At 30.9% G+C, this 70,269-nt stretch overlaps 5 protein-coding genes across 6 annotated transcripts; 4 read left to right on the forward strand and 1 right to left on the reverse strand.

Moving 5' to 3' along the window:
• Nucleotides 1–6,653: 6,653 nt before the first annotated feature.
• LOC124945590 (cyclin-D-binding Myb-like transcription factor 1) lies at nucleotides 6,654–8,950 on the forward strand. The gene is made up of 2 exons (XM_047486052.1): nucleotides 6,654–6,791; nucleotides 7,174–8,950. The coding sequence occupies exon 2, from the start codon at nucleotides 7,206–7,208 to the stop codon at nucleotides 8,802–8,804; it is 1,599 nt and encodes a 532-aa protein (XP_047342008.1). The 5' UTR covers nucleotides 6,654–6,791; nucleotides 7,174–7,205; the 3' UTR covers nucleotides 8,805–8,950.
• A 19,058-nt stretch (nucleotides 8,951–28,008) lies between these two features.
• On the forward strand, nucleotides 28,009–30,249 carry LOC124946027 (cyclin-D-binding Myb-like transcription factor 1). Of its 2 annotated transcripts, none has more exons than XM_047486577.1 (2): nucleotides 28,009–28,149; nucleotides 28,417–30,249. In XM_047486577.1, exon 2 carries the CDS (start codon nucleotides 29,294–29,296, stop codon nucleotides 30,047–30,049), a length of 756 nt encoding a protein of 251 aa, XP_047342533.1. In that variant the 5' UTR covers nucleotides 28,009–28,149; nucleotides 28,417–29,293; the 3' UTR covers nucleotides 30,050–30,249. The 2 variants fall into 2 exon arrangements, with proteins under 2 accessions (XP_047342533.1, XP_047342534.1); XM_047486578.1 differs by having other exon boundaries at nucleotides 28,012–28,149.
• A 1,402-nt stretch (nucleotides 30,250–31,651) lies between these two features.
• LOC124910210 (heat stress transcription factor A-8) lies at nucleotides 31,652–34,784 on the reverse strand. The gene is made up of 3 exons (XM_047450823.1): nucleotides 34,303–34,784; nucleotides 31,954–32,825; nucleotides 31,652–31,868 (listed from the first exon to the last, which is right to left on the reverse strand). Coding segments are annotated over exons 1-3 (1,089 nt in total). The 5' UTR covers nucleotides 34,519–34,784; the 3' UTR covers nucleotides 31,652–31,867.
• Nucleotides 34,785–44,461: 9,677 nt separating this feature from the next.
• Nucleotides 44,462–45,545, forward strand: LOC124909803. Its single transcript, XM_047450440.1, has 2 exons — nucleotides 44,462–44,614; nucleotides 45,408–45,545. The coding sequence occupies exons 1-2, from the start codon at nucleotides 44,462–44,464 to the stop codon at nucleotides 45,543–45,545; spliced, it is 291 nt and encodes a 96-aa protein (XP_047306396.1).
• A 16,614-nt stretch (nucleotides 45,546–62,159) lies between these two features.
• LOC124945320 (MACPF domain-containing protein At1g14780) lies at nucleotides 62,160–67,110 on the forward strand. Its single transcript, XM_047485730.1, has 7 exons — nucleotides 62,160–62,501; nucleotides 62,619–62,860; nucleotides 64,447–64,717; nucleotides 64,818–65,001; nucleotides 65,094–65,266; nucleotides 65,372–65,436; nucleotides 66,393–67,110. Exons 1-7 carry the CDS (start codon nucleotides 62,256–62,258, stop codon nucleotides 67,051–67,053), a joined length of 1,842 nt encoding a protein of 613 aa, XP_047341686.1. The 5' UTR covers nucleotides 62,160–62,255; the 3' UTR covers nucleotides 67,054–67,110.
• The last annotated feature ends 3,159 nt before the right edge of the window (nucleotides 67,111–70,269 follow it).

Genomic DNA, 70,269 nt, shown 5'->3' on the forward strand with positions numbered 1-70,269 from the left:
TTTTTCTTCATCAAACTTTGAAAGAGGGTTTCAGTGTTCGACAAAGTTTGTATTTCTTATATACTCAAAATTATGAACGAGATTACAACCATGACTTTCAAACCAACTTTTAGCAATGACATTTGTAAATGTTAGTAACAAAAGGACAAAAATTATTTCTTCTTATTCATCTCAAATGGATTATTACAAATCTTTATATGTTTGACTCAAACCAACTTTTAGCAATGACATTTGTAAATGTTAGTAACAAAAGGACAAAAATTATTTCTTCTTATTCATCTCAAATGGATTGTTACAAATCTTTATATGTTTGACTCTTCGTATGCTTGACTCTTCAAATGACAAAATAAATTATTGTGCATATTGAATAGATCTCCCATCTAAATCTCTTGGTTATCCCACTAAAATCATTATTATTATTCTAGGAATATTAAACATTAAAAACAAAAAATTATTAATTTAAGTTAATTCAACAAATCTCTCCTTAAACTTAAATACTCTTCTCAGCTCTCATTCCAATTAGTTTTTTACAACTCTCTAGTAGTGTGATCGGTAGTGACTTGGTGAATATTTCAACGACTTGAGCTCGACTTTCAACATGCTCCAGATCAACATTTCCTTATCTGACTTGTTCTTGGATGAAATGAAATTGGACATCGATGTGTTTATTTATTCCCTAATTAACCGGGTTCTTTGCCAACTCGGTCATTGACTTGTTATCAACTCTGATCATAGTCCTTCATCTCGGGTCACTCCCAAATTCCTTAGTAAATTTGAAAGTCAGACTGCATGACACACGCTCCAAGAGGCTGCCACAAAATCTACCTCCTGTGTCGATAGAGTTATAATAAGTTGCTTCTTTGATAGTCAAGTAAGAGTCGTATTCCTAAGTAGGAATACTTAACCCGAAGTGCTTTTCTGGTCATCAACATCACCCCACCACACCAATTACTATCTAAGTAACCCACTAATCAGTAGTCATTTGATTTTGAATATAAAAGACCGAGCGAAAGGGTCCCTTGAACACATCTCAAAATTCTATTTAAGGCCTTCAATTTTGTATAGCTTGGATCCTCCATTAATCTTCCTGCTATCCAAATACTCAACATTAGGTCGTGTCTCGTGTTTGTAAGATACCTTATACTTCCGATTAAGCTTCAATATCTCCCAACATCCAATCGTTCTTCTCCATCAAACTTTGAGAGTTTAGTGACTGGTTCCATTGGAGTAGAAATTGGGTTGTAGTCCTCCATTTTAAACTTCTTTAAAATTTCAAGTGCATACCTCTCTTGAAATATAAAAATCTCTTTACAACTGCTTCACTTCTAGGCCAAGAAAATATTTCATCAGGCCTAAGTTTTTCATCTCGAACTCTTTCTTCATTACCTCGTTGAACCACATAATTAGTTTTGAGTTGCTTCTAGTGAATATGAGGCCGTCGACATAGAGAGCGACTACCATCATATCATTTTCTAATTTTTTGTGTGTACAAGGCATGCTTGTAAAAACATTGCTCGTACCCGTTTTTCTTGAAATACTCGTCAATTCTCTCATTCTAAGAACGATGGGCCTACTTCAGCCCATAAAGGGATTTTCTCAATCTTAGCACCTTCTTCTTATCCCCTCTCTTCATATACCCGAGTGGTTGGTTGACGTACACATCCTCCTTCAACACTCCATTTAGAAAGGCTGACTTCACATCCATCTATAGAATTGGTCATTGGTTCTAAGGAGCTAACGAAATTAGAAGTCAGATTGACTTCATTCTCATGACAGGTGCAAATACTTCATCATAATCAATTCTTTCTTTTTGTCTATAACCCTTCACCACAAGTCGAGCCTTATAACGCTCAATAACGCTCAACCTCTCCTTCAATATTCATCTTTTTTGTACACCCATTTTACTTCAATTGGTCGAGCTCCTTTAGGAAGGTCGGTCAGCTCCCACATTTAATTGTGTTCAATTGCCCCAATTCTTCATCCATAGCTGATATTCATTTCTCGTCTTGTACAACTTTCTCAATAGTGTCATATATCTCCTGCAGACTTCTCATTATGGGCTGAAGAGACTCGGATTCATCTTCTAAAAACTCGGTGGTAGTTGATATCGAAGGCATAATAACCTCTAAACTTGTTTCTTCCTCAATCGGGTTACTCTAGTTCCTTGCCATTGATTCCTCCACATAAACATCTCGACTCATCACCAATTTCTTGTTAAAAAGATTAAACAATTTATATGCCTTAGATTTTTCATCATACCCGATAAATATGTACTTCTTGTTCCGATCTTCAAATTTTGTCATGTGCTGACTTGGTACTTGCCCAAAGGCCACACTACCGAACACCTTGAGATGAAAGATAGTCTTCTTCATACCACTCCGAATTTCCTAAGGCGTCTTCTCTCCTAGAATTGTATGTGGACATCTATTTTGCACATAAACTACGCACTGCACTGCCTCTCACTTTGAATTTTTGAAGTTTTCAAACACTTTTGGCTTCTCCTTCAGAAAATAAACCTACGTCTTCCTCAAGAAATCATCAATTAAAGAGAGGAAGTATATCTTACCACTGAATGATTCTAGAGTTATCGTCCCACATAAATCAGTATGGATCAATCTGAGTTACTCATTTACTCAGTATTCAGATCAACATGGGAAAGAAGTCCTCGTTTGCTTCCCTATCACACATTCTTCACAAAATCTCTTTTCGAATATAATATTAGGTAGTCCAAGAACCATCTCATTTTTCACCAACTCATTCAACCCCCCAAAGTGAAGATGATCGAACCGATAATTCCACTTCATAGCCTCGTCCTCTAGATCAAGTTGCATACATTTATCTTAAACTATTTTAAGCTCAAGTTTGTACATGCGATTTTTCTTTATTTCTACCTAGGTAATGAGCCTCCCGAGTTTATCCTTCAGTTGTTGTTCTCGGCCCTTCATTAAAGCCGAGTACCATTTCTCCAGTAGTTGTCTCATGCTCAGTATGTTGCTTTTGAGATCAGGTATGTAGTAAACTTCTTTGATCTATCTGATTCCCCCATTTCTCTATTGATACCTGATCGTTCTTAAACTTTTGACGACTACTTTTGAAGCACCGCCAAAAGAAATTGATCTGGGCTCTACCATTGAGAGTATTTTGATTAACCTCTTGTCACCACACATGTGGTTACTTGCATTAGTGTCCAAGTACCAAAACGAGTTATCAAAACAACTCGATTTGATCTCGGTTTCTGGAATTTTTGTCACCAACAATAATTCTGCATCTTCTTTCTCAATAAAGAAGTTTATTGGTTCCTCCTTTTTCTTCTCGAATCTACAATCTTTAGAAATATGACCCAGTTTTCTACCGTTGTAGTATTTTATCAAATAAAAATCATTGGCAACATCCCCATACTTTCCACAGTTATAACACTAATTATTATTGATTGTATTTGTCTGGCCACTCCGAACTTGACCTCATCCATGTCATTTCTGTTCACTGAGTTTCTCACTTACTCGTCCTCCTCCTCCTCTATCTTTGTTACTCTGAGCATAGAGCACATTCTCCTCTTTTATTGTCGTCTTCGCCTAATGAGCCTATTCAAGGAACTCCCCCTTCTTATTTTTTTCTTCTCTTCTCATGTGTTTCCAAGGACCCAACAAGCTCTTAAATGGTGAGCATTGATAGATCCTTGAATTCCTCTATTGCGCACATGATATTTTCGAAACTAACTGTTAATGACCTTAGAATCTTTTCAACAACTTGGTTTGATGAAAGACTCTCACCATTCCGATTATGTTTGTTCACTACGGTCTCCACCCGAGTAATGAACTCAGATACACTTTTAGACTCTTTCATACTCATGTATTTTAGATCCCCCCTTAAGGTTTGAAGTCGGACTTGCTTCACCCGATCGTCTCATTTGTTTGCTATTTTGAGTATGTACGATGCTACTTTGGAATATTTTGCGTCAACTATCTTTTCAAAGTCAGATTCGTTGGCAGATCGGTATAGTAGATATAGAGCCATCCTATCTTTAGCTCGAACGATCTTCAACGCGTTCAGTTGGGCATTTGAATACCCATCTATTTTTGTCGGTTCCTCATACCTAGTCTCGACTGCATCCCAATTATTTTGGGAGCCAGAAAGGGCCTTCATTTGCACCTTTTAATTGTCGTAATTGATGTCTTTTGTTACCTGGGTAGTGGGATGTCATTGGTTAGACCTGCCATTTATCTCAAGTGTTTACACTCAACACACACCTCACAAAGCTCTTGATCGCTCCTCTATCTCTCTCGGCCAGCGGACACCATAGTGTTCTCTTTTAAGGCTGGCATGTTCTCTCACGCTCACCTCACACAATGGCCCTGATACCAATTTGTTGGTAACAAGAGGGCAAACATATTTCTTCTATTTAATCTCAAATGGATTCTTACAAGTTTTTATAGGAAAGCATTGACTCTTCATATGTTTGACTCTTCAAATGACAACATAAAAATTATTGTGCATATTGAATATGTCTCTCATCAAAATGTCTCTTTTGATCTGTTTACTAAATCTATCTCTTGATTATCTGACTCACCCCTAAAACATTATTATTATCTTTTATCACACTTTTTTCACCAATTATTTTCGTGTGCATGGATGATTGAACCAACAAACCAACAATAAAGAAGATGAAAAACACATACTCCAAATGCATAGAACTAAAACTCATCCTAGTCCACTCTTAATGTTGATGTATATGTGCCCATGAAATGGGCACTAAAACTCATCCTAGTCCACTCTTATTGTTGATGTATATGTGCCCATGAAATGCTCCTCTCTAGGTCACTCATATTTGTAAGCTCTCATGAGTTATAGTTAATAAAGTGAAAAAATAAAGTTAGAAACTTTTTTTTTCTGAAATTGGGTGAAGAGGTAGAATTGTCATTACTAAATATTATGATTATGAAGTAGAAAATAACATTATTATCAACTTAAACTCAAGCTCGTGTTTTCTTTTGCATGATTTTAATCTCCCTGACCCTAAAAAATGAGACATCATTAATATAAAAATGATCATATACCATACGGTCCATACTGAATTGGAGAAATTATTTTGAGAACAAAAGAAAATTAATAGGAGCTAAATTTTTTAGTTAAGCATGAAGGAAATGTTACTTCTACCACTTGAATACTTGAATAGATTTAGAATGTAAATGAGAGTAAATTCATCAATGCACAAATATAGACATTTTGTAACTTATTATTTATTCATTATTGTTCTATTACATTATGTTTAAATAATAAAGAAAAATAGTTACACAACATTATAAAATAACATAAAACTAAATAATTAATTTTCTAAAATATATTTAATAGATTTTCCTACGCCTAAAGGAAAAAAAAACCACTAAAATTATTTTGTTTTATGACTTTATATGGATCTTTGTAGAATTTTCAATTATAAAGAAAAGAGATTTGGTTTTGTCTCTCTTATTAAAAAATTTAATTTATTCTTTAGTTTTTTTTCAATACCTTGAATTGGTACAGGCAAAAAAAAATTAGTAAATATATATATATATATATATAATGATGCTTTATTTTTAAATTGTCCGGATTGTCGGGTCGAGAACTGTGGTTAATTTGGATATATGTGAGAGTAAATGGATATTTGGGTCGGATTGTGGGTTGACCCGCCCATAAATTTAAAACGGTTAAAAATAAAATTAAAAATGCTATAGGTATGGTTCGAACTTGTAACCTAACAAAACAAATACAACTTTTTAACCAACTAAGCTAATAACACTTTATATTTTAAATTCAACCCAAAATTTGATAAACGCGTGACATTTTAACAATATAAGTTCAACTTTTTAACTAACTAATCTATATATATATAATGATGCTTAATTTTTAAAGTGTCCGGATTACCGGGTCGAGAGCTGTAGTTAATTTGGATATATGTGAGAGTAAATTGATACTTGGATCGGATTGTGAGTTGACCTGTCCATAAAAATTTTATCGTAATATTTTTTCACGATTTTTTATATTATTATTACTCGTGCAAATGCACGAGATATATGTTAGTTTCATTAATTTCTAGTGCAATCAAATCTTCAAATAAATGCGAGTCAAGAGATGTATATTTGTTAACAAAATGGGATGTAATTTGAAATAATTTTTTATTAATTTTATGTCTATATTTAAAGTTTAAGCTTTTTATTGATAGAAAAGATAAAATCTATATATATTTGGATTTGTATAGTAAATTTGTTTATAGCTGCTATATTAACTTTGTTTTTATCGTGACAGAAATATTTGTTAAACTCAAAAATCATAATTTTATAATTTGACATTGATAACTAAATTCAATAATCTCAAACTTAAAACATTTTACATAAAAATTGAATTTATAATATATTATACACATAAATTTTCTAATCAATTTTAAAATTTTGATTGTTATTTTAGAAAAACTGACTTATTATTTAGTTGAACTAGAAAATATTTACCTAAAAGTAGTTCAAATGAAAAAAATAATTTATAAAAAATTAAAATTATTCAATTATTAAATTAAAATATTTTTATTTTTATAAATTTTAAATATAAAAAAACATAAGAATAATTAAATCAATTAAAACTCAAAATAATATACAGGGTCGGCTCAAATGTTAAACCCTAATCTCTTTCTCAGGGTCGGCTTCATTGGATCTTACAGCAGCCGAACTTTCTTCTTTCGCTCACACTGATCTTCGTTTCCTCAGGTTCAGATTTCATCACCGGTAGACGTCCTTCTGCCTGCCTGCTCTCTCACCGCGACGGTAAGCTTTTTAGGCACATTCGTGTCAATGATAAACTTGTTAGAAATCGCATCTTAACAGTACTGATAGCTAAGATGTCCAGCCTGCTCCACATTTTTTGTAAAATTCCAAACTTGTAATCAAATCATTGTGGGTAAATCCAATTGTGAGAAAATTATTTGGAAGTTGAGTTGGAAAACTGATCTTATAACTTTCTGTAATTTCTAAAATGTCTTGTTTTTTCTGAACTGATTTCAAACAGGGCTTTAGCAAATTGATTGCCTAAAACTAAATTTGGTTTTTGATTTGGGGTATGTATTAGAATGTCTCTATTTATAGTGTTGTTTACTTCACATGTCTCAAGTTTTACTTGCTTATCTCTTTTCTTTGTGTTCTCTGCCAGGTCAATTGTGTTGGAAGTTTATATTCAAGATAATGACCTTGGAAAACGATGCTTCTTTCGTTGACAGTGAGAAGAAGAAGAAGAAATCTAAAAAGAGAAAACATGATAAGCAAGACAACGAGCATTTCAGTGATGCAGTTAACATGGGCAAGGATGATGAGAAAGTAAAGAAGAAACAAAAGAAGACTAAAATTCATCAAGATGGTGGTGTTTGTAAAGAAGCTTTAGACACAACACCAAACCCGGATCACAGAGAAGAGAAGAAGAACAGAAAGCTAAAAGCTCTCGAGGATAAAAGCCTGCCATCATCTGATCATGTTGACATGACCTTGGAAGGCAGTGACACCAGGGAATTGAAGATTCATAAATCTAGAAAGGAAAAGAAGAAGGATGAATGCAACATTGAAATTGAGGATGGGAAAAACAAGACTGAAAAGATGAAGAAGGACAAGAAGAAGAAACAAAGCAAGGAGAAGGCTAATGGGGGTCACAAAGGAGAGAAGGAAGCCAATGATCAAGATGGTGATTTGAGTAAGGAATCTGAGAAAAAAAATAGGAAGTTAGAAAAGAAAATGATGGAGAAGGATTTGTCAGCGACCGAAAATGTCAATGATGCAACTAAGCAAGTTGAAAATCAGTCGAGGAAAAAGAAAGCAATTGAGGAAGTCAAAAAGAAGAAAAAGAGATCCAAGAAAGTTACATTCTCTTCTGAAGTGGAGGTTTTTCCATTAGACAACGACGATCTTCCAGAAAAGAACCATGAAAAAAAGCTAATTCAAGGTAAGCGGTTTACTCCCGAGGAGGATGAGAAGATTAAGGAAGCGGTTAATAACTACATAATTGCTCACAGCTTGGGTGAAAAAGGTCTGGACATGATTATGCACTCTATGAAATATCCCGAAATAAAAAATTGCTGGAAGGAAATCGGACTAGCTTTGCCCCATAGGCCTTGCAAAGCTGTTTATCACCGAGCCCACATTCTATTTGAACGAGGAGATAATACTGGAAAATGGAATGAAGATGATTTCGACATGTTAAGAAAGTTACACGCAGAATATGGTCCAAAATGGAAGCTACTAGCGGAAATAACAGGTCGCCATAGATCTCACATTAATGATGCATGGCGTAGAATAAAATTGGCAAACAAGAAATCAGGACGTTGGTCTCAAGACGAATACCAAAAATTATTCGATTTAGTCAACACCGATCTGAAGCTAAAAGTATTTGCAGAAAAGAAATCGAAACACGGAATGTTGAGGGACAATATCGGTTGGACTGTGATTAGCGATACGTTATCTACAAGAATTAATCCAGACTGCTGCAATAAATGGTACGACCAACTGTCGTCTCCTATGGTGAGAGAAGGCATTTGGGCTGATACAGATGACTATCGATTGTTGGGTATGCTTTTTAACTTGGATGCTTGCAGTGTAGAAGAAGTGGATTGGGATAATATTATCGAACAGAGGCCGGGCGATGTGTGTAGGAGGCGATGGAACCAAATGATTCGTCATATTCATAATTATAAGACTAAGTCCTTTCCTGAACTAGTTGAAATTCTAGCGCAACGATATAAATTGGATGTGCTTGAAGCCAGAGAGATTTGGGATAACAAACCTTATGTTCCTTGAATTTAGGATAACAAGCCAGAGAGACTAAGTCCTTTCCTGAACCGTCCTCTGTGCCTATTACTTCAATGAAATGTTCTTCTATTCTTGTTCTATGGTAAAGAACTTTGTTTTGTTTCATCAACTTGTACTGAATACTCATTTTGTTTATTTAGATTCTTTTGTTTCCAAACTCTTAAAACTGGCTCAAATTACTTTCTTACTTCCTTTTATTGTTAGGATGTTCTTTTTACTGTTGGGAGGGTCCATTAATGGTCTTGATGTTTATTTATACTTGTTGATTGAAATATTATGTGTTCTAAAGTGTATATCTATTATTCTATCTTATAGGCCGCATCATTGAAGAGTTTTTACTTAATATCATTGATTCATTTGTTCCTTTTTTTAGTCATGTTTATTGGGTTATTCCTTGTCTGTTCTTGTTCTCTTATTTTTTTTTGTAGCAGTTATGAACATATTTTTTTTCAGCTTTTAAGTGACGCCTTCGGTCTTCACAATGGTATAATTCATGATAAAACAAAATTTGGATAAAATAACAAAATTTATAAGATCGTGTCTATAATATGTATTTTTAATTCGAGTACAAAATTCGAGACTTTCGCCAAAATTATGAACAAATTTAATATTCTGAGTACAAAATTTGAGACTTTGGCCAAAACTATGAACAAATTTAATCTTTCCACTTAAACTACTATGAGTGAAACCTAACATAATTAATTCAAATATATCTTCCTTCAACATATATATAATTATAAAGTATTATGATGTTATGAAAGAGCAAATGGCTGGTATAATAACACTATAACTCTCTTCTTCAACCCATCGTTCTCCCAAAACTATTGATTGGTAAAAGAAAAATGCAAATACAATCTCCAGAACTTCCTCATCAATCCCACTAAATAGCAATCTGAAAAATATAACCAATTTTTTTAGGATCTACTATAATTAAAGGAATAAAGTTGTTCATTGACAGGAACTTTTCATCAAAGGATTGTTTACATGATAATATGAGAAATGATTAATACAACCATCATGAAAATTCATGTTTTGGTCCAAAATACCAATTCGACTATTTTGTACCATTAAGAAAGAGCACTTGAGGATCCCAATGAAAGTCACAAAACTTCTGTTAATTATTCTCAGACCTGACTTTTTTCTAGAGAAGTCTAGCACAACATCCCACCGCCATAACCTTTCAATCAAGTTGCTTTTAGTGAGAATCGAAGATGAGATCTCAACTCTTGATTGAGGACTCATACCATGTGAACTACTCCGGGTGGGATGAAAGTCACAAATCTACCGAACCTAAAGATGAGAAATTTTATCTGAAAGGGCAATATGGGAAGTGGATGTAAGAAAATGAGTTGGATGTGGATGTTTTGGATTTAAGAATAGTTGGGTGTGGGTGTGGAACAAAACCTTTTTCATGAAGCATTTATTGGATATATCTATGAATCAAGACTCTCTATGGGTTAGATGAATCCAATCTAATGTAATCAAATGAGCTTCTCCTCAATTGAACTTAAATCTGATATTTTTTGGAATAGAAAAAGAAAATCTCGAGACTTGAAACAAGTAAATTGCTCTCAAGTATAGAGTTGGGAAGGGCAATACATAATTCTTATTAACATACATGTGTTGTCAAACATAATATTGATAAAGTATATTTGAATGTGAAACTTAGGTTTTGGTTGTTGATTTTTGTAATCTTAAATGGATGACCATGTTATGTTGTACAACCCTACTTCAAAGTTGAGAAATAGGAAACATTAGGTATTCGGGCCTCTTCAAATATTATGAACTTCAGTTCTAGCTTCTTTTTTTTTTGAAAAAACTTCAGTTCTAGCCTTCTATTATACCATCTGTGGGTTGGACATTTTCAAATGACTCGCCCATTTGGAGTACCGGCGATCCAAATCTAAGAGTTATTGACTCAGTTTCAGGGATTTAATATTTACAAAATTTCACCTCTAAGCTTATTTATTGATCAAATTTCTGTTTCTTTGTTTCATCTGTTTTAATCTCTTTCTTGTTAGTAGTATATGCTCACAATATCTTATTTTCTTGATGAGGGTATAAATGTATAATGAAAAATATATATTTTTAAAATAGAAGGTATTTTTATAATTTTGTTCGTGATTTGACTAGTGAGTAGATTGATGATTTGTAACCCACACCAAACCAGAGATTTCTTTGGAAGTGAACCTCAAAGCAGACTTTGAGGACAATTGATTTGTGAGATGATTACATTCAAAGCTATGATGTTGTTTTTGGTAAATTTGATCAAAAGACCCTCCAGGGTTGTTTTTAAAAATAAAAACCTCCAATGTTTTTTCAAAAATAACCTTTTGCTCCTAGGAAAAATTCAAATTACTCATAATAACTTTTCTTTTTCTTTCTCTCTTCTTCTCCCTCAGCAAAAGCGAGTCTACTATCCCCTCCGACGTCTCTTTTATCCCCCGACGACACGTCTATCATAAGCAAAGCAACGTCTACTTATGCTTCCCCTCCTGATGTATGTTATCCCTCCGACGACTCTATAACATTTACACAGAATTGTAGCCCCCGACGACTGTACCATCAAGCTAGATCTCCAACAAACACCGAATCAATGAGTAAGTTAGATATTGCTTTGTTTTAGCTTAAAACACTTATTATTCATCAATTGGGATCGCAAAGTGCATCTTGCGCCAATGCAAACTACACTTTATGTCGGCACATGATGCACTTTGCACACTTTGAATCGGTGCAAACTGCACTTTGCTCACTTTGCTGCACTTTGTATCGGCGCAAACTGCACTTTGTGCACTTTGCGTCGGCGCAAACTGTACTTTGAGTCGGCACAAACTGCACTTTGAGTCGGTGCAAACTTCAACGCAATGTACAGTTTGCAAACTGCACTTTGCACTTTGCCCTTTTCACTCACTTCTGCGATTTTTTATCAATTGCAGATCACAATATATTTGTCCTCTAAGATGGAGTGTGGAAAATCGATAATGGTGTTAGTTATTTTGTCTCTAGTTTATGTCAAGGTGTGATTCTACCCCAAAATGCTACATATGACGAATTACTTGACATCGTCTGTGATGCTATTGGTGTGGACAAATTAAGATATCATTTAGTGGTCAAAGTGAAGTATAATATGGGTATGCTAAATGCTTCTCCTACTATTATCAAGCTAGATAGGGATGTGGCGTTCTATTTAAAAGAAATTTCAACTTCACTCCCCCATCATCACAGTCCACTGTGTGTCTCTTTAGTAGAGAAGTCACTACTAGGGATGACAATGGGGCGGTTCGGGGCGGGGAATGCAATTATCATCCCTGTCCCGTTTTAATTTCAGGGATTTTTTTAATACCATCCCCGCCCCGTTCGGTTTTTTTCAGTTTCGGGGAATGCCGCGGGGCACCGTTAATAATTTTTATTTAAAAAAAATAAATAAATATTATACAATAAAATTATATAAACCAATTTTTTAATATAATATATATTGTAATATATTAAAATTTTATATTATTATAAAGAAATAATTTTAATACTCTTATAAAATATAGTAAATAAATAAATATATTGATGATTTAATATATTTAATTATGTTTATGGTATTCGGAGCAGAATCGGGGTGAAAACGGGGTGAAATCGGGGCAGGGGACACAAATACCATCCCCGCCCCATCCCCGTTCGGTTTCGGGGAAAAACCGTCCCAAACGGGACAATTCGGTTCGGTTTTCACGGGGCGGTTTTAAATTGCCATCCCTAGTCACTACCTTCAACTCAAGAAAGCAAAATACTAGGAAATGTAGTTCTAAGATGTAATCGTGACGTATTCCCGATATTTGACCAGGAAAATATAGGAGTTTGAATGTTATGTGTTTGAGTGTTGTTATCTCCTATTTTGTTTGTGATATTAAAATAGGCTTCTTGGGTGTCTTCTAATGGCTAATGGATGGTGATATTTTGTTGTTTTAAGGTTATGTGTCTTATAATGGATGGATGAAATATATACTAATTGAGCATCTGTAGACGATATTATCCCCTTTCTACACTAGTAGGAAGGTTATGTGTTGGACAAGGGTTTAATAGTGAGAGTCCACGCAAATTACATTTGCGCGGACACAAATGCAATTTGTTTAGGTGAAAGTTGTAATTGGCGCCGACACATAGTGCACTTGCCAACGCAAATTGCATTTTTCATCTGCGCAATTGCATTTTGCGTCTGTGCAATTGCAATTTGCGCCTAAGCAAAGTGTATAATACTGAAGAAATTAGTGCACTTTGCTCATTAATGTAACAAATTAGTGCACTTTGCTCATTTATGTTAAAGTTAATAGACTTCTTTATATACTTCAATCATTAATGTTAATAGACTACATTAATGCTATCTCAATCATTAATGCTAATGGACTTTTTTTGGGAAAATAATATTAATAGACTTATATACTTTTGAAAAATATTAATAGACTATAATAGTATTAATAGACTTCATTAATGTTAATAGACTACATTATATACTCAATAATAAATGTCCTTATAACATTGCAAAATATACACCAATTTGCATTCAAACTTAAAAAAGCAAATATGACTGTTAAAATAGACATCAATTTCTGTAGTTCTTTTTGGCCAAATATAACATTAAGCTATGTCAAACAGTTTCTTCAACTCTTTCATCTCCGGTGACTGTCCAAAAATGAACATTCTATAACAAGACTAAAACACATTGACATGTTAAGTCGTGTTGTTAAACACCCCAAAATGACAACTGATCAAATGGTAAACTTTTTAAGAACATGTATATAAGAAATTCTTACATGGATCGAGTAAAAAGTGCTTTCAACTAAGAAGATCGAGTAAAAGGGTGCTTTCAACTGACAAGATCGAATATTCCAAAACTGTATATTCAAATCTAAATATCCAATACCTAGGGGTCTATTATTTGGTGGAATAACCTTACTGTCCATTTCTTTTTCCAAAAATTCATGTTTTTTGTGATCACATCTGATACATCTATTGAGACAAAAGGTACTCCATATACATAATTGTAAAAATACCGCAGTCCCCATTCTTGGTTGTCTTTAGGACTATTAGGTGTGGTATTACAACATATGGAAAACTTTTCAATTTGAACCGAGGATACCTGGACTTGTCAACATGGGTAATTCCCTATTCAAACAAATATGGAAGCATTTTATATAGTGGTTTCATGAACTTGTCATAATGATCATTTTTTCAAAGTCCATGTTCGTAGTCATATACATTGATGCATCAATCTTACAGGTGCACCTGGCACAGGACCTAGTGCTTCTACTTCAGGTTCATAAGGATATATATGATATTTACGTTATTCCAATAAGTCATGAATCTATCAACATCACCCATGAAATATTCCATTAAGCTCATGTCAAACTTAAAGTTTCCTGAATTTGTTGCGAGCTCTTCATAATGAGACTGAAACTTCAGAGCGATATGAGTCACATATTGTGAAATTCATTGGAATATAAGTCCTAGAGAATTCAACAACCCTTCATCTAATAAGAAAACATATTGCTTCTATCTCCTACGCAATAAAAAAAAATAATTAAGAACAATATACATACTAACAACAGACTTCCAACTCAAAGTTTCATTTTGCGTCTGCGCAATTGCATTTTGCGCCGATGCAAATGCAATTTGCTTAGACGCAAATTGTAATTTGCGTCGACACATAGTGCATTTGCCAACGCAAATTTCAATTTATGCCGGCGCAAAATGCATTTACGTCGCCACAAAATGTATATTACTAAATAAAACTTACATTATTATGTAGCCAATTTTGAGGTTTCAACAATTTATCAAAGAATTATTGATTAACTATGCAAGTATTCACATCCTTCAAGTCTTTACCCTTCACCTCCTTAAGTTTCATCCAATTGTTTAACTCATTCATCTGTTCAATGTCATAATCTAAAAGAGGATTGACCGTTATCAGATCATTGAGTTTAAACCTTTTCCCACTAGGATTTGTGTAATTCCCCAATCGGGTGGACTTTTGCCTTTTACTCATATCATTCTTTCTCTTCTTACCATCCAGTTCAAAGAGTTCATCATAAATGTAGCCTCTCATATCTTCAAAGTCCTTCCCCACAATACTTCCTCTTCTCCTCCTCAAACTCATCAATCTCGGTGAATATATTGCACTTCAAGAGGGCAGTGACTAGCTCCTGGACAATGTTGCTCCTGGAGACTCTATAGAGCAATATCCTTGGGCATATAGGCTTTTCCCGCTCGGTCCTATCTGCAAATTTGGGGACAAATGTCTTGATAACTTCATAGGTCCACACTTGGAAGGCTAGTGCAAACCCATGAATAAAATAACTGACAACACAGCCGCTTTTCCCCTTATGGGTTTCCCTCTTGGCCAGATATACCTCCCAGAGATGTTTCATGTTCTTGTCAATACCCTTTAGGGTTGCACTGAAAGACACATTTCCCCATAGAAATTGGAGGAACTTCCCCATGTCCTCCACCATGCGGAAGATTTCCAAACTTACCCTCCTACTATTATCAGCTGCAAAAAGATAATAGTAAATCAGGTATATGAGCCCCATCTTCCATGCATCCTCCTTATCAGAGCATCAGAGGAAACTTGCTTCAACCTCTGTCACTCTAACAATCATTTTACCTCCAAAATATTTACGGACAAGGGTGGATATTGCGAACATTCTTCAACGTCCTTGTTTTCCACCACATAAAATATGCCAAAGTTGAGGCCTGTCACCAAGGTATATTCCTTCATACCCCAACAGACCTCCTGACCATTGACTATGAACTTTATCTTCTTCTAATTTGAGCTGCTTTTCCTCATCAACATCTGATGGAGTATTGTTCCTGATAAAAATACAATCTTGGCATTGAATATATGATGGAATTGAGTCTGCAAAGCCCTTTACATAAAATCAAGGTTATTAAACCTATCCTTTATTGTTGACAAGCAGCTCCTGGCGAATTTCCATGAAACACGCCAGGAAACTTCTCAATAATAAATTTGGTTTTGTTTTTGGTTGGTGTCATCTGCAAAGAAACAATATGTTAAACTAATGAAAATACAATATACTTCAATGCAAAGTGAAAATCGCATTTTGTGTCTACGAAGATGCAATTTGCGTTGGCGCAATTAAATTTTGCATTTGTGAGATGCATTTTGCGTCAACGCAATTACATTTTGCGTCTGAGCAATTGTAATTTTCATCGTCGCAATTACGCCGACGCAAAATGCAATTTGTGCCGATGCAATTGCGCCGATGAAAAATGTATCGTCGTAGAAACAAAATGCAATTGTGCAGACATAAAATTCAATTGTGCAGACGTAATATACAAATTCATACCATTTCAAACCATTCAGCATTCACAAAAAACAATTCTTCCCCTAAAACCCTAATCCTAAACCCTAAAACCCTAAACCTAAACCCTAAAACCCTAAAACATAAACTTAATATATAGATTCACACAATTTCATACTCACTCAGCATGCATGTAAGAGGAAAACGATGGAAAAACAAAAACTCACCTGAACGTTGAAGGCGTTGGTTGCTGAAATGATGAAGACGTCATCGGGGGAGGCGTTCTGGCATCGTTGGGAGTTGCTAGGAGTTGTTGCTTGCATTGTTTGGGGAGTATGGATTCGGGGGAGTTGCAGTGCTAGTCAAGTCAGGGGAGAAGAAAAGAGGAAGAAGAGGGGAGTTGGGAGCCCAACGGTCAGGGGAGGGAGGGAGTGAGTGAGGGAAACTGAAATGAAGAATGGAAGGGGAACAAGGGAAATGGGGAAATAAAATAAGGGTAGTTTAGACTTTTGTCAAGGGCAAAAGGTTATTTTTGCAAATAACATTGTAGGCCTGTTATTTTTAAAAATAACCTTATTATGAGGGTTATTTGATCAAATTTTCTGTTGTTTTTACCCACTTTTTTTATCTGATTGCATTTTTATAAGCTGAAGAAGCACAAATGCATTGGAGATTGCAGAAGCGAAAGAAAGCTGAAAGTTTACGTCTAATTGACATGGAAAGATGGCAATAGCTAAGGCTTGAAGAAATTCGGGAGACTCAAAAGAAGGTTGGGTTCCCTTTCAGCAATTTGATGAATAGGAAGATTAAAGGCCTTTTTTACTTTTATTTTTAGTTTTTAATTAATTTCTTTTTCCTTTAAGACGAGGAGAATCTGAACTTGAAGGAGAAATTACGAGAGCTATAGTACAAGTAGAGCTTAGCCATATTTAGAAAGAACTTGTTTATATATGGCTTCACTTTTACGTAACTTAGGAATTCACATTGAGAGTGGACTCCATCCTCTTCCAAATGTTGTGAGTTGCCTTGCCTAACCTAATTTAACACCTTGATTTTCTTCTAGTCATTTATTTAACTATTGGGTTTTGTTCGGATTGAGTTTTTTTAAAAACCTAAGGGAGAAATAAATAATGATTGTTGATGATTTTGAGGAGGTGATGATTATTTTTGGTAAAAATACTTAAAATGTATTGATATATATAAATAAAATAAAATATAATAATTTAAAATATAGGGTATTTTAGTATTTTGTTTGGGTTATTTTAAAAACCAAAAGAGAACAAGGACTTGAATTTTATTTTATTTGGTTAGGTCCGAGCAGCTTATAAACGTGCAGTGTTGATATTTCACCTAGATAGAGCTTAAGAATCTGATCTTCGGAAGCTGGTTGAGACGGAGGAAAAGTTTAAGCTCATTTCTCACATGAAGGAGAAGTTTGCCTAAGAGTTTGAGATGCTGCTGGTTGTTTCTTACTATTTATTTTTTAAGGAAATGATCTATTTTTGCTTGTCTATAGTTTTTTCGGGTTGTTTTATTATATAGGAAGAAGAGTTACATGCATACACCATTAATGGAATACTTGACTACTAACCAAGGTGTACATGTGACCTCAAATAAAATGGATTTTTAAGAAAGAAGTAGGCGGTCAGGTTATTCCATCAAATTATAGAACCATAGTTGTTGTATTTTGTAAAGTTGATGTAATGTTAATATTTTGTACTTAAAGTGAATTTTGGAGAGAACTTGAAGTGAATTTTGTATATTTTGTATTCTACCTTATTTTGTATTCATTACATTGGACTATTTGTACTTGAAGGGAATTTACGTCTCGCGAAGGAAATTAACGTCTCGCGAAAGGACTTCACGTCTCTTGAAGGGACTTCACGTCTCGCGATGGGACTTCACGTCTCGCGATGGGACTTCACGTCTAAATTGAAATGAACATGAACTTTACATATAAAACATACCAAGATCTAAAACATACCAAGATTCAGACATGATAACATACCAAAGAAATGAACATGAACTTTACATCTAAAACATACCAAAGAATGGTGACGGGCAGCAGCCAATGCATGCGTACAAGGAAGACCGAATTCTTCAAATACCCTACAAGTACAGTGCATGTATTTCAAATTGACTTTAAAATGGGACTCATTGTCATGCACACAAAACTTGAATCGGTTAAGTGAGGATACGGTATAGAATCTGGCCTTCTCGAATTCCTCACATAATAACTTTTCATAAGCTGGCGATAAATGTTCTTGATGGTTTGACGTTTTTTCTCTTCTATCATTAAACCAATTTTGTATTGTGAATCTTAAATACTCAGCCATTGTTGAAATGGGATACTTTATGACTTCCCTACTCTAACTATTAAAACTCTCAGCATAATTGTTTGTGAGTTGATTGTATCGCTTACTAGGAAAAAATGCTCTACTCCATCTTTAGAACCCAATTTCTTCCAAATAGGCAGCAATCCTTTGATTTTTAACCCTGATCTTGTCAAAAAACCAATTAAATTTGGAGATTATGTACGCACGAGAAGCAAATAAAACTCCAGATGACATTTATCAATTTTGAATTTGGCCATAATATTCATCTTTATGTGATATGTGTACGCACCGTGGTCTGCTTTTGAAAAAATAGCACACAAGGCATTGTCGATGCTTGGGAATCTATCGGATACGAATATGAGATCATCAACTAATCCAATTGCTTCTCTCAGTTTTTGCATGAAATAAGTCCAAGAGTTATTATTCTCGGAATCAATAATGTCGAATGCGACATGATATAGTTTCTCATTCGCATCCAATAGCCACAAATAGTTGATCTTCCACATTGTGCTTAAGAAAACTGGCATCAACGCACAATACAGGACGGAAAGAGGCTTTGAACATATACCTGAAGTGGCCGAACTCATTTGTTTGTTATGGTACCTGGATTATTCTTCTCCAACGTGTAAAAAGGTATGATGACAATTTTCCATAGGAATCCTCTACTGTTCTTCGCACCGCCATTAAAGCCCTTTCTCTTGACCTTCAAGCCTTATTATACTCAAATATATCCCAGAAGTTTTCTGCATGTCTTCAATTATTTTTTCTTAAGTAGGTGGTCATGGTGATGGTCCATGTACTTAATCTTCATGCACTGCCCAATAAATCATGCTGGTGTTTGCATTTTCTCTCTAGCCTCGACAAAGATGAGCATGAGTGTTGTTGGTCGAATTTCCGAATCTCAAACATCTCAGATAATTTACCTTTCACAGCACGCAATCTCCACTTACATGTCTCGTCCAAACATTTCACATATCAAAGATGTTTTCTTGACTTCTCCACTTTGAATTCAAAATGATTAGTCATCGCATATTTATATAACCTCAGTTGAAGTTCTTTTTTATTATCAAACAACACACTGACTTCCAATATGATTTCACTACTTAATACCATTGCAAATGAGGGGTTTGTCGGTGATAGGTTTATTGGTGATGGGTCTGTCGGGTCTATCGATGGTATTGCCAATTATGCTCTTGCACTAGATGGTGTATCCATTGACACTCTTGCACTAGATGGTGTAGGTATTGATGATCGTTTTGTCGATTGAAATGAAGCTCTTGGAGTATATGGTGTAGGTAGTGATTTTCGATGAGGCGTGGGTGTAGTTGATGGTACGGCACTAGTAGTAGCACGCAAGTCCTGAGTAAGTATCCCATAATGAGGCAAAAATATTTCTTCTACTGCTTCATTTTGACTTTCAAAGACATCCTGCGAGGGTACAACTCATGGTATACTTTTTTGAGTAAGTGGTAGACTTTTTTGAGTAAGTGATAGTGATAGTATACTTTCTTGAGTTGGGTATGTAAGTATTGGTATATTTTCTTGAGTATGTGGTGACTTCTCTACTACAGAGACACATAGTGGTGACACAGTGCGACCCGAAATTAACCGTGATAAATATGTGCTCACATCCTCATCTTGATCAATAACAAGAGGGAGAGGATTTGTGATACACGAAACATCATACTTGACTTGAAGCACTAAATCATATCTAGATTTGTGCACGTTAAGTCTATCATAGAGGATATCAACTAATTCGGAAAACGTAGTATTTTGGGGTAAATTCAAAGTTTTGATTGAAGTTGAATGAAAATACATTATAAAAAACAAAAACTTCAGCTGCAATAGAAAACATGAATGGATAAATAATACTATTGAAGTCATGCAATTATTCATTAAATATGTTCCTTCGTGAGAAGTTCCATTGCGAAAAGGGAAGGCCCTTCGTAAATGGATGTCTCTTCACGACCCATCGCGAAAAGGGAAGGCCCTTCGCGAGAAGCCCAGTCGCGAGAATCAAATGAATCTTCTCTGAAACAAGTTGAACTCATCTGCGTGCATTTAAATAAACAATAAAAACAACAAACATATCGAGAGTACTAGTTGCCAAAGTGCTCGTGCTCGTCGTGCTCGTGGTGGTGTCCGTCGAATATCGTCGTCGTTTAGAGAGAAGGAGGAGAAGAGCGGGAAAGAGAGAATGAGAAGAAGAGAAATGAAAATAAGATGTCGAAGTTATATTAAATAGTAAGGATATTATGTACTTTTCACAATTTTTCTCATCGCGTTAAGTGATGGGGGTATTTTCGTAAAAAAAATAAAGTGGTCACCAATGCAATTAAAATTATGTGGTGATCACCGACGCATTTAAGGCCTTTTTAGGGCCATTTGCTCAAATTCCCCATAATTTTAACCTCTAATTTTGTGAATGTCATCTCCTCATCACTAATAAACCAATATTTTTATTACACATATTAATCATCTTTCAAAATTGTGCCTAACAAGATTTGAACCATGATCTCCATTATGTAACATTAACACTTCAACCACTAGACGACTTAAGATTGTTGATTAATATTTATAATTTTGTGTATGCATATATAATTTATTTGATTAATAATTAAAAAATACTTATATGTAATATTTGTATTATTAAAAATATTTAATAAATACTTATTATTTTAATATATTTAAATTAAATTTTAATTTTTAAAATTAATTAATTTTTCACTAAGGTTAATTATATATATATATATATATATATATATATATATATATGAATTATTATTATATTATTAATGTTGATTTTTTATTATTGTTTTAAATAAATTTTAAATTTTATTTATTTAGAATTATTAATAAAATAAAAAATAATGAAATGTGTCAATTTCTTTCATAATTAACTAAACTCTATTTTTCACTATTAATATATATATATAAAGTGTTAGACTTGTTTTTGTTATGTTGCAAATTTTAAATATATATATATATAATATTTTTAATTTTCTTTTTAATCGTTTTAAGTTTATGGTGGGTCAACTCGTAATCTAACTCAAATATTCATTTACTCTCATATATATATATATATCCAAATTAATCACAACTCACGACCCGAGAATCTGGACACTTTGAAATTAAGCATTATTATTATTATTATTATTATATATATATATATATATATATATATATTAGTTAGTTAAAAAGTTGAACTTATATTGTTAAAAATGTACCACGTTCATTAAATTTGGCGTTGAATTTAAGATATAAAGTTTTTTTAGCCTAGTTAGTTAAATGGTTATACTTGTTTTTGTTAGGTTGCAAGTCAAAACATACATATAGCATTTTTAACTTTATTTTTAACCGTTTTAAGTTTATGAGCGGGTCAACCCATAATCTGACTCAAATATCCATATCCAAATAAACCATAACTCTCGACTTGGCAATCCAGACACTTTGAAATTAAGCATTATTATATATATAGATTTGCAAAATGGAAATAAATAGTTTTATCTTTAAAAATGTAAAATAAAATTAAAGAAAACTAAGTTAATTTTTTTTTATGTACAATGAAACAACACAGAACTGTTAATGTGCATTAAATAAATAACAAAAATCTGGTTATAACAAATATACAAGTTTGCTTGTTATATTTTTATCTTATGTGATCGAACGAATTTTTCAAATACGATAGAATTATTATTCAAACTGAGAAGAATTACATAATCAATTTTACGTGTAGTTGAACCATTTCAATTTTGTTTAGTAAAAAATTATATTAACCCATCAAACACACACTTTTATCAATCTTTATTCATACTCTTTTTACTTTTGGTTTTACATATCTTAATGATCAAGAGGCATCTTAGGGTTGTGATCAGTTACACAGCCTTAAAGGCATTTGTGGTAGTGAGATTCTTATATGCTTAGCGTTGGGATGTTTGAAATTAAACTTTTTTTTCACCTAGACAAAGTGTGTCCACCTTTAAATACAAAATCCAATGGCGACGGTGATAGGTTTAATTTATGCTTAGGTGGTGGTGGAGGGTGTGTCACATATACACGTTTTTTCTTCATCAAACTTCGAAAGAGGGTTTTAGTTTCCGACAAAGTTTGTATTTCTTTTATACTCAAAATTATGAACGAAATTACAACCATGACTTTCGAACCAGCTTTTAGCAATGACATTTGTAAATGTTGGTAACAAAAGGACAAAAAATATTTCTTCTTATTCATCTCAAATGGATTATTACAAGTCTTTATATGTTTGACTCTTCGTATGCTTGACTCTTCAAATGACAAAATAAATTATTGTGCATATTGAATAGGTCTCCCACCTAAATCTCTTGGTTATCCCATTAAAACTATTATTATTATTCTAGGAATACTAAACATTAAAAACAAAAAATTATTAATTTAGTTTATTCAACAAATATCTCCCTTAAACTTAAATACTCTTCTCAGCTCTCATTCTAATTAGTCTTTTACAACTCTTTAGTAGTGTGATCGGTAGTGACTTGGTGAATATTTCAACGACATGAGCTCGACTTTCAACATGCTCCAGATCAACATTTCCTTCTCTAACTTGTTCTTGGATGAAATGAAATCGGATGTCGATGTGTTTATTTCTTCCCTGATTAACCGGGTTCTTTGCCAACTCGGTCACTAACTTGTTATCAACTCTGATCATAGTCCTTCATCTCGGGTCACTCCCAAATGCCTTAGTAAAATTGAAAGTCAGACTACATTACACACGCTCCAAGAGGCTGCCACAAACTCTACATCGCGTGTCGATAGAGTTACAATAAGCTGCTTCTAGCCAAGTAAAAGTCGTATTCCTAAGTAGGAATACATATCCCGAAGTGCTTTTTTGGTCATCAACGTCACCCCACCACACCAATTACTATCTAAGTAACCCACTAATCATTAGTCATTTGATTTTGAATATAAAAGACCAAGCGAAATGGTTCCTTGAACACATCTCAAAATTCTATTTAAGGTCTTCTATTTTGTATAGCTTGGATCCTCCATTAATCTTCTTGTTATCCAAATACTCAAGATTAGGTCGTGTCTCGTGTTTCTAAGATACCTTAGACTTCCGATTAAGCTTCAACATCTCCCAGCATCCACTCGTTCTCCTCCATCAAACTTTGAGAGTTTAGTGACTGGTTCCATTGGAGTAGAAATTGGGTTGTAGTCCTCCATTTTAAACTTCTTTAAAATTTCAAGTGCGTGCCTCCCTTGGAATATAAAAATCTCTTTCCAACTACTTCACTTCTAGGCCAAGAAAATATTTTATCAGGCCTAAGTTTTTCATCTCAAACTCTTTCTTCATTACCTCCTTGAACCCCATAATTAGTTCTGAGTTGCTTCTAGTGAATATGAGGTCGTCGACATAGAGAGCGACTACCATCATATCATTTTCTAATTATTTTTTTGTGTACAAGGCATGCTCGTACAAACATTGCTCGTACCCATTTTTCTTGAAATACTCGTCAATTCTTTCATTCCAAGCACGATGAGCCTACTTCAGCCCATAAAGGGTTTTTCTCAATCTTAGCACATTTTCTTATCCCCTCTCTTCATATACCCGAGTGGTTGGTTGATGTACACCTCCTCCTTCAACACTCCATTTAAAAAGGCTGACTTCACATCCATTTATAGAATTGGTCATTAGTTCTAATGAGCTAACGAAATTAGAAGTCGGATTGACTCCATTCTCATGACAGGTGCAAATACTTCATCATAATCAATTCTCTCCTTTTGTATATAGCCCTTCACCACAAGTCGAGCCTTATAACGCTCAACCTCTCCTTCAATATTCATCTTTTTTGTCCACCCATTTTACTTCAATTGGTCGAGCTCCTTTAGGAAGGTCGGTCAACTCCCACATTTAATTGCGTTCAATTGCCCCAATTTCTTCATCCATAGTTGATATCCATTTCTCGTCTTGTACAACTTTCTCAATAGTGTCATATATCTCCTGCAGACTTCTCATTATGGGATGATGAGACTCGAATTCATCTTCTGAAAACTCGGTGGTTGTTGATATCAAAGGCATAATAACCTCCAAACTTGTTTCTTTCTCAATCAGGTTACTCTAGTTCCTTGCCATTGATTCCTCCACATAAACATCTTGAATCACCACTAATTTCTTGTTAACGAGATTAAACAATTTATATTCCTTAGATTTTTCATCATACCCGATAAATATGTACTTCTTGTTCCGATCTTCTAATTTTGTCATGTGCTGACTTGGTACTTGCTCAAAGGCCACACTATTGAACACCTTGAGATGAAAGACAGACTGCTTCATACCACTCCGAATTTCCTAAGGTGTCTTCTCTCCTAGCATTGTATGTGGACATCTATTTTGCACATAGACTACGAACTACACTACCTCTCACTTTGAATTTTTGAAGGTTTCAAACACTTCTGGCTTCTCCTTCAGAAAATAAACCTACGTCTTCCTCGAGAAATCATCAATTAAAGAGAGGAAGTATATCTTACCACTGAATGATTTTGGAGTTATCGTCCCACATAAATCAATATGGATCAATCTAAGTTACTCATTTGTTCAGTATTTAGATCAACTTGGGAAAGAAGTCCTCGCTTGCTTCCCTATCACACATTCTTCACAAAACTTCTTTTCAAATATAATATTATGTAGTCCAAGCACCATCTCATTTTTCACCAGCTCGTTCAACCCCCCAAAGTGAAGATGACCGAACCGATAATTCCACTTCATGGCCTCGTTCTCTAGATCAAGTTGCATACATTTATCTTAAACTATTTTAAGCTCAAGTTTGTAAATGCGATTTTTCTTTATTTCTACCTAGGCAATGAGCCTCCCGAGTTTATCCTCCAGTTGTTGTTCTCGAACCTTCATTAAAGCCGAGTACCATTTCTCCAGCAACTGTCTCATGCTCAGTATGTTTCTTTTGAGATTAGGTATGTAGTAAACTTCTTTGATCTCTCTGATTCCCCCATTTCTCTATTGATACCTGATCATTCTTCAACTTTTGACGACTACTTTTGAAGCACCGCCAAAAGAAATTGACCCAGACTCCACCATTGAGAGTATTTTGATTAACCTCTCGTCACCACACATGTGGTTACTTGTGTTAGTGTCCAAGTACCAAAACGAGTTATCAAAACAGCTCGATTTAATCTCGGTTTCTGGAATTTTTATCACCAACAATAATTCTGCATCTTCTTTCTCAGTAAATAAGTTTATTGATTCCTCTTTTTTCTTCTCGAATCTACAATCTTAGGAAATATGACCCAGTTTTCTACAGTTGTAGCATTTTATCGAATAAAAATCATTGGCAACATGCCCATACTTTCCATAGTTATAACACTAAATATTATTGTTTGTGTTTGTCTGGCCACTCTGAACTTGACCTCATCCATTTCATTTATGTTCACCGAGTTGCTCACTTACTCGTCCTCCTCTTCCTCTATCTTTGTTACTCTGAGCATAGAGCACATTCTCCTCTTTTATTGTCGTCTTCGCCTAATGAGCCTATTCAAGGAACTCCCCTCTTCTTATTTTTCCTTCTCTTCTCATGTGCTTCCAAGGACCCAACAAGCTCTTCAATGGTGAGCATTGATAGATCCTTGAATTCCTCTATTGCGCACATGATATTTTCGAAACTAATTGTTAATGACCTTATAATCTTTTCAACAACTTGGTTTGATGAAAGACTCTCACCATTCTGATTATGTTTGTTCACTACGGTCTCCACCCGAGTAATGAACTCGGATACGCTTTCAGACTCTTTCATACTCATGTATTTTAGATCACCCCTTAGGGTTTGAAGTCGGACTTGTTTCACCTGTTCGTCTCCTTTGTTTGTTATTTTGAGTATGTACGATGCTACTTTGGAAGATTTTGCGTCAACTATCTTTTCAAAGTCAGATTCGTCGGCAGATCGGTATAGTAGATACAGAGCCACCCTATCTTTAGCTCGAACGATCTTCAACGCGTTCAGTTGGGCATTTGAATACCCATCTATTTTTGTCGATTCCTCATACCTAGTCTCGACCACATCCCAATTATTTTGGGAGTCGAAAAGGGCCTTCATTTGCACCTTCTAATTGTCGTAGTTGATGCCTTTTGTTACTTGGGTAGTGGAATGTCATTGGTTAGACCTTCCATTTATCTCAAGTGTTTACACTCAACACACACCTCACAAAGCTCTTGATCGCTCCTCTATCTCTCTCGGCCAGCGGACACCGTGGCGTTCTCTTTTAAGGCTGACATGTTCTCTCACGCTCACCTCACACAATGACCCTGATACCAATATGTTGGTAACAAGAGGGAAAACATATTTCTTCTTATTAATCTCAAATGGATTCTTATAAGTTTTTATAGGAAAATATTGACTCTTCATATACTTGACTCTTCAAATGACAATATAAAAATTATTGTGCATATTGAATAGGTCTCTTATCAAAATGTCTCTCTTGATCTGTTTACTAAATCTATCTCTTGATTATCTCACTCACCCCTAAAACATTATTATTATTTTTTATCACACTTTTTTCACCAATTATTTTGGTGTGCATGGATGATTGAACCAACAAACCAACAATAAAGAAGATGAAAAACACATACTCCAAATGCATAGAACAAAAACTCATCCTAGTCCACTCTTAATGTTGATGCATATGTGCCCATGAAATGCTCCTCTCTAGGTCACATATATATTTGTAAGCTCTCATGAGTTATAGTTAATAAAGTGAAAAAATAAAGTTAGAAACTTTTTTTTTCTGAGATTGGTGAAGAGGTAGAAAATAACATTATTATCAACTTAAACTCAAGCTCATGTTTTCTTTTGCATGCTTTTAATCTCCCTAACCCTAAAAAAAGGAGACATCATTAATATAAAAATGATCATATACCATACTGAATTGGAGAAATTATTTTGAGAACAAAAGAAAATTAATAGGAGCTAAATTTTTTAGTTAAGCATGAAGGAAATGTTACTTCTACCACTTGAATACTTGAATAGATTTAAAATGTAAATGAGAGTAAATTCATCAATGCACAAATATACATTTTGTAACTTATTATTTATTCATTATTGTTCTATTACATTATGTTTAAATAATAAAGAAAAATAGTTACACAACATTATAAAATAACATAAAACTAAATAATTAATTTTCTAAAATATATTTAATAGATTTTCCTAGGCCTAAAGGAAAGAAAAAACCACTAAAGTTATTTTATTTTATGACTTTATATGGATCTTTGTAGAATTTTTAATTTTAAAGAAAAGTGATTGTTATTTTAGAAAAAATGACTTATTATTTAGTTGAACTAGAAAATATTTACTTAAAAGTAGTTCAAATGAAAAAAATAATTTATAAAAAATTAAAATTATTCAATTATTAAATTAAAATATTTTTATTTTTATAAATTTTAAATATAAAAACATAAGAATAATAATTAAATCAATTAAAACTCAAAATAATATGCAGGGTCGGCTCAAATGTTAAACCCTAATCTCTTTCTCAGGGTGGCCTTCATTGGATCTTACAGCAGCCGAACTTTCTCAAATTTCTTCCTTCTTTCTCAGTTTTCTTCCTTCATCACCGGTAGACGTCCTTCTCCGTCGCTTCTCTCTGCAAGTGATACCTAAGATATCGAAGTCCTGTACATAGGATAACTTTCTTTATTTGGAAGTTGAGGTAGAAAACTGATCTTATAACTTTCTGAAATTTCTAAAATGTCTTTTTTTCTTCTTCTTTCTGAACTGATTTCAAACAGGGGTTTAGAAAATTGATTCCCTAAAACTAAATTTGGGACTCAATTCTTAAGTTGTACATTGTGTCAAGAATTAAGATTCCAAAAGCAAATAAAGTTGGGCTTTTTGGGTTTAGGGAGGAGATTGGGGGGATGCGTTAGAATGTCTCAAGTTTTAATTGCTTGTCTCTTTTCTTTGTGTTCTCTGCCAGGTCAATTGTATTGGAAGTTTATATTCAAGTAATGACCTTGGAAAATGATGCTTCTTTCGTTGAGAGTGAGAAGAAGAAGAAGAAGAAGAAGTCTAAAAAGAGAAAACATGATAAGCAAGACATTGAGCATTTCAGTGATGCAGTTGACATGAGCAAGGATGATGAGAAAGTAAAGAAGAAACAAAAGAAGACTAAAATTCATCAAGATGGTGGTGTTTGTAAAGAAGCTTTAGACACAACACTAAACCCGGATCACAGAGAAGAGAAGAGGAACAGAAAGCTAAAAGCTCTTGAGGATAAGAGTCTGCCATCATCTGATCATGTTGACATGACCTTGGAAGGCAATGACACCAGGGAATCGAAGATTCATAAAGCTAGAAAGGAGAAGAAGAAGGATGAATGCAACATTGAAATTGAGGATGGGAAAAACAAGACTGAAAAGATGAAGAAGGACAAGAAGAAGAAACAAAGCAAGGAGAAGGCTAATGGGGGTCACAAAGGAGAGAAGGAAGCCAATGATCAAGATGGTGATTTGAGTAAGGAATCTGAGAAAAAGAAGAGGAAGTTAGAAAAGAAAATGATGAAGAAGGATTTGTCAGCAACCAAAAATGTCAATGATGTAACTAAGCAAGTTGAAAATCAGTCGAGGAAAAAGAAAGCAATTGAGGAAGTCAAAAAGAAGTAAAAGAAATCCAAGAAAGTTACATTCTCTTCTGAAGTGGAGGTTTTTCCATTAGACAACGACGATCTTCCAAAAAAGAACCATGAAAAAAAGCTAATTCGAGGTAAGCGGTTTACTCCCGAAGAGAATGAGAAGATTACGGAAGCGGTTAATAACTACATATGTGATCACAGCTTGGGTGAAAAAGGTCAATACATGCTTATGCACTCTAAGAAATATCCCGAAATAAGAAATTGCTGGAAGGAAATCGGACTAGCTTTGCCCCATAGGCCTCACGATGCTGTTTATCGCCGAGCCCACATTTTATTTGAACGAGGCGATAATGGAAAATGGAATGAAGATGATTACGACATGTTAAGAAAGTTTCACACAGAATATGGTCCAAAATGGAAGCAACATGCGGAAAAAACAGGTCGCCATTTCAAGCACATTAGGAATGCATGGTTAAGAATAAAATTGGCAAACAAGAAATCAGGACGTTGGTCTCAAGACGAATACCAGAAATTATTCGATTTAGTCAACACCGATCTGAAGCTAAAAGTATTTGCAGAAAAGAGATCGAAACACGGAATGTTGAGGGACAACATCGGTTGGACTGCGATTAGCGATACGTTATCTACAAGAACTAATCCAGACTGCTGCAATAAATGGTACTTACAACTTACGTCTCCTATGGTGAGAGAAGGCATTTGGGCTGATACAGATGACTATCGATTGTTGGGTATGCTTTTTAACTTGGATGCTTGCAGTGTAGAAGAAGTGGATTGGGATAATATTATCGAACAGAGGCCGGGCGATGTGTGTAGGAGGCGATGGAACCAAATGATTCGTCATATTCATAATTATAAGACTAAGTCCTTTCCTGAACTAGTTGAAATTCTAGCGCAATCATATAAATTGGATGTGCTTGAAGCCAGAGAGATTTGGGATAACAAACCTTATGTTCCTTGAACTTGGGATAAATAACAAGCCAGAGAGACTAAGACCTTTCCTGAACCGTCCTCTGTGCCTATGACTTCAATGAAATGTTCTTCTATTTTTGTTCTATGGTAAACAACTTTGTTTTGTTTCATCAACTTGTAGTCTTGTACTAAATACTCATATTTTTCTCTTATTTTTTTTTTTTAGTAGTTATGAAGATGTTTTTTTAACTTGTAAGCCTTCATTCTTCACAATGGTATAATTCATGATAAAACAAAATTTGGATAAAATAACAAAATTTATAAGATTTTGTCTATAATATATACCTTTAATTTGAGTACAAAATTTGAGACTTTTGCCAAAACTATGAACAAATTTAATATTTGAGTACAAAATTTGAGATTTTCGTCCAAACTATCAACAAATTTAATATTTAATCCGTTTTAAATTTATTTTTATAGATAGTGATATAATTGTTACAAATTTAGTTTATTCAATACAATTTCAATTTTATTTTAAATTTGAAATCTTATATTTACAATAAATAGTAAAAATATCTCTATTGAGCATCAACATATTGCAATTATTTATCACTAAATTTTTGTCAATATTTAAATGAGATTTTAATTATATTTAGTTAGAATAATTTCCTTCTCGTATCCTAATTCTCAGAAAATAAGATGTCCTTATAATGGTTCCTATTCTAAATTAATTCTATTATAAGATTTGAGATTAAGGTTTGAAAGACAATTTTTCAATTTCTTAACAACAAATCTACTTTTCCACATTTCCAAGAACAAATCTACTCCAATTTGAAAGACCATACTTGCAATTACCAACTCTTTTATTTCTTGGATAATCTTGGACACATAGTTTTTTTTATTTTTTATTTTGTTCAATTGTAATATCATAACAAACTCATTCAAACATACTGAAATTTGACTTGTTAGCAACAAATGACAGTATTTTCAGCAATTTAGGTAAAAAGAAATGTCAAAATCAAACTCATAACTAAGAAGAAAACTTTTGATTTTGCTTCCAAATCATGAATAGATCTGAATTTAGTTAGGTTGATATTTCAGAGTTAAAACACACACAAGTTTTTGCTTCCAAATCATGAATAGAGAACATTTCAGAGTTGAAACACACACAAAGGTCGTACTAGGTACTTAGAAAAATGTAAGGAAAAAAAAAGGTAGTGGAAGATGATATAGGAGAAAAACCTTGGCAAAATAATGGGTAAATATCATTTGGAAATCAAAATTGGATTGAAGAAAATGATAGAGATATGAACAAGATTGTAGAACACGAAAAAGAAAGTGTTATTAAAAATAAGCCATTCATGAAAATCCTTTAAAATCATAATAATATAACTAATTCATGAAAATCCTTTAAAATCATAATAGTATAACTAATTCTCAAGCATTAAAATCAAGAATAATTGCAAAACCAACAAATCCTTAACCAAAGTCCAAACTATAGTTTTTTAACAGTGACTTTTCTCTTATAAAATTTACTCTTCCAGCTTAAGCTAGTATTCTAAATAAAACCTATTTCAATAATCCTACCATTTAAACTACTATGAGTGAAACCTACTTTAAGTAGAGCTATGACTTCAAAATGGTAAGCACATAAATTCAAATATATCTTCCTTCAACATATATATAATATATTGTTAGTTTTCATCTATAATTATAAAGTATTATGATGTTATGAAAGAGCAAATGGCTTGTATAATAACACTATAACTCTCTTTTTCAACCCATCATTCTCCCAAAACTATTGATTGGTAAAAGAAAAATGCAAATACAATCTTCAGAACTTCCTCATCAATCCCACTAATAGCAATCTGAAATATATAACAAAAATTGTTAAGATCTACTATAATTAACACCCATGATTTCACATTTATAACAGAAAAGTATTGAACTTACTAGTCGAGGTTGCATTCCGAAAGCATTAGCTCCATATTCGCAGAATCATTTTTATCTAAATTCAATCCCATCTCCAGATTAGTCTCCTCTTCAACATCACTCTTCTTCTCACAGCCTTCTTCTTTATTCTCTTCCAAATAGCTAGAGCTAGATAAAAGAAGCTGTTCCAACATAGACTCACCTCCTTCAGGAAAATTTGGAAGAAAAAAGTTGTCCATCGACAGGTACTTTTCATCAAAAGGCATTGGCGTAAAATCAATATTCATGAACATATCTTTCACTTCATCTGAGGAAAGATCCAAATCCTGAGAATTTTCTGGAGGGCTCAGATAGTTCATTGATTCATCTTTTGGCGTTTGGTATCTCACAATCATTCCATCCGAACCATCATTTGTTTCATCATCGTCTTCGTCAAAAACCCGTTTGAATGCGTTCTTCCCTGTCTCAGACATACGAGACCAATTGGTTTCTTTTGGCTGCAGTAGCTGAACGAAGAAACCTGGATTTTGCATGGCCATAACTATAAACGAAAGCATCTGCTGTTGGTTTTCCTCCATACCCTTAAGTTGGTCTCTTAGTACAAGCAACTTCTTTTCAGAGGTTTGTTGGTGCTGACTCAGCAAAATCAGCTCTTCCGTTAGTGCTTTCTTATCAGTACTGAGAGTTTCGATTTCTTTCCAGATCTCAGTTTTCTTGCCGTCTTCACATATAATTTTAGCATCCCCATTGTTATCGTCCTGAGAAGAGTTTTGCTGATGATTGCGATTCTGAGATTGCTTCCTTCTAAAGATATTCTTAAGAAAATGCTTTTGGCCTTTAATGAATCCCTCGTTTGCAAACTCCCATTGGTCAGTATCAATCTTTCTGAACCCCTGCAATTTTTAAAGGAAAGGAACATAAGACAAAACAAGTGAAAAGGGTTGTTTACATGATAATATGAGATTTGATTAATACAACCATCATGAAAATTCATGTTTTGGTCCAAAATCCAATTCAGCTATTTTGTACCATTAAGAAAGAGCACTTGAGGATCCCAATGAAAGTCACAAAACTTCTGTTAATTATTCTCAGACCAGACTTTTTTCTAGAGAAGTCTAGCACAACATCCCACCGCCATAACCCTTCAATCAAGTTGCTTTTAGTGAGAATCGAAGATGAGATCTCAACTCTTAATTGAGGACTCAAACCATGTGAACTACTCCGGGTGGGATGATAGTCACAAATCTACCGAACCTAAAGATGAGAAATTTTATCTGAAAGGGCAATATGGGAAGTGGATGTAAGAAATGAGTTGGATGTGGATGTTTTGGATTTAAGAATAGTTGGGTGTGGGTGTGGAACAAAACTTTTTTCATCAAACATTTATTGGCTATATCTATGAATCAAGACTCTCTTTGGGTTAGATAAATCCAATCTAATGTTATCAAATGAGCTTCTCGTCAATTGAACATAAATCTGATATTTTTTGGACTAGAAAAAGAAAATCTCGAGACTTGAAACAAGTAAATTTCTCTCAAGTATAGAGTTGGGAAGGGGCAATACATCCTTTTGGTTTACCCATGGCCTCATGATGTCATTCTTATTAACATACATGTGTTGTCAAACATAATATTGATAAAGTATATTTGAATGTGAAACTTAGAGACATTTGGAATGGAAGATGATACAACTAACAAGTTCTTCAAAACACTATTAGTTTGTCTTCATATAATAACATATTTGATCAATGCAAATAGACTGTCGAGAAGTATGAATAACTTCTCAACAGCTTTGGCAGGGAATGAGGTGAATTGGGGAAAGGTCTAAAGTTGTTCCTAGACATCAATTTATCTCTGGCTACCTTGACATACACGCTTTTTTGTTATTTTTATTTTCATCACGAAGGAAAGAAGAGAAAACAGTGATGATTTACTCTTTGATTGCTCATTCCCTTTCTCTTTATGCGAGAGAATTATGAATCCAATCATACTAAGATAACCGAGAGTGTGGAGTTAAAGAATGAAACATCATGGAAGCTTAAGGCAAGAGTCTATTCTCAAACATCCTGGAATTCACTTTTCCACAATAGACTATGATAATAGATTCCCAAAAAAATGCAGCAATAAAGAAAAAATCCTAAATTAATCCAGTTTACACTATTCATCAATGAACCAAATGATATAATCAGCAATTGCAAGAAACTATGTTCAAGTCTAATTAGCTAAAACCAAACCAAATGATATGCTAGAATTATATGACTAAGCATCTAAGTTTACACACAATTTCCAACATAGAACTTGCAGCATACATGAAGGCTTCATGATAAAAAAAGAAGAAGAAGAAAAACAGAAAGAGAGTGAGAGAGCTCACATATATGTTGAGTTGTCTAACGAAGCTGGAGAAATTATTGTGTTTGAAGTTTTGAGGAAGTATTTCGCTCTGAAACTGAGTCTGGTTCCATATGACAAAGCTATCACCAGTCTTTCCCCAAGAAATCAAGTCGTTTGTCGACTGATCATCCACCATCTCATAGCATTTCAACAGGAAAGGCGGTACAAGAGACCCATTCTCCATGGACTTCACCATAATTTTATTACTTATTCCAGTAAATCAGACCAAGATTGACCCAACTCGATCTCCAAACTGAAGAGGCGAAAAGAATTCTTTTTTTTAAAAAAAAGAGGAAGATTTCGTAGTTCAGAAGAAATCAGCTAGGTGGGTTATAAGTCGAACCTGAGAATTGTTCAAAAAGAATGAAGATCAAAGAAAGAGACCATATGTACACATGATTAGTCAAGAAAGAAATGATTAACAATAAAGAGAAGGAGCTAGAAAAGAGACGAAGACCTAGATAAATCGAGAAGAAGAAGAAGAAGAAGAAGAAAGGGTTTAATGGAAATATCAACCAGGAAGGGACCTATACCTGTCGTGGAGCAATTCATTAGCCGACAAAAAAGCAACAAATGGGAACTCTTTAAAGACCAAATAATGACCGTTAGATCACTCGGAAACTAAACCCATCACCAATCTACGGAGGAAGTCGAAGGAGGACATAAGGGGTTGTTTGGTTAGGATTAAGGACCCATTGTTTTTTCATTTCTTAGAAGAATGGATATCGGCCTTATTTATTTGTTTGGGATACACTTTCACTTTATTACATAAACAATCACTTTATTATAATCATTTTGTTCTATGTGTCTTTTTTAAAGGTTGAACTTTATTAGTATCACTCAGTTGTCGAGATCGATACGTATAAATTATAATCAAACACATTTATTGTTTAAACTCAATTTTTTCAACCTCACTCCTCAATTTTTAATTTATAATCTTATCATTTTTCTTTTCATCAATTTTAAATATTTTTTATTTATTTTTTTCATTTGTTTCAACTCTTTCTAATCATTTTATTCATTCTCTCTTTTTAATTATTTTATTCATTATCTCTCATTTATTTAATTTTTTTTAATCATTTTATTTTATCTCTCTCATCTATTTCATTGATTTTTAATTATTTTATTCATTTTTTTTTTATCTATTTCATCTAAGAATGACAACGGGTATTCTACCCGTCGGGTAGTGAGGTACCCATCCCCGAACCCAACTTTCTTTACATTACCCGACGAGTTCCTCTATTTGTTTTTCTTATATCCGATTTGTCGAGTACCACATTACCCCTCGAATATTTATAAGATTTTAGATGTTGAAAATAAGAAAATATAACTTTAATACTAATGATATAAACAAATGTCACATTACTTACACATACTTATGTTGCAGTGGTCGAAAAATATATCGATATTATAGTTATTATAATTGAAGAATAAACTAGAAAAAATAATGTTGAAGAAACTAGAAAGAATAATATTGAAAATTTAGGAAGAATGATGTTGAAGATGAAGAATGAATAGAGGAAATAACATTTTGTATTGAGAATGATGTTAAAGATTAAGAATGAGTATATAACATTTTGTAGAGAGAATGATATTAAAGATTAAGAATAAGGAGAGTGAAATAACATTTTGTAAAAAAAATTAATATTAAAATTAAGAATAAGGTGAAGGAAAAAACATTTTGTAGAGAAAATGATATTAAAGATTAAGAATAAACATTTTGATATTAAAACATATGATGATGAATAATAATGAATAATAAATATTTAGATTTATGTGAAGGTTTGGTGAGTATAATAAATAATATATATTTATTTTAATAATTATAATGATTATTGGGTTTGACACCCCTCTCATTTTTGAACCCAACTGGTAACCTTCTAGCTTTCACATTTTCGATCATGAACCCGATTTAAATACTGGACCCCGACCATTGAGTATCCACAGTTCTCAGGTATACGAGTACCATTCACATCCCTAATTTTATATATTTTTAATCATTTTATTCATTATTTCTAATATATTTTTAATTTTTTATATATTAATATAAAATTATTATTATAATAATACATAAATTTAAAAATATATCTCTACATTTTTTTACACACAAATATAAAAAAAAAAAAAAAAAATATATATATATATATATATATATATATATATATATATATATATATATAAAATGAAAAGTATGAATGATAAGATTTATATTATGGGCAATTTAATAATAAATATAAATAATATTACTTTTTATATGATATTATTATGGAAAAAAGCTCATTTAAACGTATGTACTTGTACAACTAGCTTACTTAAACGTATGTACTAATAAAAGGTCATTTAAACGTACGTATTATCAAAAATTGGCTCAGTTAGCCTCTTTTAGTAATCATGGTTAAATTTTATTTTTAAATTTATATATTTATTAATTAAATATTAATATATTTTCTCTCTCTTTCCTTTTCATTTATTATTTCATTTATTACTAATAAATGAACCCTCTATTTTTATATTTTTTATAATTTTTTATTATTTCTATATGAGTATTTATGATTGATTATTTTAATTTTATTGTATACATATGAGCATTCATCGTTAATTATTTTAACTCTATATTTTATCTTCTTTTTTATATATTTTTATTATATTCACATTAATTATTAATTATTTTAAAATTGTTTGATCCCAATAATTGAATATAACAATGAAAATTCTTTCAACAATAAAAATCCTTCAACACAAAAATAAATTAATTAAGAATTGAATAATAATAAAAACTCATTCATCAAACACTAAAAGTCTAATAATTAAATATTAGACAAAACAATTCTTTTACTACTAATATAAGTCGTGAATAAAAATTAAATAAAAAATTATTAATTTCATTTTTATTTATATTAAACTAAATAAGAATAAACTCTTTTTCATTTATATTATATTAAATTAAATAAGAAAAACCCCTTCAAAAAAAATATTACAGTAAAATATAAAATTCATAAATAAGTTGTTAATTAAAAAAAAAAAATGAGAATTTAAGAAATATGAGAAATAAAAACTAATAAAAAAAGAAGATGAAATATAAAAGAGAAATTAATATTAAAATAATAAAAAATTTAAAAATAAAATAAATTACCTAGTTTAATTAATGAAAAAGAAGGAGAGAGAAAATATATTAATATTTAATTAATAAATATATAAATTTAAAAATAAAAATTAACCATGATTATTAAAAGAGGCTAAATGAGTCAATTTTTGATGGTACATATGTTTAAATGACCTTTTATTAGTACATACGTCTAAGTGAGCTAGTTGTACAAGTATATACGTCTAAGTGAGCTTTTTTCTTATTATTATTATTTTTTAAATCAGTGGCAAAACCTTTTTATAGAATAATGAAAATGATGAGTGTTGGAGCTCATTTGATTTACTGTTTTTATTTAAAAGTTAGATATCTTTTATAAAAAAAATTTTAAAATTAGATTATCATAAATACCCCTCAAAAATTTATATATCACCCCTCACAACAAATCAAATATTAATAAATTATATATAATTTTGTATTATATATTTAAATTTTAGCCATAATAAAACTTTTATATATATATATATATATATATATATATATATATATATATATATATTCTTTTATCATATTCATATTAAATATATATTTAAAATTATATATTAATAAAGTTTAATATATTTATCTTATTTATTTTAAATTATATTATTTTTTAAAATTTAAATAAGATAAATTTTATCAAATGTACATGCAAATAAACTGAATAAACTTATTTCGATAAACTGAAAATAAGCTGAATCAATCCTAAATATGACATGCCTAAGAAACCAAATCTCTACAAACGACATAAATTTTATTGCATTTGAACAAAATTAATCTTTACTCAAGAAAAAGTTTGATATAATATAAATGGTCAAGAATAAAAGATTGATAAGAACACAAACATTTTGTCCCAAACTCACAAGCCATGACGAGGCTAATAACCATTGACAATTACAATTTCAATTCCTTCAAATTGACCTAAAGAAAGTCACATCCAGTATAGTTTCTTGTAAACACAAAATGTTCAAATTCGAGATAGTTAGTGCATATCATATTGTGTCACACTTATTCACATCATTTACAACCCTAATGGAATCTATTCCAAGCTAAGATCTTCATATTGATTCAAAATTCCTTCAACTATAATTTGACCTTTGATCTTGCACGAGGGTCTCCTTTCTACCTAGTTTGGCAACTAATGCTTGTTTGACTCTTCTCTTTGAGTCTTTGTATATCTTTAACATAATATGAATCATCTTGACATGTTCATTCATTTCTTCCCTCTTCGGTGTGGACGTGTAGAAAATAATAAAAATCTTACAAAATAGTTAATTAGTTAATTTGTTTGTTAATTAATTTTAATAACATTAATTTTATTAATAACAAATTAATTAGTTTTTGTTAAATTTTAACGACAATAAGAGGTGAGGTCCTAATAAGCTAAATGGTTAAGTGTTTGTGGGCGATATGTTTAACCTATTATCCAATTTTTGTAAAAAACATGACAAAGTTATCTTACATAAATAATTATTTTATGTTAATAATTTATAAAAATAAATAAAAATACGTTAAGTTTAATAAAAATTAATATTTTTTAGTTTTCAATACTCTAATGGGTTACCTTTGATATCTAGCCCATTAGAGTCAGCCTACATTTCAAAACATTTTCATGTTTACCCAACTTCTATTTATGTTTTCTTAATATACACATCATTTTATTCATTTTCCTAAAATACCTACTTTTTCTCACTAAACCCACTCATTATACATTTCAATCTCTAAATTTAATAATTACTTCATTTTATAAACATAAAATATAGATAATTAAAATTAATAATAATTAATTAAATAATTAAAATAAATTTTATATATTATATATTAAAATAAAATACATTATATAAATATAATATATTAACATATTATATCTTTATTTAATATTATAAATATAATATATATATATAATTAAGATTAAATATACTAATATAAATAAATATTTAAACTAAAATAAAATATATTATAAAAGTTTAAATAAAATATATTAAATAAAACTTTATTTTAACTTTATACATTTTGTACACACCTACATACATTTTACACTATAATATTAAATTTATTCTCAGGATAATTTAAATAAAACAAACCTAAAGTTATTCGTCGATGTCAAATGACTTAGATGCACTCATCAGTTTCTGATGGCCTAGATGCACTCGCCGGTGTCAGATGGCCCAGATGCACTCGCCGATATCGGATGACCCGAATGTATTAGTCAATGCTAGAGGTGGCCCAAATATATTAATTAATGTTAGAGATGACCTAGATGCATTAATCAATGCTAGAGGTGGCCCATATACATTACTCAATGTCAAATGTGGCCTAGATGCATTACTCAATTCTTGAGGTGACCCAGATATATTAGTCAATGTCAGAGTTGGCCTATATGCATTAATCAACGTCAGATGTGGCCTAGATGCATTAGTCAAAGATAAAGGTGAACTAGATGCATTTGTTATTGCTAGAGATGATCTAAATGCATTAGTAAATGTTAGAGTTGACCTAAATACATTAGTCAATGTTAAAGGTGGCCTAGATGCATTAGACAATGTAAAAGGTGGCGCAAATTCATTAGACAATGCTAAATGTGTCCCATATGCATTAGTCAATACCCGACGTGGCCCAAATAATTTATCGTCTCTCTTCTAGATCTAGAGTTGTCTCCAAGATAACTTAACAACTTTTTTGTTAACCCAAATATTCAAGTCTATTTAGTAAATCTTCACATTGACTTGAATACTTCTATTGCTGCAAATCATTGAACAACTTCAGAATCGAATATAGTTTCTTTGTAGCTAGGTAGATGGTTTTGACGTATTCACCTCCTCCACATCAACCTATAGTACATAACCAACCATTTTCCTCATAACTATATCTCTGACATGGTTTAACTTCAATCATTCTTGATTGACATTCAACTATGCCTTATTGACTATAATATATGGTGATGCAACTTTTAAACAAAAGATACGAGATATTTGAAAGTGTGAGGTCAAAATTAGTGGTTGGTTTGACGAGTATTTAAAAGTGTGAAGTCATGAGATAAAGGTCGAGTGGAGGGTGGTTTGTTGAGTGTGAGGTCAGAATTATTGGTTGGTTTGGCGAGCATTTAAAAGTATGAAGTCACGAGATGAAGGTCGGGTGGTGGTGATTTGTTGAGTGTGAATATGGATGGCAACGGGTACCCTACCTGACGGGTAGTAAAGTACCCATCCCTAAACCCGATTTTCAATTCACTACCCGATCCCGACCCCAAACCCGACGGATATCTCAACTTCTATCCCCATCCCCGATTCGTCGGGTACCCGATCCCCGACAGGTACCTATTACTCGATATAAAATTTATAAGATTATAAAGATTAAAGAAAAAACATAATAAATAATTTTAACATAGTAATATTGAAATGTTAAAAATACAAATAAAAAGATAAAAAGATTATTTACCTACATACTTATTTTTGTAGATTTTGAAGAAGATAAACAAGAGTGGAGAAGAAATAGAATGGAAAATGAAAAAATAGAGATTGAATATAAAGAATGATGAGAGAGAGTAATATTATGTTATTAAAATAAACGTTGAAGATTTATGTAGATAAAATGTTTTTTGGGGAATATAAAAAAAATTAAAGTTGAAGTGTGGTGTATTTAGTCGGGTATTGGGTTTGAGTTTTGCACACACCCCATCCCCGATCGGGTACCTTCTCCCCCTCCTCATGCCCAACCCCAACCATGAACCCGATTGAAAACACCCGAACCCGACTATCGGGTACCCATGCATATCGGGCATACGGGTACCCATTGTCATCTCTAAGTGTGAGGTCAGAATTAGTTGTTGGTTTGACAAGCATTTAAAATTGCGAGGTCATAAGATGGAGGTCGGGTGGTGGGTGATTTTTTGAGTGTGAGGTCGGAATTAGTGGTTAGTTTGGCGAGCATTTGAAAGTGTGAGTTCACGAGATGGAGGGAGTGTGAGGTCGGAATTAGTTGTTAGTTTGGCAAGCATTTGAAAGTGTGAGGTCACGAGATGGAGATCGTGTGGTGGATGGTTTGCCGAGTGTGAGGTCATAATTAGTTGTTGGTTTGACGAGCATTTGAAAGTGTGAGGTCACGAGATGAAGGTCGGGTGGTGGGTGGTTTGTCGAGTGTGAGGTCAGAATGAGTTGTTGATTTGATGAGCATTTGAAAGTGTGAGGTCACGAGATGGAGACTGAGTGGTGGGTAATTTTTCGAGTGTGAGGTCAGAATTAGTGGTTGGTTTAACGAGCATTTGAAAGTGTGAGGTCACGAGATGGAGGTCGGGTGGTGGGTGGTTTGTCGAGTGTGAAGTCGGAATTAGTGGTTGGTACGACGATCATTTAAAAGTGTGAGGTCACGAGATGGAGGCTGAGTGGTGGGTGGTTTGTCGAGTGAGGTCAGAATTAGTGGTTGGTTTGGCGAGCATTTGAAAGTGTGAGGTCACGAGATGGAGGTCGGTGGGTGGTGGGTGGTTTGTCGAGTGTGAGGTCGGAATTAAGATTGGTGGTTGAGTTTGACGAGAGATAAGAGATGTGTCATCAATTGAGGTCGACTAAGATTGGTGAGTGGTTCCCCGATAGATAAAAAAATATATGAAAAAGTATGAGTCACAAGATTATGGTCAATTGAGGGGTTAAGTGGGTGCATTGAGGAATTAAGTGGGAATATCGAAGGGATAAAATATATGTTAACATTAAGTTTAAGATTAAATTTAATTTTTACAAACTAAAATTAATTTTAAATTAATTATATTTAAATAATATTAATTTTATCTAAAATATTTATGTATAATATTAATTCATGCTAGTTATAATAGTCACATTGAATTGTAGCGCTACCAGATTCTACAATCCATTTAAAGTCATGTGACTTGATCTCGATGACATATTTATTATATTACCATTTTATAAAAAAAATAAAATAAAAAGATTTTAAACATTTATTGTTATTTACTCGTCTGCAATGAATGTCATTTTAACCATGATAAAATATGTAAGTACAAATTATCTCGCTCATTTTTTACTCAAATTAATTTTTAAAACAAATTGTCCTTCAACTTTTAAAAAGGTTAAAAATGGTCATTCTGTCAATCGTTGGTTAAACATAACGGTTTAAACTTAAAACATTATTTTTTAAAATATTATCTTTAATATTATTTTTTATATTATATATATAATTATTAAATCGCGTATATATAATATTATTATTAAATTTTATATCTATATAATTATTAAATCTTTTATATAATATATAGATAATATATATTATTTATTTTTATCTATATCTATATAAAATAAAGTTTAAAATAATTTATATAATATATATTTTAAAAATTAATTTAAGGGTTAAAAGTAATTGAGTAATTGGAAGATTACCATTACTTTTAATCTTCAATTTATTTTTTTAAATATATAATCTATAAATTTATATATATATATATATATATATATATATATATATATATATAATTAATGATTAAAGATAGTACATATAAATTATTTTTAAACTTTATTATATATATATATATATATATATAATAAATAATATATATATATATAAGAGATTTAATAATTATATAAATATAAAAATTAATAATAATAATAATAAAAGATATATATATATATATATATATATAATATCATCTATAAACAATTTAATAATTATATATATAAATATAAAAAAAATAAGATTAAAGATAATATATAAAAAAAATTAAGCTTAAGTCGTTATGTTTAATCAAAAAGTTAACGGAAGGGCAATTGGTGACCTTTCTAAAAGTTGAAGAGACGATTTGTTTCAAAAAATAATTTGAGAGCTAAAAGTGAGCGATAAAAATAATTCGAGGGCCGCCTAAGTAATTTTCCCAATTTCTAAACAGAAATACGAAAGAAAAGGGTAAATTATAACCTAAATGGAATAAGAATTCATTTTCTGATGATTATATAATAGACAATATTATATAAAAAGAATAAGAATGATAACACATCATTTGGGGATAAATGGAATAACATAGGTCAACATATATGGAGCTTCAACTCACAATCATAAGGTTTTGCTCATTCCAAGTTATGCTATACATATATACATAAACTTTTAATTTGGCAATTTTTTCCAAAAGAACTTTGGTTACTAAGGTGTTGGTAATGTGGCCCCTTCATCTATATCGTTAGCGGTGTCTCGTTTTCTTCTTCTTTGGAGCACCGCTAGACGATACGTTAACACTCTTTATTTTACGGTTCTATTTTATATTTATATAAAAAAATTTATATAGGTGTAACATTTTTAGAATTTGATGAGCAAAATATATTAATTTAAATTGTAACTATTAGTATGAATGTGACTAGAAATGATTGGGAGATGAAATTTGGGTGAGGGAATATGAAAGGAAATTACTTGGCGTGATTGATTGAAAAAATCAAATAATTTCTCTCTCTTCTCTCTTTTCTCCCACTTTTTCATTTTCCCAATCAAGTGATATCACATAATTCTCTCCCCCATTCCCTCTCCCAAATTCTATCTTCTATCCGTCCTCGTAATAATATGTTATATAAATAAAATAAAATATGACAAGTTCAAAACATTAAATAGTGAACTGATCATATAAACAGTTATGAATAGTGAATTAGTGATCACTGACCAGTCCTCCATTTGGATACAAACCCCAAGAAAATAACAAATGAATATATTTAAAAGAAAGAAAAAAAACTTGCCTTATAAAGGAGGGGCACTGAGAAAGTTTCAATATTCATGTGACGTTCCTTTCATAGTAAAAGAAAAGGAAACGTTCTGATCTGATGGGTTATCTTTGCATGCAAACGTCAAGCTGATTTAACTTCTAAAGTTAGAAAAAGTATATATCTGGCAGCAGACCGTACGTACTAAATATTACCGTTCTAAGACCATAAATTAATCATGCCTTCATTAGCACCAACATACTCTAAATAGAGATACATAGCTGTTCCATCATCTCCGGCCAGACAGAAGAACCAGAAATTTAAAAAGATCGATCATGGATATCGACGGTGGTGTTAATGATCACAAGGAAAGTGAAAACTTGGTTTATTCAATGGAGCTTCCAAATGATCATGTTCTACTCAAGGAGAGAATAGTTAGTCATCCATTGTATGATTTATTAGTCAATGCTCATCTAAATCTCTTGAAGGTAAACTCCAAACCCAACCACCAAACAATTTTTTATTTTTTTAGAAAAAATATTTCATTTTCAACATTTAACAATCAAAATAAATCGATAATGATATTGAAAACATTTCATTAATCCATGTTTTAATACCCATTAATTATATTTGTGTTACTTCCACTTTTCATTTTTATTATAGTTATTGAAATATCACAAAATTTAAGGTTGATTGAAAACCTAACAAAAACTGCTGTCATAAGTTAGATAACCAAGTTCAACACATATCTTAATACCCAATCATCTTTTTTGTTTTTGTTGCACTTTTATCAACACGAACATACATTTGACGGAAATTGTTGTTTTTTTAGTTTATTTTCCGATAAACTCTAGCTAAGAGATATAGATAGCTAATATTATCATCTCTTTTTATGTTGACTAGACTTGACGCAAATGTTCTTGTTTGTTTTTAACTAGTTTGGTTCGACGTGCGTAAATATAATGGCAGGTGACATTGGGTGACATTGAAGAGGAGATTGTCGCCGACAAAATTATTACACAATCTGTAAAAGACAAAAAGCTCGATAATGTTAACGACAACGCCAAATCTCCAGACCTGGACAACTTCATGGTGATGATCAATTGAAATGATTTATAAGCATCTAATTAAACTGAATTAAAGAAACTAATACAATATATTAGAAAAAATTAATTGTCATTTAATTAACATAATTTTAGATATATAAGAAATTGTTCTTTAAACAAAATAAAAGAAAGAAATTGTTTGTGATTTGTATATATCATGATTTATGATTAACAGGAAAGCTACTGTAAAGTTCTGGACAAATTGAAGGAAGAAATGGAGAAGCCAATGCAAGAAACCTCAGATTTCATCGAGACCATGTATTCTGAGCTCAGTTCCATTGTCGGGCCTTCCTCTACATCTGATCATCACTAGACAAAATCTTTAGTTTTAAGAAAGTAGGATATGAATTTGATGTAAACTTATAAATTAGTTTCATGGTTATTCTGAATATCAATTTCTTTAAGTTTAAAAAGTTAAATTCTAGAGTACATGATCCAGTGTGTGTGTTTGTTTTGATCACATAAGTAAGTAAACCTTTATAGTCTATCTTGATCAGGACTGTCCTAAGAAATTCTAAATTTGATGTATGCACATTTGGTATTTGGGATATGTTGAAATCGCAAAATCCATGAGTTTGCTCTTAAAGTTTATAAATCTCACAAATAAGAATTTTTTAAGGGGGATTTGGTTAATTAGGGTTGATTGTATGGGTAGGTTAAGTGGGTTGGGTATGATATTTGGTGGATTGTTAGGTTTGAGGTTGTTTGTCTAGTTTATCTATATGTTAGAAAATAGATGCATATAGTTTTATCAATAATTGTTTATGTGTTGAGGATTTAATTAATTAAGTCAGTTTGCAATTTTATGGGGTAATTTGAACTAAGAATAAAATGAGTTGACAAAATGAATGTGCAACACAAGTTTAATGATCAAAATGAGTTATTTTAAATAATTGTTAATTCTAACATGTTTTTTTAAGAGATGCTAACATAATAACTTTAGACAATATTAGTTTTATATATTTCAATAAAAAATCAAATATGAAACTTAAATAATTGTAATTTTTTAGTCTAAACTATATTACTATCCCTCCTATTTATACAAGTTCATTCACATTTATAGTAAGAGTTAAATATTTAAAATAATATATATTATAGTTAAATATCTATTAAAAAAATATATTTTAATGAGTTTTAAAAGATTTAATTTAAAAGGAATAATTAAGGTAGATTCAACCGTATTAAGAGACAAAATATTATAAGTTCAATTTTCACAAAAACGTTTTAAGTTCAGATGATGTCGTAGGAAGTCACATTTAAATTCATAAATTAATAGAATTATTTTAATTTTTTTTTAAAATGAAATATTAAAAACGATAAAAACATGTTTAAGCACAACAACAAATCATGATATTAAAAAATATTCAAACATGTTACCAAATAGATTATCAAGTTCATAGATCCTTAAGAAAAATGAATAACTCCCGACCTACTACACCGATTTTACAGAACAAATATTAAAAAACGTCATAATAACAACGTTATAAATAATACGCATAGAACGATTACAATCATTGAAGGTTCGACGATTTCTCTCCAACTAAATAGTCCACACAAAAATAATCGAGATGGTAACCTAAATATGTATCTCTTGCTATATTAGTTGCCTTAAACCAAACTTCACAACAACTACTCAAAAACTCGAGCATCACCTAGTGAATCACAATCATTCTTCACAAAAGACTTTATATACTAATCACCATTGACAATGCAAAAGTAGGTGAATTGTCGATGTCACATTATTATCACACATATATAAGACATTGACTTACTATAATACCACTTTTTCTATATTGCCAAAAGAATTTCACAAAAAATCCCTATAGAAAATTATTTAATTATTATGACTTGAATTAATTTTATAATAAAGATAATATAAAATAAGGTTACTTTAATCATTATTTCATGAAATATTTAAAGAATTGATTACTCTATCAAAAATATAGTTATTATTGGTCAAATCTTAAGGGGTGCTTGGTTCAAATAAAGAAATGAGAATAGGATTGAGATTGATAGTTGTGTGGAATGAGAATGAGTATGATTGATAGAAGTGTAGTGTTTGGTTAAGAGTTTTAAACATTCTCATTCCCATTAATAACGTTTGAATTTATAAGAGAAAAATTATAAATATAATTTTGTTATTAAAATTATGATTATTTTTAATTTTTTTATTAAATTAAAAATATAAAATATTATTATTTTTATAACATTTAAAATATATAAAATATTTAAGTGACATAATTTAATAAAATATAAACATCTAATATTTTTTCATATTAATTATATTTTTTTAAATAAAAATAAAAATACTTATAACAAAAAAAAAATGTTGAATGTTTCAAATTTTTACTAATTATAAAATAAGATTTATACTCTAGTATATCAGACATAATAATCTTTCTCAATTTTTTACTTATATTTCAGTATATAAAAATTTAAATTTCAGTTTAAAATACTATTTATTTGAATTTTACAAAACGTTAATGTTTAGTGTAGAAGAAATTACATTTTATTATTTAAGACATTGCATTTCAGTATATCAGACATTACACTTCAGTTTATCAGATTTACATTTCAGTTTATCAGACATTACACTTCAGTGTTATTTCATGATAATAAAAATAACATTTCAGGTTAATAAACATAACATTTCATGTTCATAAACATAACAGTATAGGTTCATAAATAACAATGAACGTATAGGTTCATAAATAACAATGAACTATAATTTCTTATAAATTAAAATGCAGCAACATTTTACAATAGAAAATAAGAAGAATATAAGAAATGAAATGAATCAATTAATAATACATTGAGAAAGAGATTTATGTGCATTTGAAGAGATTTTAGTTGGCTTTTGATGATGGAGATCTAAAGAAGGGGCCATGAGAATGCCTAATGAGGTCGGTCGAATATATCATTATTGAGTTACCTCCATTTCCCTTTCTTGATGCCGCACCTTTTCGACATGCTAGTGAAAATCTTCTTCTTCAAGTCCGTGATTGAGAAACACTTGAATGACGACTAATCGTTGTGCGAAAGTGAGGAAGAGAGAAGTTTCACCGACCCTCTAAAGAGCGGTTATTGATACAATGTGCTTTCGGAGGACATTAAGGAGTCATCATCGTAATCGAATCTGAGGCTCATGCTGGGAATGTAGTCATGAAGCATATCGTTGATTTCCTTAAAACGTCAAAAATAAATCAGATATATCTGATCCGCCTTAATAAATACAGCGTCTTCTCCTTCATTCTTCTCTCTCCTGTGCATTTGACTTTTGAGAGGGAAGAAGAAGATGAGAGATAAAGAGAAAAAAAGATTTGATCAAAAAATAGGAAGAGGCGTGGGGAAGAAGAAAATAGTTTGTAATTTTTTTTTTAATTTTTTTCTTTTAAAAAGAAATTCAATGTGACAGTCACAGTCACAGTCACGTTGTTCTACCCCGTCGCTCCCTATAAATTATTCATATTATAATCTTTAATAATTATTATTATTATTGAGATTTATGAATAGTAAGAGGAATTGTTTAGACCTTAGTTTATGGTATTCCTAATAATATGAATTAACAAAAATAATTGGTAAAATTAATCTATGTTATAGGTTTCCATGGTCCCAAAACAAATTCGGGCCCATATCATCAACTCCCTCTTTCCACGTAAACATTATAACATGGTGACAAGTTAAATGGACCTACTCAACTTACAAAAGTCATTAGTCAAGCTAGCTGTTTTGTTTTGTTAGGGCATATATATATATATATATGCCAAAGACCTGGTTAGTTTTCTTCATTTCACTTGTACTCCAATATACACGTTTTATATTTCCAACCATTCACACTAATAAGTATACATCATGTGAACACAATAGATGGTTAAAACAACTGCCAAAACTGTGTCTATCATTCTTGAATAGACTAATTTAATTTTATTATTCAATTCTTTATTACAATTTATATATTTCACTCCTATGGTTTCCAATTCCAATATTTCTTGACTAACAGACTTACAGTCATCGTTTCACATTAATTATTGGGAAGATATGCAGCAAAAAAGAGTGATGGAGAAATGGATAATACTTTATTATTTAAACAAAAATAAATAACTCAATTAAATGTAAATTATATGCATAACAATGTGAAAGAGTTGGGGAGGGAAATAGTAAAATGTTGGAAAGATAATACAAAGATTAGAAATTTAACTTTTTTTATTTGTAATTGTTAGATTATAAGAATATATATAAATATATAAGATATTATCACGATATTATAAATTGTGATAATATCATTATTATATTATATTATATTATATTATATTATATTATATTATATTATATTAGTTTTCTTAAAAACTTAATGTAATGTCTATATAATAAAGATAATTTATGTGATTTAAAATAGGATTATTAGGGAAAATTACCTGAGAGACCCTCTAATTATTCTGATCGTTCACTTTTAACCATTAAATTATTTTTTAAAACAAATCGCCCCTTCAACTTTTAGAAAGGTCATCAATGACCCTTCCGTCAACTTTTTGGTTAAACATAACGACTTAAACTTAAATATTATTTTTTATATATTATCTTTAATATTATTTTTTATATTTGAATTATTAAATCGTTTATATATAATATTATATATATTATTAATTTTTATATTTATATAATTATTAAATATTTTTTATAATATATATATTATTTATTTTTTATCTATATCTATATCTATATAAAATAAAACTTAAAATAATTTATATAATATATATATATATAAAAAAAAAAAAATTTGAGGAGTGATAGAGTGAGGGAATTTGGTGAGGGAATGACTTGGCATCACCTTCATTGGTTGGAAAATGTAAAAGTGGGAGGAAAGAGAAAAAAATAGAGAAATTATTTAATTTTTTCAGCAAATAAGATTATGCCAAGTCATTCCCTCACCAAATTCCCTTACCGAATTCCCTCACCTAATCATTATATATAATATTTATATAATATATATTTTAAAAATAATTTAAATGTTAAAAGTATTTGAGTAGTTGGAAGGTTATCATTACTTTAACCCTCAAATTATTTTTAAAATATATATTAAATAAATATATATAATTAATGATTAAATATAATATATATAAATTATTTTTAAACTTTATTTTATAAACATAGAAATATATATATATATATAAGCGATTTAATAATTATATATATAAATATAAAAATAAGATTAAAGATAATATATAAAAAATTAATATTTTAAGCTTAAACTGTTATGTTTAACCAAAAAGTTGACGGAAGGGCTATTAGTGACCATTCTAAAAGTTGAAGGGGCGATTTGTTTCAAAAATTAATTCAAGGGCTAAAAGTGAGCGATTGAAGTAATTAGAGGGTCGCCTAGGTAATTTGTCCTTTAAAATATCATTCTAATACAATCTTTCTTTCTCCTTATATTCTTACATGGTATCAGAGCCTTATTATCGTTCTTGAGTCAATTAAGTGATAGTCTTTCGCTGCCTTCATCAATGGTTACTTTAGTCATTGATGGAGGGCTCTAATAATTCTTTATTAATTATTATTACTATCTCTTAATAATATTTTATTCTTTCAAATAATTATGTTGATGTTTTTACTTTTTTCAACAATCATATTCTCTGAGTTTGTTTTTAGTTGTTGCTTTATCCCAGTAGTTAATGCTATATTTTTATTGATGTTAATACAATCATATGTGTTTCTTTACTAGTTATTTAGTCAACACACTGCCATTCTTTCGTGAGAATGAGTTTTACAGGTGTTGTTTCACCCTAGCATTCTATTCTCATGTGATTATACCTTTTTCGCTGGTTTTATTTAATGCAGCACACTGTCATCCCGTCGTGGGATGGATTTCGAGACTCACGAGTAACTTCGGAGTTCATTCAGTAGTTGTTTCACCCCAGCATTCAACGCCCATGGGATTCTACCTCTTTGTTGATTTATCCGTCAACACACTATCATCATGTAACTGGATGGAGCTCACGAGTTCTGAAGCTTTAAGAATATACCATCAACATTTTAATATCTCGTCTTCAACCTCAAGTTTTTAAGTGTTTTTCATCTTGAGTTTAAGGAGGGATGTTAGAATATAAGATAATATATATGTAAGATATTATCACGATATTATAAATTGTGATAATACTATTAGTATATTATATTATATTATATTAGTTTCCTTATAAACTTAATGTAATGTCTATATAATAAATATCACCTATGTAATTAAATATAACATTCAATACAATCTTTCTTTGTCCCTATATTCTCACAGTAATAAATCACGAAAGAATAATTATTGCAAATAAAAAATAATCAAAACATTTTTTTAAGCTTAATCTAAAAAATTATATAAAAAAATAACAATAATTTTTTCATTCATTTTTTATTTTAAAATAAAAATTCATTGATGAAAATGTATCATTATCGATGGCATAAACCGTCTCTAAAAGAATGGGAAATTCCATCGCTGATAATTTTAAATAATAGCGACAACATTGTGCTTACGTCGTCGCTTATGTATTAACTAAGGCCGACATTGATAAATAAAATATCAGTGACGGTGAATAGAGAATTTCGTCACCGATATTTTTAAATAATAGAGACGGTATTATGCTTAAACGGTTGATTATGTTGACTAATAGTGATGGCATTGTGCTTACGTCGTCACTCGTGTATTGACTAATATCGACGTCATTATGCACACCGTCGTTTATATTTTAATTAATAGCGACGACAGTTCCTCTTTCGCCGTCGCTGATAGTCCTTTTTCTCGGATTTTGGCACATTTCTGATTCTCTTATTGTTAGTTATCAACGTCGGCATTCCCCTAATACTGGCATTGATATTGTTAATTATCAACGTCTGCATTCCCTAATGTCGTCACTGATAATCCTTACTTTCGGATTTTTAACACATTTTTTATTCTTATTAAACATGTTTCATATCTTGTTCTACTACTATTAGCAAAAAAGATCATTCATAAATAAAAATTAATTCTAAATTATAAAAATCTCAAATCGTATTAATACAAAAATGTCAATCAATGTACTACTGATCGGGGGAGGAGGGGGCATCCTAGACATAAGCACATATAAAGCCTCTTGTTGTACGCGCAACTGCTCCTGTAGAGCGTCTTATTGTGCACGCATTTCTTCCATCCCACATCTCTAATGTGTGTGCATCTCCTCCATCACACGTCCCTGTTGCACCACCTCATTTCGTGGGGTCCTGTTCTCCTCGCGCAGCACTTGTGTCTCTTGACGTTGTGACACCCGTGTGTTGTTGACGCTCGAGGAAGAACTGAATTGTGTTGGACGTACTATGGATCTCATCCCAGTCACCCTCTTGTGTCTATATGCGCCAAAAGTAGCCTCAGACGCTTCAAATGACGTCATATCAAGGTTTGCTTAAAGTCATTTACGCATCACAGTCTACAATCAGTTACAACATTGTTACATCCTCTCTTTTAGCTTAGCGGCAATAAGAGATGGATATCAACCCTAAGTTCCTGGGTTTGAGCCCGTCATGCGGCAAGTTCTACGTCTAATTAAATGGTTAAGTGTGTTTGCGGGCTACATACTTAATCTTTTGTCCCATTTTATTTTATTTTATTTTTAGTAATTTTAAACTTATACATACAAACTAAATCGATGGAAATGATTAAAACTTATGACGGCCTACAAAACATGCAAAGAAGCCACGGGAGTCGGATCCTCGGTGGTCGCTCTCTTGGTATGAGTATGTAGGAAGAATTCTGCATAATTATGGGTGTGTACAATATCCCTCTCATGTACAAATAAAATACATACCTTTTGTTAGATATTATGAAATTTTAGTACTCTTATTAAAACTTACCATATGTCGCTTCACTTACGAAAATAGTTTGTTGTCGGTGTGGTCGGTGTGGTGGGTGTATACGACTTTTGCCCTGTTGCTGGAATTGGTCATACTTTTTCTCTACAATTATAAGATAGTTATAGTTGTTAGTTAATAGTCGATTAAACATATAATGAATTAAAAATGACTATTATATACTTGAAGTGCAGTCGTGAAGTAGTGATGGTTAAGGAGATAATTTCAATCATTGTGGTCGAATTCAAGAGGAGAGTTTAATTTGATTATCTCTTCGTTGACATCATGTGGTTCGATGTAGTCCATTTTGTTTGTATATTTTCACTTATCCCATGTTTTCTTCACATGTGTCATTGTTTTAGCTTTAAAGGTGTCAATGTGATGGGGCGAAGACTCGAAAGGATCCTGGAAAATAAAAAAAAAAACTTTTAGAATTATGAAAACTTTAAATTATAAGATAACACGTTAAAAAATATCAAACTTACGGAAATTGACCGCCATATATGGTCTAACTAGGAATTTGACAAATCGGACCAATTTACTAAACGACGTGACACCACCGTGGGATCCTGGACAATGGTGTTAATATTCCTCGACCGGTAGGTGTCGTTATCGCAAGTAGGTTTTCCATCCACCTCTCTAAATTCTAAGCGCATCTTCTGTCTAGTTGGCAATTTCCCGAGAATAGTATTTTTGTTCTTTCCCCATCCTCTCCTCCTCGATGAAGACCCTGAAAAATAACAGTGAAACGACATTTGTTCAAATTTATATAATCATTTAATATCACATATAAGTTGTAATTAACTACCTATAGTCTTGGGAACGAGGGAATCTCCTCCGAAGTGATAGACACCTCGGGAATGGTGGAATCTGGATTATCCAGTCTTTCAATGTCCGAAAGTGATCCCATAAAGCTTATAGGATCATCGGAATATACGTCATTTGTACAAGCTCAGAGCTCATCTAAATGTCTCGATAGGGCTCGTTTTGTAGCCCGTTTATGTGCCATGATATCTAAAAAAAATAAAGTTAAAATTTTAAAGTGGTCATTCAACTTTTATCGGGAGTTCCATTTTAACTAATTATAAAATCTAATCTATGGTTTCAAAAAATTTCTATCAGCATACAAATAATTAACATCTAATTAGTTTAATTAATATCAACATATAAGCAAATAATCAACATACTAACCTAATTTTTCAATAACTTATCAGCAAATCTATCAAATATACTAACACCAAACATTATTTGGAAATAAATCAAACAACCTATCAAATAACATAAATTTTCAATAACCTATCAACCTAAATCAAACCAAATATCCTAAAATACTAAAAATATCATAACATACTAAATATTCTAAATATTAAACCAAATATCATTGAAATATTGTCATCACCTGGAGCGGAGAAGAGAGGAGCGACGATTGGTCGGAGAAGAGAGGAGAGACGACCGGAAAGGAACGACAACCAGAAAGGAGCATCGATCGGTGAGCGCGGAGTGGCGAAATAGTGAGTGGTTATCGGAGAGAGAGAGAAATAAGAAGTGTAGAACGTTTTATTTAATCATCAGTCATCAGTGACGACATTATCGTGTGCCGACACTAATGAATATTAGCGTCGACTTTAGGTTAAAGTCGTGGCTGATATTCTTTTCCAAAAAGAATTCGAATTTAGCATAAACTTCTCTTTATTAGCGTCGATTTTAGGTTAAATCGTCCATAATAATATTCATTTAATGAATATTAGCGTCAGCTTTAAGTTAAAGTCGTGGCTGATATTATTTTCCAAAAACGATTCGAATTCAACATAAACTTCTCTTTATTAGTGTCAGCTTTAGGGTAAAATCGTCCCAAATAATATTCATTTAATAAATATTAGTGTCAACTTTAGGTTAAAGGCATGGTAGGTATTCTTTTCCAAAAACGATTCGAATTCAACATAAACTCATCTTTATTAGCGTCGGCTTTAGGGTAAAACCGTCCCTAATAATATTCATCAAATGAGTATTAGCATCGGCTTTAGGTTAAAGTCTTGGCTGATATTCTTTTCCAAAAACGATTCGAATTCAGCAGAAACTTCTCTTTATTAGCGTCGGTTTTAGGGTAAAACCGTCCCTAATAATATAACTTTTTTCATACTAATCAAATTGAATTTGAATTGATTTATTTTTAAATCATCAAATTGTAGCTTACAAAAATTATAATTTAGTTGACACTTGTAAATAGTGTTATATATTTATATTGTTTTCCTATAATAAAATTTACAAATCACTTTATTTTTTCAAATAAGTTATAATTTTAGATTTTAAATCATAAAGAAAAATTAAAACAATAATCAAAGAAAAAACAAATTAATATATAAAATAAGACCATAATGGAACATTATTCGAAATCATTAAATCCCACTTAGTCAAATTCATAATCTCTTTTATTGTAGGTCCCTGTTGTACAGATGTCTCGCGCATCTGCTCTATCTAATTTCGCACATAATTTGATGTCATTTGATACATTTTTATAGCAATGAACACGAATGTGATGACTTATGAAGAGCCATTAGAAACTCTTCAGTTCTTGCATGCAGTGAAGAAGAAGGGTCAAAAGAAATGGTGGTGATCCAAGTAGTGAAAGAATAACTTTATATGTCGATAAGAATCAAGTAAATAAACCACATTCATGAACGACTTGAAGTCAATAAACCAAGACACTGAAGTGACTACATGACTTGGTTTTTCCTTGTATTCTTCTTCAATAAATGTGCTACTAACTAATAGACAATGAGGCTCTTCTAGAAAATCTTCATCTTCATCTTTAATTTCTTTCTAACCAATAGACAACGGCAACACGTTGAGTACAATTGTGATTGTCTATTTCAATCACAATTGTACTCAACGTGTTGTTGTTCGTAGGCCTTGGATTCTTCTTATTTTCTTCTTGAGTTTAGATATTGATGATCATTGAGAAGAACCTGATTGGCTTTGGTTGGAAGGAAATCACTATTTCACTTTTCACCACTAAAGAAAATCTCAAATTCTTAAAGAAAAAGCGAAAGAGGAGCGTTCTAATTAACAGGCCATGCAAACATTTTTGGCAAAGAATATCAGCGATGGCATCTGTCAGTACTGTCGTTGATATTATAAATTATCAACGTCGGGATAGCATAATGTTGTGGCTAGGGGTGTAAACAAGTCAAGTTTATCGTGAGTAGCTCGTGAGTAGTTCGGTCAAAGCTTGACTCGAAGTCGGTTTAACCGAGCTAGAGTTGAGTTCGAGTAGCTCGATTATAAAATCAAGCTCAAACTCAAGCTTCATATTTGTTGTTCGAGTAGCTCGTTATATAATATAATATAATATAATATATAAATATATAACAAATCCAACATTAATTTCTCTCCTCCTTCCATTCATAAACAGCCAAACTTATATCTCTCTTGGATATGAAGAAACCATAAATCACCTATTCGGAAGCTGCCTTTGGGACAGATTCTATAAAAGTCTAGAGCTGAACAGTTTCCTGAGCGAATGGAATGAAATCAAAGATGCAACACTACTCAAAGCCAAGGGAAATAGATTTGCAACAAGCGTGTTCAAGTGCGGCTTTGGAGTAGTGGTGTATAACATTTGGAAAAAACGGAATGCAATGGTATATGGCATAACCCGCAGGAGCGTTGAAGAGTTATGGAAAGATATTGTATCGGATTGCAGCGCCCTCGCGGGTTCGTGAACAAGAATTCCAAGCACGGAGCAAAACTGAAATATTTGTAGGAACTGGAATTTACCGTTTTTTAAACTCACTAGAATTGAAAGAATTGTAATCAGATAATTCATTTACGTTTTTAGCTTTTTAGCTTTTATTCAGAATGTTACGACTTCAAAATCATTCTAGACCTGTCTAGAATGATCTCTTAAACACGTGTTTTTTTTTCAATTTTTGGGAATTTTTAATGAAATGACGCTAAGTCGTTTTTCCAAAAAAAAAAACTTATATCTCTCTTTTCTCCTTCCATTCACATTTTCTCCTCCTTCCATTCCCAAGCCAAACTCATCTCTCTTCTCCTTCTATTGCCAAACGGCCAAACCCCTCTCTCTTCTCCTTCCATTTTCAAACGAATAAACGCATCTCTTTCTTCTCCTTCCTCCATATTTCAGATTATTTCTCCATCATCGAAGTATCTATTTTTTAGATTCTACTATTAACGGAGCAGTTTGTTCGTTGTCTTACTATTTTATATTTTGAATCTTGTAAAATTTGAAGATCACTATATGACTAATGTAACATATTGTCAAACTTTTAATATATGTGATGAATATCTTTTAAATATTTAATTTTGTTCGTAATTTTTAAATGAGATGTTTGTGATTGAATGATTATCTTTAAATTATGTAATTGTATTTATATTTCTTATTCTTAAATAATGTTGTGATTATATGTGTAGTTTGTGAAATATATATTATATTATGTTTGAGATATTATTTAGTAGTAAAATATAATTTTAATTTAATTTTCGAGTTTTTAAGTTCGAGCTCGAGTAGCTCGAATTGTAATCGAGTCGAGTTCAAATTTAAATTTTGGTACTCGATCAAGTTTGAGTATTACAATGCAATTCGAGTCGAGTTCGAGTAGTATGGTACTCGACTCGACGCGTTTATACCTCTTGTCGTGGCTGATAGTCTTTATAATATCACCACAGCATTTGTCGGTGTCGTGGCTAATATTATAGATTATCAGTCAAGGCATTATGTTATCGTCGTCCCTAATAGCCTTTAGAATATCTACCACGACGATAACATAATGTTGTGGCTATAATTTATAATATCAGTCATGGCATGATAATATTGTCGTCGTTGATAGTCTTTTAAAAAATGGCGGGAAAATGCCGTGAAAACCTAAATTTTAGCGACGACGTTGACAACGAATACCGTGGATGATAATAATTTACACCATGGTGTAACTTCGTCGCCGCTAATATTTTTTATCAACCACAATTCCTTGGTCGTTATCGCTATAATAATTATCAGAGTCACGGTGTCGGTAATAACCATATTTCTACTAGTGAATTAACTTCATTTAATCCCATATTTTTTTTAAACTATTTATTTCATTCTAAAATAATTTAATTACACATTTACACTAATAGCAAAACAACAACATTTACAAACACAAAATCAAATTGTTTATATATTTAACCTTCCTAAAATAAAACTCAACCACCCAAATCCTAAATTAAACAACAATCAAATTAACAAAAATAAGCACATTCAAAACAAAAACATAAATATAAGAATCAATCAACTATACTAGTTTAAGTGGAAAAAAATGTCTAAAAAACAAAATACCTCAAACTAAATTTTTATTAAGAACTAAGTTGAAAGAGAGTCGTGATAATTCTATAAATTAAAAAAGGAAAATATATAAAAATTCTAAACTAGAAAATAAAAATAAAAATAAATAATGAATATGAAAATGGAAGCATATTTCTTAAGTTATGATGAATGGCTAAAAAAACTATTTTTGTAAATGACTCTTGAATATGACTTTGAGACCATCAATTGGGTATAGTTTCCATATAGGTTTTTAAATAATGTGCAAAACTTATTTAAGAAATTATGTGTAAAAATTAAGCAAATTATGATCCACGTCAGAAAGTTTCAAAACGTACTAAATTTAATTTTTGTTTGTGGGAAAAATATGAATAAAAATAACTGTCCATTTAGAGAATTAGTATTATGGAATTTTTCTGATTGATTGCATATATATTTTATTTTAATATGGAAATGAATTGTGTAATTTAAAGCATAGAAAATAATTTCCTCCCATGTTACTGCCATTCACGTTCTTCCCATAAGCAAACAAAATATCAAGTGGATTTGTTTGGAGAAGCAATTTGTCTTTTGTTTGAATTCTCTAGAAAAAAAAATATTGTACATTATTAATTGATGAATTGACTTATTATAAAATGATTTATTTAATCAAATTAATTCAAAACATAAATAAGTTAGCAGCATTACCTTGATAAGTATGAAGTTCATCCTAAATGATATTATATTGAAAGATATATAAGATTATATATGTTAATTTTAATTTATAGTCATTAAATTATGTATATAATAAAGTTAATATAGTAATAATAATATTATCACAATATTTAAGATTCTTAGCAGCAATGTATTGTTGGAGTGTGATTATTTAAATAATCTCAACATAATTAAATATATTTTTATTTAATCTCTCAATTCATTAAAAAATTTAATACATTAATCAAAATATTAAATATTTTTATTTTTAAAATATAAATTATTTTATTTTATATATTAATACTATTTAAATCTTTTAAAAAAATCTCATATATATATATATATATATATATATATATATATATATATATATATATATATATATATATATATATATATATATATATATATATATATATATATATATATATATATATATAACAATAGTGATGGTTAACCATGAATTATAATCTTACTATTCTCATCTTAGAGGATTTGTTTTTTATTACTCTTCTTGTTATTTCAAAAAATCAAATTATACCATATTCCTTAAAAAAAAGTATTAAAAAAATTATAAGTTATATTTTATATAAAAAAAATATATTTAAAAAGTCATATTATTATAAAGAATTAAACTTAAAATTCTTATAAAATATAAAAAATAAATATATTTGTAATGTTATAAATTTATTTGTATTTATAAATATTTGGGATGAGAGACACAACTATCTTCATGAGTCAACTACCAACTATCTTTGTGAGTCAACTACCGGTTAAATTGGAGAAAAAATGTTAACACAATTCTAATAAAAATTAGAAAGGATTATAATTGTCATTCTTTATAATGATTGAGATCCTTAATTTTTGTTTTGATGTAATTCTTGGTTATACACGGTTCACTTATTGGAACTAATGAAAAATGTTGCCATTAGTTAACCCTTTTCTTTTAGAAAAGTAATTTATTTCAATAAAATTGTTGGAAAATAGTTAACGATAACCATTTTTGATGAAAAAAACAAATTAACATTTATCTCAAATATTCAAAAATTTCAAACGGGATTAAACAATTATATTAGAATGTGAAATATAATTATCTTGTGTTATATTTGGTGGTTATTTGGTGGTTTTTTTGACTTCGGCATAATTAATACTTAAACTTTGACATATTTTCTAGTTATATTGGATAGTATGGAGTTTTCTTCATGTACGAATAATGTTGTGCACATTAGTTCGAGTATATTGCCAAATATTTTGTTAACTCTTTCATAACATTTTTGATAATAAAGTTTTGGGACTAATATGTACTAAATGATTCTCATGACAATGTTTTTAACTAGCTTAATTATGTTCGCCGTAAGACAACTTTTTTGTCTTCAATTTTTCAATAAATGATCTGTCATGGAAGATCTATCATTGCCTCAATGGAAGTGGCACATTGATATAGGGGACTAAAGTAGATTTTCCTATGCAATACTCATGAATTTAGTTTCATCCTTTACTCCACCATAAGAATTTTATGTCAATCAAGACAAACTAAATTATTGAATTACTGAAAAAAAATTATGTAGGAATTGTATTAGACTTAAGTCTAACCATTAAAAAAAAATATTATTACTATTTAACTGTCCTAATTATTTTTTTAAAACGACATAATGTCATTAAATAAAAAGACCCGAAAAGGGTAAATGATTATAAGAGTTTAGAATTGAAACAGAATAAGTCTCTTACCAAATATAAATGAACCAACAAGATGAAAAAAGAACCAATTAGACTGAGAATGAAATTGAAGGACACAAACAACGAAGCTTGTAGCGCCTTGAAACTAGAAGTAAGGGTGACTTTCTCTTATGCAATGTTCCATTTTTGACAAATCAACCAATTTTTTTCACAATTGGGAATTCGCATCAACGTTTGAATGAGTGAGTTTCCATCAAAGAAAATTTCATTCCAAACAAACTCCACATCATTTCATACCCTTGAAAATGTTTTGCGTTCCTCTCTATCCAAATATGATAAACAATATTTGTAAAGAAGCACTTGAAAACATTTAAACTAAAGTTATTACCCTTTGTCTTGATAATTGTCATGTCCTTGATATCAGTCCATTCTTTTGGGAAGCTAAAGAGATTCATTGATGTGGAGAACTTACCTCAAAGCAAGGAAGCAAATGAGCAGTCCCTAAAGAGATGGTTAATGGTCTCCTCATTTCTCATACAAAAAAGGCAGTTGGGATCCAAGGTATTCATATACTTCTTAATTCGATCGCGCGTGTTAAATCTTTCACGGAACGCCAACCACAAAATGAATTGTTGTCTAGGAATAACTTTCGTGGACCGCACTAAATGGGACCGGGGACCACCTCACCTCTATCGCGAATAATATTTCATGCTAATCCCGAGTTAAACTTGCATTTATTTTCAACACTCCAAACTCAAGAATCCTTACAATTATTAAAATGACAGAAAGACAAAGTATTGAGGATTCTTGTATCTTCTGGAATTTCCTTCCTAAGGTTATTACATTCTCCATTTTTTATTTGTTGGACTGTAGCCAGTTGATACCCAGTTGATATTTTTGTCTTATTCAAATAAGAGAAGACATTATTATGAATAATATGCTGATTCTAGAACTTGGGGATTAATTTTTATGTATTTTGTAAAAATAATAATAACATTGTATTAACTAGTTTAAAGGTATTTTTAAGATAAATTATACAAGTTATTAATAAAAACATAAAAAATATATATATATTTCGAATTTATAAATCAAATTATTTCAGTTATTTGAAAAAACTAATATATTCAACTGTATATTAATCATTATTATCCTATATTAGTTTAATGGTTAAAATAGAGTAAATACATGGGCTTAGATATTTTGACAAGCCTGTTTGATTAAGTTTATTAGTAACACCAAATTTGGGTCCAACTATCTTTTGTCTATTGATGGGCAAATGCCGTGTTTTTGAAGTAGAATCAAACTATATATAAACATAGTCAAAAAGGATGAATCTTGATAATTCCACCCTTTGTCTTCTCTCTCTATAATATTATCTCAATTCCATTTATAAGCATAACTCTACATTCTTCCAACTCATTTCCATTTCATCTTCTCTCTTAAAATTGTCTTGATGCAGATAGAAAGATGAACACGGGTGAAAGTGGAATCGTAGAAAAAGCTTTAAGCAGTTTGGGAAAAGGATTCGACATAACATCAGATTTTCGACTCAAATATTGTAAAGGAAGTAATAGATTGGTCAACATAAATGAAACCAAAACCAGAGACCTTCTTCTTCCTGGATTCGGTACTGTTAATAATGTCTCCGTCGACATCAAATCCGATAAGGCCGACCGGATTCGGTTCCAATCCGATATCCTCGACTTCAAACAGGTTACAAATCAAATCTCTAAATTTCATTGACTTTGGACATATATTCATTACATATAACCATTAATTGGTATAGTTTATTTCCTTAATGAGTATGTTTGTGACAATTATTTAATGTAGATGTCAGAGTTTTTTAATAAAGAGTGTTCGGTAACGGGTAAAATACCATCTGGTATGTTCAATGCGATGTTCGGGTTTCAAAGCGGGTCATGGGCAGAAGATGCTTCGAATACAAAATGGTTGGGTTTGGATGGTTATTACATTGGTTTATTTAGCCTTAGAATTGATCGTTACCCACTTGTTTTATCTGATGAGATTCGAAATGCTGTTCCTTCTTCATGGGATCCTTCAGCTCTTGCCAGGTAAATAAAATTTTATTATTTTGAATCCAAACAAACCCTAATTAGTTGTTTTTCTAAGTTAAAAGGCTTTTTTTTATGTGTCAATTACTTCACCCCCATAGTTTCTTTTATTAAATAATTATATTATAATATAAGTTATTACCTTAGAATTTAGAGCCTTTGAAAGTTTTAAACAAAATAAATCATTTAGTAAATATAAGTATGAGTTAAGGTTATTTTTCAAAGTTATTTTAATTTTTATTAATGAATAATTATTTTATTTTATGATTCTAAATACAATTAAAGTCTTTTTTATCAGAGATATATGCTCAGAAATATTATTATATTAGAAATAAATGTATGTATGACCAGAATGATAAAATAATAGAAATTCTAATACATTGTTTAATGTTGGGTGAATTAATATAGAATGATAAAATAATAATAATTTAAAATAAAAAGTATTTTATTATTTTAGATAATTAATTGAATTATACAATGAAATAGATATACACGACTTTGACCTTGTTTAATGAAAAAAATTAGTTATTTGAGTTTATTAACAAGTTTAATTATTATAATATCATTACACTCACTAAACTAAACTGAATTTGTTGGTTTTTTTTTTCTTCAAGAATGAGGTTTTATAAGTATTATAAAAATAAAAAAAAAATATTTTAATTAATAAATTAAATAATTGAATGGTAAAAAAAATAAAACAAAAAAATGCTTATTTTTTGAAAACAAAATACTAACATCAAACAAGTTCTAAATGTGATAAATAAATAAAAAGTCAAATGTTTGACCAAACCCGACAAAATATCTGATCCTAACTACCGCGTAGTACTTTTAATGTCTATATTAATAATTATTAACTTATTTTAATTGAGTTGGTTAACAGAATTTATTAATAATTACGATAATTTGCAACAGTAAATATTATGTGGCATATAAAATAATATAAAATTACTGTTTGGTTCTTATTTAATATTATTAAAATACTTATTTTACTCCTACTATCAGGATAATTAGGAAAAAGAATGATAAATTAAAGTAAACGATTTGTTTCCTAAAATATAAATATAATTATAATGTGATATATTGATATTTATCCTAATATTGTTCTTTAATTATAATATGGCTGGCTGTATCTGTATTATTAACAAATTTAGATAATTTAATTATCTAGGAGTGCTGTCAATATCTTCATTAAGTTTGAATTCTATACATTATTGGAATATTAATTAATTAGTATGATCTCAATTATATACGTAATTACATTCAAACTTCTCATTTCCACAAACTTGATCAACCACGTTATTCAAAGTCATTGCTTCTTCTAGATGATCAAATCATTATTTAATTATTATTATATTTTATATTAGAAAAAGAAATTTTATTTCATTTTAAATTGCCCACTTGAATTTGTATATATATGCGAGTCAAATAGAACAAATGTGAGATCCATTTTCATTTAACTTTTGTCTAAATTGAATAGAAACAAAAATAATTTATATTCTTTATATTAAAAACTATTTGTTACTACAACATTGTAAATTCGAAAATTATTATCAATTTAAATGAACTAAAATTTGTTAGATTGACAGATTCATAGAGACATATGGAACACATATAGTAGTGGGGTTGGCGATAGGTGGACACGATGTTGTATTAGTAAGGCAGGACAAATCGTCGAGCTTGAAAGCCGGGGAATTGAAGAGCCATTTACAAGATCTCGGGGACCAATTATTCTCCGGGACATGCAATTTCTCACCGGCTAACAAGACCGCTAAAGAGAAACCGCCTCAAGCTTTCACTTCTCTATTCGATCCGCACCCTTCTCTTCCCTTCACCACTACAACCACCACCACTAAGAATGTACTTTATTTCATATTTTTTTTAGTCTCTATATAATAGTTTAAACGTAAAGAATTATCCTTAAAATATTAAAATGTTACGAATTGAATTCTCATTACAGGGAATTACAGTTATTTGTTCTAAAAGGGGCGGGGATCCTTCGGTTAGCAGCCATTGCGAGTGGTTATTGACGGTTCCGACTTCACCCGACGCTATTCATCTTAGTTTTATTCCGATCACATCTCTTCTCGAGGGAATACCTGGCAAGGGGTTCTTGTCCCATGCCATCAATCTCTACATGCGATGTAAGTATAGATTTTGTTCTTTTATTTTTTTTTATATAAAGATTATGATAATTTTCATTGAACTAAAATAATTTACTAATTGTGTAATGCAGACAAACCTCCTATATCAGAATTAGAATACTTTTTAGATTTTCAAGGACATAAGATGTGGGCCCCAATTCACAATGATCATCCATTGGGCCCATCCACTAATCAAGCACCTTCTTCTACCCCTTCTTTACAATTCAATTTGTTTAGTCCTAAGCTTTATGTCAACTCTACTCAGGTAAATTATTATTTCTTTAATTGATACTGATTAAATTTAAATTTATTAATTATTTTAATTAAATTTAACAAAAAAAAATAATTTCAAATTTGCTTGATATTTTAGGTAACAGTTGGAATGAGACCAGTGGTGGGGATGCGATTGTATCTGGAAGGGAGGAAATGCAATAGGTAGGTATTATTAATCTTCTTATATTAATGTGTCAAATTTTAAAATATCTAAAATAAAAATATATGTTTTAGTTTTTATATAAAATATTTATTTAAAAAATAAGAGCTGAATTTATTTAAATAAATTTGAGTTTATTTAAAACACAAATTGTTTATGAGTGTAATTTTTAACATTAAACAGGTGAATATATATATATATATATATATATATATATATATATATATTATGATAAAATATATTTATTTTAAATATATAGTAGATATTTTATGGACATGTTCAAATTCAAGTTATTCAAATAACTTTGAATTATTTAAAAATAAATAATTTGTAGTGATTTTAAAAATATAGATTTTTTTTATAAAAGTTATTTAAAGGATATTAATATATAATAATAAAATAAATTTATTTATTTTTAAATAGAAGGTATTTTAGTATTTTGATTAATGAATTAAGTAATATAATAGATGAAAGAAAAATGAAATAATATTTGTTTAAATTGAGTTATTTAACTACAACCAAATTAAGGCACGAGGCAATCTAAATAACCAAAACCAAAATTTATCGTATCATTATTCTTTTATTTATTAAATCACTCAATTTATTAATTAAAATATTAAAATATCTTTTATTTTAAATTATTCTATTTTTATTTTATCATTATATATTAATAATTTTTAAATATTTTTATCAAAAAGAAAATTCCACTCTCAAAATTATGACTCTTGTTATTTTTTTTAATAATCAAATTATTTAAATAATTTAAATCACTATGACTAGTTTAGATGTTTGATTATGATTATAATGAAATAAGTCTTAAATAAATAATAATAATAATAATAATAATAATAATAATAATAATAATAATAATAGCATATCAATTATTGAAACTTTGTAAACAATTAAATTGGGTTTATTTATTACCTCATTTTATAATAAACAATTTATTTGAAATCAGGTTAGCTCTCCATCTCCAGCATCTATCAAACACACCTGTACTTCTTCAAAACAAGATCAACGATTCATCCGCCGGAATTTGGAAAAGTTCCGATGAAATTTCCGACGACCGATTCTTCGAACCAATCCAATGGAAAAGATTCTCCCACATATGCACTTCTCCAATAGAATTCGACGACCCAAACTCCCCTTCCGACCCATATCCAACCGCCTTCATAGTAACCGGAGCCCAACTCCACATCAAAAAACAAAACAACTCCAAATCAATCTTACATCTCAAACTCCAATACTCCAAAGTCACCAACTTCATCATCGTACAATCAAATTGGTTACAACATCATTATAACTCATCGGAAAGTTCACAGAAATCTGGGTTTTTGTCGGCAGTTTTAAGTAAGCCTATGTCGGGAATCTCGTCGACGGCGACTGGGTCTGGGAAAGAAAAGAAAACAGTGGTTATGGATTCAAGTGTATATCCAGATGGACCGCCGGTTCCTATTGAGACAATGAAATTGGTTAAGTTTGTTGATTTGTCGGAGCTTTGTAGAGGACCGGAAAATGGACCGGGTTATTGGTTGGTAACTGGTGCTAAGTTGGATTTGGATAATAAAGGGAAGATTTGTTTACAGGTTAAGTTTTCATTGCTTAATGTTTCTTCTTAAAAGTGCAATGGTGAGACTGTAAATATGGAGTCATCAAGAAAAAAAAAATATTTTTTTGGCAGGTTATATTAGTATTTTTGGATTTTTGGTGTTTTTTTTACATTTATTAATATATATAGTTAAGAGAGAAAATGGTGAAAAGATTGAAATTTATCTATTTGTTTAATTTTTTTTTTCTGACCTAATTTGGCAGATTATATTCATTATTAGTATATATATATATATTTTTTTTGTAATGAATTGTTGGTGTTTTTTTAAGATATATATTGTGAAAATATAAAGGTTACTAGTGTTCTCTTCTCTTTGAGGAATCGATATAATGAATTTAATTTCTTTTTGTTCCTGAATTTTCACATTTAGCAAAGTAAGAAATTCCTTACCATTACTCTACTTGAAACAAAGGTTGTAGTGTATCCTTATTGAACATATCAACATAATTACCCTTATCATAAGAAAATTGAAGATGGGGATCAAAAATTAATATTGCTATGATTCTGATACTTACTCGAATCACTTTATGAGAAAAGTTGGGATATTTGAGATCTAATCCGGAAGAGTCATCTTGCTACGGTAGATTAATATTGCTATTATTTTGTTTCTTGCTCGAAAGTTGAAGTTTTTATTGGAGTTCAATATCCGTGAAGTGATTGCTACGGTAGAAAATATTTTATTTGAATGTGTGAAAGGATGAATAGTTTCGAAAAGAAATCTATTGATTCTCTTACCATTGGTTGGATGTAACTGCAATTATTTACTTCACGGGATGTCGATAGATCAAATTATTTCTTAAATTGGATTTTCTTGACTGTCTACGGTTTCATTGTGTGTTCAGATTAGAAGTTTTGTATTTCTTTCTAAGAGATGTTTCATATAATTAAGAAAACACTATCTTTCTAGAATCTTCTTAATCATATTTTTATCTTTCACCAAAAGTTGTTATTCAATCATGTCAATTTAACAGACTTGACCATCCTATCGAACATTCAAATATTTGTCCTACGGGTTTTCATAACCATAAAAATTAATAAAAATCTAAAGAATGTGAAGTTATTTAGAAGGAATGGTTGAGAATGGAAGAAATTCATACCATTCTTATATCCAATGAACTTAATAGAATGAATAGATATTTTTTTCCTAAGAGATGTTTCATATAATTCAGAAAACACTAGTTTTCTAGAATTTTCTTAATCACATCTTTCATCAAAAGTTGTTATTCAATCATGTCAATTTAACAGAATTGACAATCCTAACCAAACATTCAAATATTTGTCCTACAATAATTGGTGAAGGGTTTTCATAGCCATAAAAATTAATGAAAATCTAATGAATGTCAAGTTATTTAGAAGGAATTGTTGAGAATGGAAGAAATTCATACAATTCTTATATCCAATGAACTTAAGGGTGTGTTTGATAGCCCTGGAATTGGCATTGGAATTGGAATTGGAGGGTCCAATTCCAATTCTTATGTTTGTTAGACACTTTAATATTAAGAATTGAAATTGGAATTAGAATTCCAATGGAATTCAATGTAGTGTAATTTGATAGTTCTCAATTCCTATCTTTTTAGGTCGGAATTATAATTCCAAATTAACACGTTTTTCATGTTTTTGACATATTTAACACGTTTTTCACACATTAAACACGTTTTACACGTTTTTAACACGTTTTTTACACGTTTAACATATTTTCATATTTTGGCACGTTTAACACGTTTTTGGCACGTTTAATACGTTTTTGGCACGTTTAACACGTTTTTGGCACGTTTAACACGTTTTTCACGTTCTTGACACGTCTAACACGTTTTTGACACGTTTAACATGATTTTCACGTTTTTAACACGTTTAACACGTTTTTGGCACGTTTAACACGTTTTTGTCACGTTTAACACGTTTGGACACATTTAACACGTTTTTCACGTCATTGACATGTTTAACACGTTTTTGACATATTTAACACGTTTTTCACGTCTTTGACACGTTTAACACGTTTTTGACACGTTTAACATGATTTTCACGTTTTTAACACGTTTTTGACACGTTTGACACGTTTTTTACGTTTTGGCACATTTTGCACGTTTTGGCACGTTTAACAAGTTTTTCACATATTTAACACGTTTTTGACGCGTTTAACACGTTTTCACGTTTTTAACACATGTAACACGTTTTTTTATGTTTTTGACATGTTAAACGCGTTTTCACGTTTTTGACACATTTAACACATTTTTTTACGTTTTTGACACGTTTACCACATTTTTGACACGTTTTACACGTTTTTCACTTTTTGGCACGTTTAACAAGTTTTTCACATATTTAACACGTTTTTGACACGTTTAACACGTTTTCACGTTTTTGACACATTTAACACATTTTTTTACGTTTTTGACACGTTTACCACATTTTTGACACGTTTAACACGTTTTGACACGTTTAACAAGATTTTCACATGTTTAACACGTTTTTGACACGTTTAACACGTTTTCACGTTTTTGACACATTAAACACATTTTTTTTTACGTTTTTGACACGTTTAACATGTTTTCACGTTTTTAACACATTTAACACTTTTTTTACGTTTTTGACACGTTTACCACATTTTAAACACGTTTAACACGTTTTTCACGTTTTGGCATGTTTAACAAGTTTTTCACATGTTTGGAAGGTTTAACACGTTTTTGACACGTTTTCATATTTTTAACACGTTTAAAACGTTTTTAACACGTTGTTGACACGTTTCACATGTTTTTTACGTTTTTCACGTTTTCACGTTTTACACACGTTTTAATACGTTTAACACGTTTTAACACGTTTAACACGTGAAAAACGTGAAAAACGTGTTAAAACGTGTGAAAACGTGTGAAAAATGTGTGAAAACGTGAAAAACGTGTGAAAACGTGTAAAAAACATGAAAACGTTTAAAAACGTGTGAAAAACGTGAAAAACGTGTTAAAACGTGTGAAAAACGTGAAAACATGAAAAACGTGTGAAAAACGTGTGAATAATGTGTGAAAAACGTGAAAAACGTGTTGTAATGTGTGAAAAACGTGAAAACGTTTTAAAACATGTAAAAAACGTGAAAACGTGTGAAAACGTGTGAGAACGTGAAAAACGTGAAAAACGTGTTAAAACGTGTGAAAAACGTAAAAAACGTGTGAAAACGTGAAAAACATGTGAAAAACGTGAAAAACGTGAAAAACGTGTTAAAACGTGTGAAAAACGT

The sequence above is a fragment of the Impatiens glandulifera genome, chromosome 7, assembly GCF_907164915.1.
Source record: "Impatiens glandulifera chromosome 7, dImpGla2.1, whole genome shotgun sequence".
NCBI classification, from domain to species: domain Eukaryota; kingdom Viridiplantae; phylum Streptophyta; class Magnoliopsida; order Ericales; family Balsaminaceae; genus Impatiens; species Impatiens glandulifera.

Excerpts from the sequence above, each read along its gene's own strand:
- LOC124945590 (XM_047486052.1), top strand. The coding sequence starts at position 7,206 with ATGACCTTGGAAAACGATGCTTCTTTCGTTGACAGTGAGAAGAAGAAG.
- LOC124946027 (XM_047486577.1), top strand. The coding sequence starts at position 29,294 with ATGCTTATGCACTCTAAGAAATATCCCGAAATAAGAAATTGCTGGAAG.
- LOC124910210 (XM_047450823.1), bottom strand. The coding sequence starts at position 34,518 with ATGGTGAAGTCCATGGAGAATGGGTCTCTTGTACCGCCTTTCCTGTTG. Across the intron at positions 32,826-34,302 it reads TTAGACAACTCAACATATAT|GGGTTCAGAAAGATTGATAC; the intron begins GTGAGCTCTCTC and ends TAAAAATTGCAG.
- LOC124909803 (XM_047450440.1), top strand. The coding sequence starts at position 44,462 with ATGGATATCGACGGTGGTGTTAATGATCACAAGGAAAGTGAAAACTTG. Across the intron at positions 44,615-45,407 it reads CTCATCTAAATCTCTTGAAG|GAAAGCTACTGTAAAGTTCT; the intron begins GTAAACTCCAAA and ends TATGATTAACAG.
- LOC124945320 (XM_047485730.1), top strand. The coding sequence starts at position 62,256 with ATGAACACGGGTGAAAGTGGAATCGTAGAAAAAGCTTTAAGCAGTTTG. Across the intron at positions 62,502-62,618 it reads ATATCCTCGACTTCAAACAG|ATGTCAGAGTTTTTTAATAA; the intron begins GTTACAAATCAA and ends TATTTAATGTAG. Across the intron at positions 65,437-66,392 it reads GAAGGGAGGAAATGCAATAG|GTTAGCTCTCCATCTCCAGC; the intron begins GTAGGTATTATT and ends ATTTGAAATCAG.